Raw genomic sequence first — 71,844 nt, forward strand, 5'->3', positions numbered from 1 at the left:
TATGCTCCGTGGCGACCTGGCAGTAACGGAGCATGTTACTTTGGGGGTTCGCCGCTCGTGCATGTGCAGACGCTCAAAATGACGTCACACGCATGCACGGAAGCGGCAAATAGTGACATGCGCAGACGGGCAGTCGTGGGTTGCGTTCACTTCAGGATGCTAACGGGGCTCTGGAACGGATCCTGTTCGCATCCTGAGGTACCACTGTATATTGTATTATATAATATGGAATGCCCTATTAATATGGGGCAGCAGGGCTAATCAACTTTACAATGCACATGTAAAGGTTAGTCGGCATATGCATTTGAAACACTTTGTGTGGGGGGGAACCCACAAACTATATAAATGGAAAATGTTGTTTTTGTTCTTGTCTGTTGGAATGCATATCCCACTCTTCAGCTGTAAAAAGCTTCCAGAACAACCTACAAATATTGATGAGGAGATGGTCATTGAAAACATAAGTTGATGGTCCAGCTTCAAACTAATTTTCTGGAAAACCCAAATATATTCACAAGTAGCATTCACAGGTTCAGGTGTTTGCCTCTCAGTGCTACCTCCACCATGTGTCCTCCTGATTGTTTTGCTCAACAGCAAGAAATATTGATGTCGGTCAGCTATGCAATTACACCCAATCATTACGTTTGTGTTGTTTTCAGTGATACTATACAGACATAATAGGGAGATAGATTTGCCGAAGTGTATAAGAAGTGCAAGGAAGCAATGGATTAAGTGTGTGAAGTCCATCTGTTGGGTTAACTTGCCACACATTTTGATATACACTTACTTCTAACGGGAATAGCCAGACTTCAAAGGAAATAAACCCCAGAGATACAAACTTGACCAGTTAAGAAAGCACGAGGTTGAGACAGAGCAGATACTGACTCCTACCAAAGAGCATGTGATGGTGGCAGGTTGGAGGTTAGTAAATGATTGGTGAGTGATGCTAGATAATTGTAGACAGCAGGTGGTAAGAACTTTCAGAGTTCTTTCTATCCCAAATAGCTGATTCCTAAATGGTGGTTTGGGGCAATGTAGCATAGTCCTAAATAAAAACAAATCCGCTCACATTGTATAAAACACCATGTTTTTTCACCCCACAGGGAAGATAAGGAAACGTGTGAACAGTTGTCTCTAAGAAAGGATTCCTTTCTGACTGAGCTCTTACAATGGCTATGAACACCCTTTTTCTCTCGGTGGTGAGTAGAAATTTCTTCCTGGAAAATGTTTGTCACAGAAGTGGTGATAGATGAAAGTGCTTCACTAAAGCCATCCTTCATCTAACTATTTCTAGAACATGCCATCTGCAATATAAAATAACCTTTTTCTTGAAAAAGGCTCATTCACACGTGGACCACATTGTGGGACTAGACAGCACTTGTTTCCCTCTTATGGAAAACCACACACAGAGAGAGTCATAAAGGCAGATACATTGAATTTTATGAATAAAGTTGGTTTTATTCATCCTGGAGAATATTTTAAATTACCTCTTCTATGCATTTTCCTGAAAGGGAAATTGTATGTGTATATGCATATATAGCAATGTTGGTCACCAGCTAAAATGCAGGTACTGAATGTATTTTGTGCAAACTCTTCGCTCTGTATCAAGGTGTAGCTCATACATGTTGTTTGCTGAACTATAGTTACTGAAGTTATGTAGGCTTGCATATCTTATCAAAATTGGTTTCCTCTTTTGCAGCAAGAAAGGAGGAGGATGCCAGTTGGGGAAAGGGGAATGTAGTGCTGTGGGATTGAATTGAATGATCACTCAAGTATTCCTTACTCCCAACTCTTTGATTCTAGTGTAAGGCAGGGGCTGGGGAAGAGGAGGACTGCTAAACTACCCAAACTATAGCTTAGCTCAGTGTAGCGCAGCACCAAAACAGCCAGGAAGAGCAAATCAGCCACAATATCCTCTCTCAGAGTCTGCAAATTCATGCCAAGCCTTGGTTTGGCTTGGTGTCATGTGCAAACCAGGGGATAGTCACGTGCCTCAGCTAATTGTCCTGATCCAAATGCAGACCAAAATCTGAATTAATTTTACAGACATCCAGAGGACATCTAGAAAATTAAGCTGGTTATTTCCAGAGAGGGTAGAGTGAAGCAGAGTACTAATTTCTAGCAATGATGCTTATTTCATCCACCTTTAACTCTCCGCAGTCATCTTCTGTCTGTCATCTAAGTGATACAAATGTAACCAGCAAACCTTTCTTCATGATATTTGTTCTCCTAATTTGGGGGCTAACATCACAACTCTCTTGCAAAACCATCCTTTGCTTTTCAAAGATGTGTACCATTCACACAGAAGGCACCGTCTTGAGAGAGCTGTTGATTGTGGATTAAAAGTTTTTAATGTTTGATGTTTTATTGTGGTTTTATAATTTGTTGTAAGTGTCCCAGAGTGAGTGGGGCAACCCAACCAGATGGGTAGCTGAATGAATTAATCACCATTTTTCTGCTTTTCCCAAGTAAGCTCACCAAAGCACTGGAATGGTTTTGTCTGAAGTTAGCCATAGTTTCCAGTATTCACAAGAGGAGTCATGAAAATATGCTTGTGTGTATGCCTTTAACTAAACATGATGGGGGAAACCCTGAGCCTAGGGGTGTTGCTAGCTGCTTAAAGAACTTAGGGCACAGGTCTATGTCTATGAGATAAACTGACATGTGTGAATTTCTATGCATAAATGATCTATTGGGGAAAGCATAGCGGGATGGCTAAGGTTTCACTAACACTGACCTTTGTCGTATACCCAGCTGGCTTGGGGGTCAAAGTTAAAACCATGCTTTTTAAGTTTAAAAAATGGGGAGGGGCAAGATATCTGGCCCATCATAAAATCCCTGGGCTACTCAGGAATAATGTCCCTGGACAGACCTCTAATGAATGTCAGGGATTCAATACATGTTTCAAAACTGCTTTACTATTCTTTGTAACCTGTTGTTCAGCTACAACTGTTTGTGTGTGTGTGTTGCTTAAAAAAGCAATTACAGATCCCCAGAAATATAGTTTAATTATCAAAGCAATAAACAGAATTATAAATATTAAATAATGAGCTGGGGGGGGGAACCCAGTGGATCAGGATTGCTGATTGTTAAATACACTCTAGCTACATCATTCAGTGTCAGTGAAGACTAGATAAATGTTTTCTTTTCTTTTTGGTAATGTTCAAGTCACCGTTTCAAGTTTAAAAATTGTGGATCTAAATGTTATGGCAGCCATTGTCTGAGGTGCTGAACTGACTAAAATGCAAATGGCCTTTGAGTGAAGCACTGAAAATACAACTAGGGGACTTTTACTTCACTGCCTCTGTCATTGCTCTCCAAGTAAATTGCATTTGACAAGGCTGTTTCTCAAAGATTAGCAGTGGTTAGATTAAGCTGTCCTTGATTTTGCCATTTAATCTGGCACTGTTGTTTTGGTATAGTGAAGAGAACAAGACAACGGACAGCTCTTTTCCTGTTCTTTGAACTACATTAGCAGTCCTAAGACCATATCAGCTACTCAGGATCCTGCTGTGAGACTCCATCACTTAAGGCTTTTGGATAAAAGTGGCACTCCAGTGATGCATTCTGGACACAGAGCTGTTCATATGTCCTACCAAAAGCATACAATTCTTTGCCCAGGATGAGTTGAATTCTGCAACCTGTGTAAATTAGGCAAGTTGTGTAAATGCACATAGTAGTTCTACAGTGACTGTTTTGTGTGACATACTTGGCTTTTGCTAGTCATAAGGAAGGACAAGGAGTTAGGATGTGTGCACCCCAACTATTCGGCTGCTCCTCTGGCTTTATGAGAATTTCACAAGGCATGGTTTACTTTCAAGGGTGTGTTTATAGCTGCAAGGGCTCAAAATATGTGACATATCCACAAGGCTGCCCGTGAAGTTGTCTATCAAAGTGACAAAGGAGAAACAGTAGCTCAAGGCAGCATTCTCCTGTCCTTAGCAGTGTTATGAAGCTTATATAAGTTTAACAGAAATGGAAGCATTGGATATAATCTGGAAAATGCTCCAAGCAACATAAACACTACTCAGTACTCCAACCTCTTATTTAATCCTTTTAGGAATTTCAGGGTTCCCTTTCCTTGACATCCAGGATTTCTATGTATTGCTCAGGATAGTTGCATTAGTTGCACTCGCTTTGCAGCTTGTCTAATACTTAAATGTTCAGTCTCTTTATAGCAAATCAACAAATTTCAAATGAAATTTAAGAGTACAGTGGTACCTCGGGTTATATACGCTTCAGGTTCCAGACCTGACCCAGAAATATTACCTTGGGTCAAGAACTTTGCTTCAGGATGAGAACAGAAATTGTGCAGCGGTGGTGCAGCAGCAGCAGGAGGCCCCATTAGCTAAAGTGGTGCTTCAGGTTAAGAACAGTTTCAGGTTAAGAACGGACCTCCGGAACGAATTAAGTACTTAACCTGAGGTACCACTGTATAGTCTGTACTAAATGGGTTACCAAACATGAAGGGTTGGAGAGATACCAACCCCCTTATTTCTTTCACTGTATTAATAAGCAGGTATGAATATACAGTCGCAAGGATTAGGAGGTTTGACTGTGCCCACATCCTGCATCTCATTCGTTCAGCCCTCTCTTTCTTGGCCAAGTGTAAGTCCAGTGCCCTGAACTTTATTGCCTTACTCATTATTAACCCTACTGATTTTGAAGTGACTACTCATGCACATGTGTTTACCTGATATATACCAAGATTTATCTTGGCATAGAGATGGAGTGATGGGGTGAAGTTTCCCCTGCTGCATTTCTTCCTGTTTGGTTTGTGCGAAAGCAGGCATGATATGTGGACCTCCATGTGTTGTTTGAGTAGAAGTTCCATGGTTGGGGGGTGATGGAAGTTGGAGTCAACAACAAGAGGTGGTCAGTGGTTCATCATTCATGTGTTAACAGCACAGGAGTCTAGATAGAAAAAGTGATGTACACTTATAATTGCAGCTACCATTTGGGGAAACTGCATATATGTCATAAATTATAACGGTAAAGGTAAAGGGTCCCCTGACCATTAGGTCCAGTCGTGACCGACTCTGGGGTTGCGGCGCTCATCTCGCTTTATTGGCTGAGGGAGCTGGTGTACAGCTTCCAGGTCATGTGGCCAGCATGACTAAGCCGCTTCTGGCGAACCAGAGCAGCACACGGAAACACCGTTTACCTTCCCGACGCAGCGGTACCTATTTATCTACTTGCACTGGCATGTTTTTGAACTGCTAGGTTGGCAGGAGTAGGGACCAAGAAACGGGAGCTCACCCCGTTGCGGGGATTCAAACCGCCGACCTTCTGATCGGCAAGTCCTAGGCTCTGTGGTTTAACCCACAGCACCACCCACGTCCGTCATAAATTATAGTTGTGTTATTAATATGTTCAATCTCTGTTGCCCACGCTTTGTTTATAAGTATAAAGGGACTTCTTCCTTTACCATGCATGTCTGTTGCATAGATCAACTGTGAGCTAACACCACAAGCCTAGTTTGTGAAATCCACCATCTGATGTGGAATGAAAGAGGTGATTCTGCAAGGGCAAATTACTACCTCTCAGCCAAACTTTTTAAGGCACATGCAACAGATAAAGACACAAGTCTCCTGTTTTGTTTTAAGGAATGGCATGGGATGCTTACCCCCTTACTCCTCTAGCTACTTTCCTGCTCAAAATCGCCCTATAAGCTGCTTTTTTGTCTCGATAATATAGTGTTGGGCAATCTAGCTGTGAGTAGCTTCTAGTTCGCTTTCTAGTGAGTAGCTTCTAGTTCGCTTTCGTGGAGGTTCTTTAATTTTACAAAGGCTTCTCATTGGTGGTCTTGATTCACTACATTTTATCTTAGAACATTGTGCATATTTATGTACTTAAACCATGTATATGCCGCTTAGCTACACTTGCCTCTGAGCAGATGCAAAGGCAGCATGTGACAAATGTGTTTACAAGCATGGACATAATGCAGGCATGTCCCCCAGGGAGCCAGGTGTGACTGCAGCTCCTCCCTGAGTGTACAGATGGTGATAAATGCAGGTTTTTCTGTGTGCTGTGTGGAATGGCCCTGCCTCTCCACACGGCGGTGACTGAGGTGAGTTTCTTCTTGGTTCGGGGCTGGGATGCCACAAAGGAGCCGAATGCCTTTGAGATGGCGACTCCGTGAGATCAGCTCGCGCGGTGCAGATCTAAGGCTCTCTTGCAATTTCTGCCGATGGGGGCGGTGAGTAAACAGAGCGACCCGGACTGTGCATACACAGTGTTGGCGCTCGCCCGCCGTGTCTGTGTTGGGCGCTGGCAGGCGCCTCAGTCCCCGCCTCCTTACGCAGAGCCACCCGGCCCCGTTTTCATGAATGAAATCCAATCGGCTGAGTATAAATAGACCCGAAGGCTGCCGACGTCACCATGAGAGCGGCTCCTACCGCTGCTCCGGAGCTCGGCTCTTTTGCATTGCACTCCAGATTCACCCTGAATCCCGAGGGGGGGAGGGAGGAGCGGGTCTAGCCGGAGAGAGCGCATCGGCTGCAGCTGCAGGAACGGGGCGAAGGGCAGCTCCAGCGCCATGCTGCCTTTGTGCAAAGTTGGCGGGCGGCTCTCTGGCATTGCGCGCCCCGTGTAAGGAGCGGCTGCTGCTGCTGCTGCTGCTGCCGGGGGCCGCCGCCGTTGCTCAGCCGCGGAGGCTGCAAGGCACCAGTCCCTGCCGGGTAAGGCGCCGTGTTCCGCCGCCGCCGCGCGTGATCGTGCCCAAGTTTTGCGCGCGCTGCATCCCAGCATCACACCCCCTTCCTCCCGCGCCCGTCCGCTCGCTCGCGTCTTTGCCGGCCACACGTGCAAGGTACCCCCTCCCAAAGTGTTATATGGCAGAAAGTTAACGCGGTAGGACATTAAGCCTGACGGGGGCAGTAACAGCGGGGTTGCCCCAAGGGATCTCAGGCCTTTGACCCAGGGAGCTGGTGACAGTCCATAACAGGCGGGTCGCTCCCACACCGGTGGTCTCCCGTGATGCCAGATTTGCTGACCGGGCACTATTCCCAGGTTGGCACGGTTGACCGGCGGGAGGGAGGGGATGCTCACCTCGGAAGTACTGGAGGCAGAACCTAAAGGCATCATAACTTGTCCCCCTTTGTCCGTGCAAATGCACACTGGCCTGCCTTAGCCTTTGCTGTGTCTGCCGCGTCTGTTGTGGGTTGCTGTGACAACAGCCAGGGGGCTACCATGAGAGGGCTTGCAATGGACACAGGGGGCGTACAAGTTCAAGCCAGCAGCCAATGGTTGCTTCTTGGTGTCTGAAGAAGAAGCCCACCATATATATTATTATATGTCCTGTGTGTGTGTGTGTGTGTGTGTCAGTCATGGGGAAAGCAAGTCTGCTGAATGTTTGAATGAGTGGGAGAAACACAGTTTGCAACCCAGCCAAGCCATTTATTTCAGTTGCAGGACAGCAGGTGTGCCACTAATAGGAATAGTCTTAAGAAGTCCTGAACTTTGGCTGCATCATGCTTATGATATTTATACTGTAATAAACATTTTAATAGAACTATTGGGTTCCTCCTCCTCCTTTCTCTGCCCCTATTCCTTTTTGCTTGGAGCTTGTGGTTTCCAGCAGCCCCAGCATCCCTGTCAAAGCAGAAAAGGCAAGGCAAGCAGTTCGAGCCAGTCCTTTTGACCGACTTGGCTGCTGCTGGCCATAACGCAAACCATGCGGCTGAAAAGCTGGCTTTGCACATCTGTTCGCACGGAACCGTGAAGTTCTGCATATGGTCACAGCGAGAGCTGGCAGGCGATGCCAGAATATTCTCAGCAACTGACAGTAGCTCACCCGCCGTTTGTTTTCTGTTCCTGGACGTTCTCTTGAACAGCAGCCAAGCATGTAGCGCCTAGCAAACTGGCGGCATTAAATAAATGCTAAGTAGTGCTGGAGCTATTTTTTAAAAATAGGAGAAGATAGAAAACATGTATGTGGCTCATTCAACCTGTCATATGTATTTTTGGAACCCGGCCAACGGCCATTACAATGGTTCGCTTAATTAATCATTGCTAAGTCAGAAGTTTGCAGAAGACGGTTCTGCATACCTATCATGCTTCTTTTGCCCTCTTCAAGAAAATATGCTTTGCTTATACCTGAAATTACCTTTTGAATTATCATTTTTTAATGAGCAAAGCTCTTCTAAATGTTTTGTGAGCAATAAAGCAAACAAATAAGACTTCTTTAAAACATTATTTCCTTTTTAGTGTTGTTTTGCATGCATTAGTGGTATCTATACAGTGACTAATATGCAGTTGTCCAAAGGCCTAAGAAGTTTGTGCTTCTGGACTACTTTTGGATGGTTGATAGCTGGGATCAGTTGAAGTACATTCTTATCTAGGAGACACTTTTTTCAGTGGATTGGGAAGAAAAATCAATCATCTCTCAGGAAACTTTGAACGCACTATTGCTACAGTTTGATCAAAATCCATATATGAATTTGGCTTAAGTTTACAGTGTTTGCACTAATATTCCACTGTCTGCTCTTAGGCCTTTATCACATAAAAGCTTTATTTGACAATGAATAGTTTGGCATCATTCTAACAAGAAGAAGGGTTATTAAGGCAATAATTAAGTCCCATCATCCCTACATCTATTAATATATAGAATAAAGCAACATATTAATATACAAATGGAAGGAATGTGGGGTTTGGAAACATCCAACAAGGCTGTTTATTTAATTATTTGGTAAAGTCCTTTTGCGTTAAAATATGGCAGCCATAGAAGTTGATTCAAATACCAGTAAGTAATATTTTCTTGTTGTGAAGAAGAGAGATAATGCATCTATAAAGACTTGTATCTGGTATCATTTTCTCAGAGTAATGGGAAGAACTTCCCTCCTAATGATACAGTGGCACTTGCTGCAGTCCAGCAACAGTAATGTAAGTGATGTACAAATGTAAAGGAGAGGAAGGCTTAGGAACATAGTTTCACTTACCTCAGTATTGTCTACACTAGCCTCCTCCAACCTGGTACCCTCCAGATGTTGGTCTGCAACTTCCATCATCACTGGCCATGCTGGCTGGGGCTGATGGAGGCCAACATCTGGAGGGTGTCTGGGTGGGGAAGACTGGTCTATACCGAAGAAATGTGGCTCTCCAAGGTTTCAGGCAGAAAAACGTTTCTAGCCCTGCCTGCAGTTGTCAGGGATTGAATCTAGCATCTTCTTCATGCAATGCAGATAAACCAGCATTGAGCTAAAGCCTTCCTCTTGTTGTAATGGTGGAAGAGGTGCAATGGTACACTGACATTGTTGCTGTCATTTGCGTTTATGGTGCTTTCAGCAGAAGTGGTCCCATGGTGGTAAGCACTTTTTTTAATAATAAAGAAGAGGATGAGAAAAGTGTACTCCAGTGCTAGGGGGCACTAGGGAGCTCACAGCTTCAAAGAAAAAGCAACGGGCCTAGAAATTGTGAGCTGCAGTGTGGAAAGGAATAACCTTGCCCTGCTTTTTCTTTAAGAAGCTACTGAAGCATTCTTGAGCTGAATGCTTAAAACAAATTTCCTGCCATATACTAATGTAAAAACCATGAAAACAAGCTCTTAGTCTGTATAGACACTGAGAGATCATGTTTTGTCATCAGTGATGACACGAAACTGGCATTGATGTCACAGGCACTATCCAATTGATGGCTGTTGCAGGCATAAACCTGGGCCGGGGGATGTTAGAATCCTAGTAGGTATATTTCAAAATATGAAAATGCCACCAGAAAACTGGTTTTACAGTGATGAAAGTGCAACAGGAATAAAAGCCATAAATGTGTATATTGTGCACACAACAAGAAGAGGACAATAGCATTTCCACAGCTCGGAAAATGCATCAGCTGTATGAGCCTAAGAAGAAGAATATTGGTGTATGCTTTCATATCTTTAATTTATACTGTATGCCAGAGTGTTTGTACAAGCAAGCTGTCAGTGACCTCAATGGCAGTGAGGGCTGTTTAAAAATGTTTACATTGGACAGTTGAGTTGATTCATATGGGAAAAGAATTCTTTACAACAGGGGCCATCCTGCAGGGGGACTAAGAAACAGATTGGGGTGGGATTCATAGTGAAGAGACAAGCACAAAAAACACAATTTCAGTATGACTTTTTCTCCTTTGTTGTGCTTTATGGTGCTGTTGCTTCAAGCTTTGTTAAAGTTACCATTCATATATGGCACATTGCAGAGTAACATACAGTGGTACTTCAGGTTACAGACACTTCAGTTTACAGACACTTCAGGTTACAGACTCCACTAACCCAGAAATAGTACCTCGGGTTAAGAACTTCAGGATGAGAACAGAAATCGCGTGGCGGCAGCAGCAGGAGGCTCCCTTAGCTAAAGTGGTGCTTCAGGTAAAGAATAGTTTCAGGTTAAGAATGGACCTCCAGAACGAATTAAGTTCTTAACCTGAGGTACCACTGTATTTTACTATGTACGATCCTTCTCTCTCTCCCCCACCCCACCCCAAGGAGTTTATATTATATATTTTGTCAACATCAGAGTCAAGGGAGGAGAGGATAAGAGGAAAACAAGGGCAATCGGGGATAAATGTTAGCAAATGAAATTTCATTTAATTATGCTTCATTTTGATTGGGGTTTGGTCCAAGGCATCACAAAAAAGGTGCTTTTGTTTCTTTTCTAATCTGCTGGTGTGGCATTTGGCCACACAAATGGACCACCGAGCTTTATCCTATCCTACATCCATTGCAGTGCAACTAGAGGCAATGTCTTGAGAGAGCTGCTGCAGCATCCAGTGCAAGGCAACTAGAGCTGGGCACTCTGCTGGCCTCCAAAAGCTAGGAGAAAACCATGCTGCCAGAGCTGCCAGCCAACTGGCATCAGGGCCTTAGGATGAGGTGCAAGAGGCCATTGGAAGCCTCAATTAAACACTTTCCCTTTTGCCATACACTTGCAGGGCTTACGGGCTTCATGCACCAGTACCAAGGAACAACATTAATTGCTTCAGCACAGCAGAAAGTACCATTTCCCAACAAGAAAATAAATGTCTGTTGATGATGGTGCTGGGAACCTGATTCTATGTTGAGCACAGAATGCTGCAAATATTCCACTGTTACATCTGCATTAGGAAATGGTAGCACAGAAGTCTCACAAAACAGGTGGTGGAAAGTGAGCTTGCCAGTGTCTCTTGTGCCAACTGCCAAGCCCAGGAGGAGCACAGGCAGAAAGACAGGCTCTCTCAGACATGGCATAATGTGGGTTTTCTGCACACAGTTTTGTATTGTGAAATGTTTTGATTTGGAAAACTAGAAGCATTACAGTGTGAAATGTGATTTCCTACAACAATTTTCAGATGTTTTCAGTGTAAACACTGCACATCAGCTGCATGCTAAATAAACCAACTCAGCATTGACTGTTGATTGTTGTGTCAACATGCTTTGGTTCTAATCTTACTCGCGCTGCAGAAACTGGTAATTTCAAGGCAAAATCCAGGATTTGTACTAGGGAAGGAATTCCCCTTTTATTTTCACATTGCTTTATGATACAATGTGAACCTAATAATTGTATTGTTTAGATCAGATCAAAGTCTGTGTAGTCCAGCATTCTGTTTATAGCAGAAGGCAGCCAGGTATTTTTGGAAGTTCAAAAGTAGGACATGAAGATCATAGAACTGTAGAGTTGGATGGGACACCAAGGGTCATATAGTTCAGCCCCTGCCGTGCAGGGATCGCAGTTAAAGAATCCATGAAAAGGGCCACTCAACCTCTGTTTAAAAACCTCTAATAAAGGAGAGTCCACCTCCTTCCAGTGTAGTTCATTCCACTGTCAAACAGCTCTTACTGTCAGAAAGATCTTCCTAACATTTACATGGAATCTCCTATCTTATAATTTGAATCAGTTGGGTTTTGATTGTAGCTATTGCCTCTGAAAGACTCTCTGGTATGGATAATATTGTTGTGGACCATCTTTATGCACCTTTTTGTCGAGGTGATACCCTAAAACTTTTCTTTCCCAACACTAAGTAGTATGATTTTGTAGATGATACAGGCTGCTAGCCCATGTAACACAAGAGGTAATATTTCAGCTAGAGCAACTCTATCAGTGAAGCAGCATGTGTTTGTATATTAACTTCTGCTTCTAAAGTTGAATTTAAAGGGGTAGATCTCATAGGATTCTTAAACAAAATGTGCATCAGTTCAGATACTGTCCTGGTTTAGACAACTGTGAATAAGGCCTGGTGAACTGTGGTGTGTTCTTCTTGATTAGCAAAGTACAATTTCTGAGTTAAAATGCACCAAAGTTTGTACATGACTGTAGATTAGAAGAAGGGAAAAGAACAGAACAGATGATTGTACTCCCTGTCCTCCTATTCTTCCAAGGTTTGAGTTTTTCAAGAGTTTGGAGAAGCCCAAAGTTTCAAGGCCAGCACCATATCAGGGTGAGCAGACATTCAGGGATCCAGAATGTGTCAGTATATTGCTTTTGAATGTTAGAGCTCATGCCCTCTACCTCTTGGGCCTTAACGGCAAAGGCACCACCAGGATATGCTACAGATCGAAAAGAAACATCTCTGCTATCACAAGATGGAAGGAGCATGTAAATCTGGTCTTTGGAAAGGGATGAAGTCCAGAATTACCAAGAACAACCTATTCTGCCATTCTCATTTAGCTGCTCTCAAATAAGTAGCATTTTTTGTCTCAACAACAGAATAGGACCTTTGGTCAAGTAGTTGAACTTGTCCTTTGCCTCTTGAAATCCAATTTGTTTGATGTAACAGCAGCAGCAGCAGCAGCAGCACAGTTTCTCTGTCAAACAAATAATTCTAACATGAGTGTGGTTGTTTTCTTTTTTTATTTCAATTTTTAGTAGTTATCTTGAAATGGAACTCTAGCATACCTGAAGAAAAGAAAAGAGGGGAGAGGAAAGGCAACAACAGAGCCTAGTGTGATATAGTCAGTTTTAGAAAACAAAGTGCTATGCGTCGAAGGAAGTGAATAGCAGCAAGTTATTCTGTTGCAGCTCATGGACAGCCAGTGCTTTTGACTTCTAGAAATTTTATCTCTATGTCCTTGACCATCTGCATTCTTTCGACCATTCTCCTTTTATCTGCCCCAGCTTTCTCATGCCGCCTTCTTCTCGGAAACTAACCAGTTGTACTTTGTATTGCCTTTCTTCACCAGAGTAACCTTATAGGTTCTGACTATGACACCGTATCTTTCTTCCTGGTAAATTTTTTAAAAGCTCAGTTGTTTGACCACATCTGCACTGCTTTTTCAGCATAGTCTTCGGCTATAGTTACGAATCCCAATTTCAATGATTTATTTTCCTTTCTTGTCATTCTCTTGCTCCTACAAGCTGCGTAGTATTGTATGCTTCTGTGGTGGGTGCAGAGGTCAGGGGCAGGTGTGTAAGGGTGGGGGTGTCCAGAAGTTATTTTTCATACTTGGGATGCATCTAGGTGTGTGTGGGTTTTTTTACACCTACTTTTATTCACCTGAGTTGCCACTCTTCTACCCATTCAACCCTCTCCAGTCCAAAAAGAAATGTTAGCAATTATCTCACCCCTCCTCCTTTGATTTCAACAACTTGTAAAAAATAAAAGGAAAAGAACTTGTGTTATTCATATGCCACTGTTCCCTATAATGACTCACCCATTATTTTGCCCCAGGTCTGGAGGGAGCACAACCCTGTTGATCTTCTTAGATCTTTCATTAGCGTTTGATACTATCAACCATGGCATCGTCTTCTGCAGTCTACAGGATGTGGCCACCAGGGACACTGTTCTCCATTGGTCCCAATCTTATCTCTGGGGGCAGTTCTAGAAGGTAGCATTGGATGAGTGTTTCTTGACCCCCTAGCTCTTGAGCTATGGGGTGCCACCAGAGTTTGAAATTTGCCAAGTACAACTTGGCTATCAGCCACTTGCTACCAAGAGAAGATGCCTGGGCTCCAGGATAGCTCATGACATCTCCACCATCTGGAGGTTACATGCCTGGGGATCCTTGGATCTTGCCTGTTTTCAGTATTCATGATATTTTATCTGCATAATCAGAACACATTTCAGGAACCAAAAGGTTGTATTGAAAAATATGACTTTAGAGCTGTCTGGCCCCAAAATGGCAACTAGTCATTCCTTTTTGGTGACCATAATCCTGGTTTAAGGAGCCATTTGGTGCCTAGCTTCTACATCTCAGTTTGTCAGAGTATGTCACAGATCATGTGGTCTAAACCACCGAGCCTCTTGGGCTTGCAGATCGGAAGGCTGGCAGTTCAAATCCGTGTGATGGGGTGAGCTCCCGTTGCTCTGTCCCAGCTTCTGCCAACCTAGCAGTTCAAAAGCATACCAGTGCAAGTAGATCGGACCATCGGCTGGGTGAGGACTGCAGGGCCTGCTCCCCTCCAGGGCCTTTTCCAACTGGCCCAGGGGGCGTGGCCCAGGCCCTTTCTCCCAGCTGTAAAGGGACTCCTGCTGCAGGGAAGCCTCGGACCATCGGCTGGGTGAGGACTGCAGGGCCTGCTCCCTTCCAGGGCCTTCTCCAACTGGCCCAGGGGGCGTGGCCCAGGCCCTTATTTGGAACAAACTTTTGGGGAAGCTGGGAAGTGTTCTGCAATTGCTTCCCTGTTCCAATGTGTTTTAAAATGTCCTCAAGCAGTCGGTGGCAATTTAAATTTGTATTTCTTTTTTTCCTTTTTTCTCTTGTTGGGGGTGGGTGGGTGTAATGGATATTTGGTTGGGGATTAATTTTAGTATAATTGTTCTGTTTTTGTTTTCTGTTGTTTTATTGGTTCTGTATAGTTTGTGTTTTGTTTTTAAGGGGCGGGATCAGGGCTGCCTGGGAGTGAGGCCCCAGCCAACACGATGGCTGGGACAAGTTCCACAGGGGGGGAAGCACTGGGACATCCGATCTCGGTGATCATGGGCAGGAGGCGGAGTTACGCTAAGACCAGACCATGTCATTACCGAGGAGGCAGGTTTAGTCGTTGTTTGAAGACTATCCCTGCCTCCGGGTCTGGCCTTGACCAGATGGATACTGGAATCAACAGGGGAAACCCACATAACCTGAAGGTGTTGCTGTGTAATGCCAGGTCAATGATGAATAAAACCACTGCCATCCACGACCTGATTGTGGATGGAGGATTTGACCTGGCTTGTGTGACAGAGACCTGGTTGAATGAGGCAGATGGGCCTGTCCTTGCTGCCGCTTGCCCACCAGGTTTCTCTTACGCACAGCAACCCAGGTCATGTGGGCGGGGAGGGGGGGTTGCAGTGACTTTTAGGAAGTCATTAGTTTGCATCAGGCGTCCTACTGGGAAGACCCAGTTTTCTGAGTGCATGTTCTGGAAGTTGGGCAATAGGGGCAGTACAGGATTCCTTTTGGTGTACCGACCTCCCCGCTGCACCAAGGATTCCCTGCCCGAGCTGCTTCAGGTCATGGCGGATGTTCTCCTGGAGACACCTAGTTTTGTTGTCCTAGGGGATTTTAACATCCACGCCGACACAACCTTACAAGGGGCCGCTCGGGACTTCATGGAAAGCATGGCCTCCATGGGGCTGTCCCTGAATAAGTTGGGCCCAACTCATAGTCATGGACATGCCTTAGACCTGGTATTCACCTCTAGTGACGTGGGTGATCTGACACTAAGTAAAAGTGAAACCAAAGAAGTGCCATGGTCAGATCACTTCCTGGTGCAACTGGACTTCTCCACGACCCTTCCCCTCTGCAGGGAGGTGGGACCAATTCGGATGGTCCGCCCCCGCCACTTAATGGATCCAAATGGTTTCCAGAGAGTGGTAGGGGATGCTTTATCCCATGTTGATGGCCTTTCAGCTGATTCCCTGGTGGCCCGCTGGAATGCAGAGTTAACCAGGGCTATCGACTGTCTGGCTCCGAAGCGCCCTCTCCGATTGCATGGAGCCCGGACAGCCCCGTGGTTTTCTTCGGAGCTGAGGGCAATGAAACAATCGCTGAGACGGCTAGAGCGTCGGTGGCAGAAAACTCACTCCGAATCTGACTGGACACAGGTTAGAGCTCAACGTCGAGCCTACCAAGTGGCGATAGCGACGGCGAAGAAGACTTTCTTCACCGCCTCTATTGCATCTGCAGAAAATAGTAGCAGGAGACTCTTTCAGGTGGTCCGCAATTTAACGGAACCACCTTTACCACTGGGGCCTTGTAAAGACCCCAAGATCTCCTGCAACGATTTTGCAAAGTTTTTTGCAGATAAAATCACTCATATTCGGAAGGAGCTAGACACCACCGTGGGAGCAGGGCTGGGGCGGGAGAGTGCTAGAGCCCTGTCTGGTCAAATTGCATGGAATCAATTTCAATCCGTTACCCCCGAGGATGTGGACAGGCTGCTTGGACGCGTGAAACCAACCACCTGTCTCCTTGATCCTTGCCCATCCTGGCTAATAAAAGCAAGCCGGGAAGGGCTGGGCGATGGGCTCTGTGGGGTGGTGAATGCTTCCCTCTGTGAGGGAACATTCCCAGATCCGCTGAAAGAGGCGGTCATTAAACCGCTTCTTAAAAAACCATCTTTAGACCCGGCCAGTATGGCCAACTATCGCCCAGTCTCAAATCTTCCATTCTTGGGCAAGGTGATTGAGCGTGTGGTTGCTGAACAACTCCAGGCACGCCTGGAGGATGCGGACCATTTGGATCCCTTCCAATCAGGGTTCAGGCCTCATCATGGGACTGAAACTGCCTTGGTCGCACTGGTTGATGATCTCCGGCGAGCTAGGGACAAAGGTGAGAGTTGTTTCCTAGTTCTGCTGGATCTCTCAGCGGCCTTTGATACAATCGACCATAACATCCTTCTGGACCGTCTAGAGGGGTTGGGAGCTGGGGGCACTGTTATACAGTGGTTTCGCTCCTTCCTCCTGGGCCGTGTTCAGAAAGTGGTGGTGGGGGATGAGTGTTCAGACCCTTGGGCCCTCACTTGTGGGGTGCCTCAGGGTTCCGTCCTCTCCCCCATGCTTTTTAACATCTATATGAAGCCGCTGGGAGAGATCATCAGGGGGTTTGGACTGGGTGTCCATCAATATGCAGATGATACCCAGCTCTACCTTTCTTTCAAATCAGAACCAGTGAAGGTGGTGAAGGTCCTGTGTGAGTGCCTGGAGGCGGTTGGAGGATGGATGGCGGCTAATGGATTGAAGTTGAATCCTGACAAGACAGAAGTACTGTTTTTGGGGGACAGGGGGCGGGCTGGTGTGGAGGACTCCCTGGTCCTGAATAGGGTAACTGTGCCCCTGAAGGACCAGGTGCGTAGCCTGGGAGTCATTTTGGACTCACAGCTGTCCATGGAGGTGCAGGTCAATTCTGTATCCAGGGCAGCTGTCTACCAACTCCACCTGGTACGCAGGCTGAGACCCTACCTGCCACGGACTGTCTGGCCAGAGTGGTGCATGCTCTAGTTATCTCCCGCTTGGACTACTGCAATGCGCTCTACGTGGGGCTACCTTTGAAGGTGACTCGGAAACTACAGCTAATCCAGAATGCGGCAGCTAGACTGGTGACTGGGGGCGGCCGCCGAGACCACATAACACCGGTCTTGAAAGACCTACATTGGCTCCCAGTACGTTTCCGAGCACAATTCAAAGTGCTGGTGTTGACCTTTAAAGCCCTAAACGGCTTCGGCCCAGTATACCTGAAGGAGCGTCTCCACCCCCATCGTTCTGCCCAGACACTGAGGTCCAGCACCGAAGGCCTTCTGGCGGTTCCCTCATTGCGAGAAGTGAAGCTACAGGGAACCAGGCAGAGGGCCTTTTCGGTGGTGGCGCCCGCCCTGTGGAATGCCCTCCCATCGGATGTCAAGGTGATGCACAACTACCTGACATTCAGAAGACATCTTAAGGCGGCCCTATTCAGGGAAGCTTTTAATGTATGATATTTTAGTGTTTTTTGGTTTCTGTGGAAGCCGCCCAGAGTGGCTGGGGAAACCCAGCCAGATGGGCGGGGTATAAATAATAAATTATTATTATTATTATTATTAGATAAATAGGTATAGCTGCGGCAGGAAGGTAAACTGTGTTTCCGTGTGCTCTGGCTTCCGTGTCCTGTTGCCCCAGAAGCAGTTTATGCTGGCCATATGACCTGGAAAGCTGTCTGCAGACAAATGCCGGCTCCCTCGGCCAGAAGTGAGATGAGCGCCGCAACCCCATAGTCGCCTTTGACTGGACTTAACTATCCAGGGGTCCTTTACCTTACCTTTGTATTTACTGTCTTCAGCATATGTTTGTTCTTCAGATACCAAACGCTTTTTCTATTTAGTACATACATTTTAATTTTATCTGATTACAAAATAGTTTTATCTGAGGCTTAAATTAGAAACGGTCATGGTTGTTGATGTATTGTAGCTGTCTGTGACACTACAAGTCAAAGTCCCTTAACTTGTTTAGACTTCCCCCAGCTTCCCTCCTCTAGTCTACTTCTAGTCATTCTGTTGACTATGCTTTTATGCTCCCTGTGGCCATAAAGTTGTCTATGAATTGCCCCCGTTGTGGTTTTCCTAATGCTCTAGCTTCCTACATGCATAGAGCAGCATGACTAGTTAATGTAATGTTGTTGCTCCACTCTAGACTGGTAATAACTATACTATAAGTCAGATCCCCCCTGTAATTAGCCTTCACATTTCAATGCGTGAACTTTTGCTTAGGTAATATTTAGTTTTTACATTACCTATGTCTCAAGAGCTGTGTCAACTGAAACAAAAGTAAAATTAACACTAGTTACAGTCCATCCATTATTAAAACATCTCTTATTGCACTTTACAAAGTATAATTGATTGGACAGAACAAATATTGAACAGCAGAACAGCACTTAAAACTACTGGAAGAATGCTTTTAATGCTCATTCTATAGCTATGAAGGGGGGGGGGACTGTAGTTATGCAGCACGCATAAAGGCGAAATTGCTCGCCGCTGTAATTATACTTGTTCCTTAATTCTGAAATTGCTTTTCTGTGTAGAAAAATACAGTGCAACGATAAAAGATTTAATTAAGTTTTGACAGCTATTGAACATTTCCAGGAAGGCTTCTGTTTAAACAGAAAAATCTTAGGGTTCCCTCACCTGCAAACTGTGGTGGTTGTTTGGCTCTGTCCTTCATATATACAAGGTGAAATTGTCCGGTTAGGGGGTCCTCGTTTGTTTCTGATGAGTCTTTATTCTCCCTGCCACTTCTGGACACTAGAGTTGGATCCCTTCAGCATGACATTTGCAGGCTGGTGAACAAACATGGTCATATAGGCCCAGGAATCTCATGTCTTGGACCTTGGCACATTTTTATGCCAACACATGTGGCTGGAGGGGGGCAGGAGGAGGAGTATTGCTGAATTACCCCTCCCCTCACCAAAGAAAAATAGATGAAGAGATTTGGTGGAGAAAACAAGGGGTGTTTCAAGACTTGACTGTCAGATTATTCAGTGCTACCCTCCCCACCCAAATGAATACAAAAGAAAATGTAGGGTGACTGGAAAACAAAAGTGAATTAATTCCCTTACAAGCCATTCACACTGAAATGTATTCGTATGCTAGACAATGTGGGCTTGCAGGTTCACTGATATCTTTAATTGAATGATTATCCATTTTTCTTATGGGAAACTCAATAATGCTTTGCCCAAAAGGATGCAGAAGCAGGGTAATGTTTGTGGAGTTGGTTCCAGTTTTCTTCTGCTGTTCTGTGCAAGGTCTGGTGCTGTTTGCATTCAGAAGGGAACCTTTGGACCCAGCACCCATGTGATGATCTGCAAAACACAGTTCTTCACTTTTGTGTGGAACTTCATCACCAGTTTTCTCCTCCAAACTTGGGGCAGTGGGAAGGAAATACAAAACATGAACTTGTGCTTTCTGTAGCAAATTGTTAAAACAAAACAACCCCAAAATTTTATCAACACGGCTTGGAAATGAGATAACAAGTTTTACATATCCTTGTGAGAGTACACTCTTAATTTAGACATTAATCTGGTTGATCTTGAAACTTTTGCCTCTAAATTGTTCACATTGTTGTTGAGGTTGGTTTTCATTCAGAATTAAAAAGACAGAGCAGGGCAAAGATTTATGGAATCCTCTGTGCACAGTATAATAGGATAATAAAGTTGACAGAAGTCAGAATAAAATATGGGTTCCTCTAGTTTTGCCTGTAAAGCAGTGCATTCCTGTTTTAGTTTTTAACAGGTGTTATTTTTTTCAGCCAGGTTTTATGCTCCCAAAAGCACAAGTGGATCTTTTAAGAACAAGCTTACAATTTGTATCCAAATGTTGATGGGTTAAGATGATGCCAAAATGCTTTATGCAGCAGTAATTTGTGCCATTTTTAATGCTGGTAGTCTTCACTGCATAACATTGAGGAACCTTTTCTTAAGCACATGAATATGAACACTGGTGACCAATGATTAGATGCAGGTGAATAGCCTGCCCTGTGAATGGCCAATGTATGTTCAAGGGTGAGCATTTAAGATCAAAAGTGGTGCTCATGTTATAATGAGCCAGCAGTTTGTAGGGCACTCAAGAAATCTGTTTGGCTAATTTCCTTAGAATTAACCTGGGTATGACTCCAGAATGTAAAGTATTGTTTCTTAACTGTCCAGGGGTCCGTTACCTTTACCTTATGATTTGTAACAGTTTCGCTTCTGTAAACCATTTATTTTGGAAAGGATTTTTTTTGTCTGTTCTTTATGTGTTTGGGCACCTCTTAAGATACCGTAAAAAATTAATTGTATGATGATTCCTGAGATCAAGGGGCAGGTTTTTGTCTGTTTGGATACAGCTGGATGCCATTTTGAATCAAGATGGCAGACTGAACCTTTCAAAATGCCTGTGATTTTAACCACTGGTTTCTAAACTGCTCTGATGCTTTTGTTTATTAGAATTCCAAGGCAATGGCAGGTTCAAGGCTACTGGTTTTTCAGAAAGTAATACAAGCTGGTTGTTGTTGTTTTAAATGTATTTCCCTTTCATGTTTGCTGTGAGGGAATAGCAGTGAGCACTCATGTTAATGTGATGGAGCTGTGTCACACTTTGTGTGGCAAAGGCTAAAGCAACTGCTGTCTGGTGCTGTTGGCAACCCTAGCTACACCATGCTTTATCTCCTTTAAGCAAGTTTATGTTTATAGAAAATCAAGCAGAAAATAAGGAAGGCAGGCATTCAAGGTCAAAAGAACTGCCTGGATTTTATGAACTGTGTGGAGTTTATAAATCAGCCTTGGCAGCAGTATAGTTTAGTCTGAACTTCAATCCTTGCCTTTGAGCAATTAAAGGGGGGAAAAGTAGAACTCTCTTTAAATAATAGGGTTTCCTACTTTTAGAAACTGGCATTATTGTCTTTTTACAGTCTCCGGTACATGGATGCTGACATGGACTACGAAAGACCTAACGTTGAAACCATCAAGTGTGTGGTTGTTGGTGACAATGCAGTGGGGAAGACTCGCTTAATTTGTGCAAGAGCATGTAACACCACCCTGACGCAGTATCAGCTGCTAGCAACTCACGTTCCCACAGTCTGGGCAATTGATCAGTATCGAGTCTGCCAAGAGGTATGTACTGTCCACTTTATCAAGTTGTGCAATAATGTATAAGGAAGTTTGCCTTGGCATCAACCAGTTATTGGCTTTAAGTGTTGCTGCTTTGTAACAGTCCGTGGAGTTGTGTGTTTTGAATGCATGGTGTTCAGGAGAGAGAAGTAATTCAAAATGGACCAAGTAGACTGGTCTTCCGTCAGTGCTGATAGAACATATTTTGAAATCATTGGACCATTCTGTTCAAAAGTGACAGCTCTATATGGTTGTTGTTTGAAATATCTGTGTTGTGTTTGAATACATACATCCTTTTAGAGTTTATTTATCCAGTCTCCTTTGTTTTAAAAGTATAATATTTTGTAAATATCTTAGCCTCTCTTGAACAGACAACTAAGCTTTCCTGTGATTTTTAAACAGAGGAAAGCCTATGTCTTACACACATTGTGGATAATACATGGAATCTTTCCTGTAGTTCATTTTTAAAAGGGTTGATGTCCATTCAGTTTTAGGACCCTGTTGAGTTGGGAATATCTCAGCACCCTGTTTTGATTCACAGACACCCACACCCCTCTCTTTTCTGGCTTCTGGTCTTGGTGACTGAGCAAGGCTGATATACCCTCCACGTAGCAGTGTGACAGAAGAAATTTCAGCAGGTGCAGCAGGTCCTGTAATAGACCTTTGAGAATGAGAAAGGCTATGCTTGTTGGATTTCATTTGCAGTGCAACTTTAATAAAAATAGTTCAGGAACTTTGCTGCATCTGGTGGCTCTAGCTGACAGTGTTCTTAATAAAACCTGTGCCAAAGTTGAAAGCTGCTCACCTTTCAGCTCACCATGTGCATTCACAAGTGACCCCCAAATCAGGTTTCAGTGCTGCAGAGCTTCACAGTGAATTGTTTCTCATATCACAAACTGTAGTTTGATGTGGGCTGGTGCATGTTGCTTAAAATATCATGCATTGTTCCCCCTCTGCTCCTTTCTTCAGTGTGCCAGGGAGGAAACAGAACTAGAATCTGGCTTGCCATTCCATGCAGATCAGTACTTGTGGTTTGTTTCTTTCATTACAAATAATCACAGTTTGTTAGGAGAAGAAGAAAGAGAGAGAGAGAGAGAGAGAGAGAGAGAGAGAGAGAGATATGAACCACGCCGGTGTGTAAGAATCCAAATTAATTGCAGTTAAGTCCCAGTGATATATCTATTTAAAAGTTTTCTAAACTGCCCTTCACCTAAAGGTTCCAGGGCAGGTCACAACAATCATTACCTTATATTGTTGTATCCTTATATTGTTGTATCCTGTCCTGGGACCTTATGACAGTTAAAAATAATTAATTAATTAATTAATTAATTAATTAATTAAGAGAGTACATAAATGGCTATATTTAGACATTATGCCAAACAATGTATTGTATGAACCATAGTTTATAATCCAGGCCATGTTTTGAATTTTATGAATGTGCAACACTGTGGTTTAGCGCTGTCTGTCTTTCCTTCCTCTCAGTACTCACCTTCATAAATTCACTCTGGGCCTTCAAAACCTAACTTCTGGTTCTGGTTCAGCAATCAGAAATCATGCCAGAACATAATCAAGCCTCTGTAACCATGATTTGGCATAATTTCTCAAGTAAGCCTTTGACCATGTCCCAGAGTATACTGATATATTAGGACTTTCTTCAGGGAATTGTATCTGCAGCAGGCTTTTAACTGATGGAAATGTACCTATTTCAGGTTCTTGAACGTTCCCGGGATGTTGTTGATGAAGTGAGTGTTTCTCTCAGGCTCTGGGACACATTTGGCGATCATCACAAAGATAGGCGCTTTGCTTATGGAAGGTAAGTGGGAGTTAGCCCAACTTTTCATTTGCAAGTCAAGTAAAACCTAGTGGGAAAAGAACTGCAGCTTTGAAGTGTGAAATGTGAGGTATTAAATTTATCAAGAGTGTTCACATTCCTCTTTCTTCGAAGAACAGCATCTATCACAAGGGTTATGAATATATACATCTTTGAAGGGAATATAGCTTATCTATGTAGTTTATCAGTGCCATAAAGGTTTTGAGCAAAAGTCTTGAAACATTTTGCATTTCAAAGACCATTTGCAAAAATGTAAAAAAAAAAAACCACACACCCTGAAGTGTTGTCAATTGCTTGACTGGCCATGATGAAAGGTAATCAATTCACTTATTGCTAAAATAGCTGCCAGGTGTTTTAAAGAATACAATACAAATGCTTGTGATTCTGCACAGGGAGAAATCTTTCACAACTACAACTGCTGTACAAGCATATGATGTGAAATTTGGCTAACACAGATTCTCCTTCATATTTGAGTGTAGCGTGACTCCGTTTTCTCCAGGCTATTCATGGGTGTCCAGTTCTGATAGGCATGTTGGTGTGGATGAAGGAAATGCTTTTTGTCCTCGAGTCCTAAATTTATTGGCCTAAGCACAGTTTGACCAGGGTTAGAGTAATAATTGCTTAAAATGTATGTAGAATTGTAACCTGATTGAAGTCCATTAAAGACTTACTTCCTATTTTGTTGATTTAAATGTAACTAGAGGAAACAGGTTGTGTTACCTGAATATCAAATATCCTTTCATCAGCATTACAGACCATTGGCCAGGATCCAGAAAGCTACTTTAAGCATAACCCTAAGGTTTTGGGTATCAGAAGTAGTTTTGTATGCCTGCCTGTAGCACCGGGGGGGGGGGGGGGAGGGGTGCTGATGAAGAGCTACAAGCCCAAACCCCATTGGCTATGCAGAACCAGTTGTGTGGTTCTTACAATTCTGGCATTTGCATCTAAGCTCACCTTTCATTTGCTGATAATAAGTTTGCATTGCCTTCTTTGTTTAGTACTGGTGGCTTAGTACATTGCAACTTGGGTGATGTCTGCATGGGCAGTAATTTAGTAGTTTAATACAGTCTATAGTGGTGGTAGTATTTTACTCTGTTAGTCCAGTCATATGGCAAGAGACAGATGTAACATTTTTAACAGTTTTTCATCCACAGTAGGAATCTGATTTCACAGTTTCCTTGATACAGGTTTTTAGACTTGCCCTTTCCCTTATGGCTAAGGCAAGGTATCCCCCTTAGATATGAAATATATAGGGCATTTCATGCATGTATGCTCATATATGTTCATCCTTCAATTTACCTGTTCTGTCAGTTTATAAACACTGTGAAGGATTGAGAGAAGGGAAGATATGTTAGTAACACCATAAGCATTAGCCAGTAGACATCTGGCTTTCTCTCAGCAGGCTTACAGAACTAAGAATAAACTGTGTCACAAAAATGCACATGCATTTTCAAGGCATGGGCAGTTATTTCAGACTACTTCCATCACACTTAAAATGTAATAGCTTCAGTGTCTCTTGCTCAGCAATTGTATACTGGGTAGGAGAGAAAAAGAACCAGCAATGAAGGCAGCCTCGTATATTATGGCTCTCCCACGCGGAAGCTGCAGAAATGGCTTTTATGAGACAGTCATAATATTTGCAAGCCTCTTAACTGTGAGCACATCTCTGGTTGTATGGCGAATCCCCATTCACAAAACTGCATGTTTCTGATAGAAGCTGGTATCAAAACCTATCACACCATCAGGCTGAAGCATGTGATCAAAAGTTCACAAACATTAGATCCCCTAAATGGGGGCTGTAATGTATGGGTGACCCTCAGAAGTTATCACAGAAAGCAGGGCTGTAGGACAATGAAAAGCAACAGCAGCAAGTAGCAAAAGCAATGGAAGGGATAAGGAGATGTGTTGCATCAGGCTGGGAGGGAAGCTTATGCAAACATAGAAGAGGTTTGCTGTGCCATTCCTTGATTTGGACGCTTTGGCCATCCTTGCTGCTTTATATCATTCTTCTTTGAATTCACTCTCTTGATGCAGAGAGCTTTGTGAGAGGTGACTAGTGCCTTAACTGCTCGTTTTTGAAAGGCAATCAAAGCCCTAATTAAAGCATACAATTTAAATTCTTTCTATATTTAAGTATTGCACTTGAATGCACTGTTCAAAGATTGCAAAATATATAATGCATTTTTCAAAGTCACAAAATACTAATTTACTTAGGTGCTAGCAAGTTTAAAATTAAGTGGTTCCTGTGTTTACTCTTCGTCTCCCTGCTTGCTGTGTCCTTATGTCAACATACACTCTGTCACTGAGCAGATTAGTATAGATTAAGAGGGCAAAATCAGGCATGTTCCAGTTTTGGGGGAGAGAAGGTGTAGGATGACATATTTTATGCCCACTCAGACAAAGGTTATGCATATTTTATTCAGGAATAGTTATGTGAGGATCAGAGCAATCCAAACAAGAGACTGGGGACGTAATCTCATGAACTGGAACCAGCTGGGGAACCCAAAAGGGAAGAAGGCTCAGAGACCAGGGACTGGTGGTGGGACAGTGGAGAGGGAAAAGACTGGGAGGGGAAGGTGTTGGAAGCTGAAGATTTAACAGGGCTTAGTGAGCTGAGAGAGTCTGTGGCAGAGACAAGGCCAGGATCAGATGCAGGAGCTGAAGCAAAAGAGTGGGGTGAGAGAGGCCAAGAGGCAGAGATGAGTCAGGTTGGTGAAGTGTGACAGGTGTTTCTGGTTCCTGCTGTGAACAAGCTCTGCTCGCCTCTTGTCTCCCAGAACCAGAAAAGGCTTGAAAAGAGTGGAGTAGAGATCAGTGACGCAGAAGTGCAGTCTACTGGGGGAAAACCCTGGAGAGGAGGGGACCTTCAGTCTCTGCAACTGCTTCATGAGGGCAAGACCTACCCGAGATGAGTTGCTGTGCTCATTAGGCCTGACACCACTGTGTTGATCGTTTTTTTGCTAATAGTTAACTCCAGCTTGCACAGTGTGATTTACTGCTGGCTAACCCATGACAGCTGCATCCAAAAATCTGCTGAATCCAAAAATCTGCTGGCCTGGCCAGAAGGTGGGTGAGCAGGGGGTTTTCATGTTTTTTTCTGAACCAGCTCCTGGCTGCCACAACAGAGGGTTAGAACAGTTTTGGATCTGTTAGATTCATGGCTGACTCAGCTACCCACCTCCCAACTATTTTGGGGTGCAATGTCTGTGGCTGCTCACAGCTGTACTTGTCCACTGCCCATGATTTGGATGCAGAAATGCCCACCTAATCTTCCCACCACCATCCCTAGCAACACTGACTGAGGCTTAGAATTGTGCTGTAAAAGTTATTTCCTTATGGAAAATGTTGGTAAAATTAACTTATCTCAATGTTGAAAAGCAATAATGAACTTTTCTAAATCTTAATCAAGGGTTTTTCATAGCTGCCAAGCTGTGACATTCAAAATCAAACATGCCTGCATCTTTTTTCCAGTGGGGATAAAAGCAGTTGGGCAGATATTTTCAGCAATAAAACATCACAAGGATAAAGGGTTAAGAAGCTCCCCCCCCCCTTTTCTTGTTTTGCTGGTCTTCTGCTTCATCATGTAGCCTCAGTGTATGTAAGAGGAAAAATGGTCTGGAAAAAGAATTGCATAACAGCACATAATGTGTGCTTTCATCCTTGAGATCACTTAATGTGGAATGGCTAGTTCAAAGCACTCCCTAACAATGATGTTAAACTACCAGAGAAATAGTAAAATGGTGGATTTTCCCACACTTTATAATTGTGTTTATGTGTGAAATGGGTTTTTTGGTCTGCATCTGTGGTTATGAGTTTGTAATGTTGACTCTTCCCACCCCCCACTGGCTGCTGAGTTAAATAGCATGGAGGACAAGTTTTTGAGCTTGTGGTACTTCCTCTTCCATGTGCAAAACACACACCTCTCTCTGATACACTTATATGCACATACATACATATTCTTCTCTCCCTTCAACCTATTACTTCGTGTTTTCTCCTCTTCTGTTTTAATTTTGTGCCATGCAGAACTGATCTGGTGTCTTGGTGCTATTTGAGGGTTATATTTTCCATTCGGTTTCTGATCAAACCATGTTTTAGCATGCTCATCATCAGGAATTCACGTTCAATTTATTTCCATTCTGCTTGACTGGGGCTTTGTTACAGTAGATATGCATGAGGTATGGGAAAGGTTCCTGGCCTCACTAATTGTCAGACATAATATAAGAAGGTTATAAAAATTGTTCAAATGATAGATCATAACACAAACAGAAGAAGTCATGCTCATCTTTTTCGGACTGCCTCTCTCCATAAGAACCTGCCCAGACCCTGAGATCATACTGACTATGAGCCGTTCTTCTTGTGCCTCCTCCATGAGAGGTCAGGAAGGTGGCAACATGAGAACTGGCCTTTTCTGCAATGGCACCCTTCATTCTATCTACACCTTTAGATGCCAGGCAAAAACATTCCTCTCCAACTAGGCCTTTGGCTAATTAATATCCAATACGCCCTTAAATGCATTGTGGGAGAAGGGGGGGTTATTAAGTATTATGCATTTTTTATCTTACATTTTTGTGTAGTGACCCACCCTGAGATCTACAGATGAAGGGCAGTGTACAAATTTAATTAATTAAAAATAAAAATAAAAGATGCTAATCTGCTACTGCAACCTCCAAGTTCGATATCACATGACATTTAGCAGAGGCACGCTGGTAAAATGTGGTATATTATGTGCATTTGTTCATCGCAACAAAATAGAGAGGAATAAATTAGTGAATTTCAGTGTATATTAATTTATATATCATCATAATAATACTTAATAGTATGGGGAGGGGAAGGACAAGTGTACGCTGTCACTTGAGTATGAAAGTAGAGGGATATTCTTGTATCTTAATCTGTAAGGGTTGGGGCACGTGTTTTGCGTGTAACTTCCCTTCTAAATAATATGCATTATTTGTGTGAACAAGCTGGACATAAGGCTTTGACCTCCCCCTTCCCTTTTTCATTTCTTTAAGGCGTTTGGCTCACAACAATAAAGAATTACATCAAATTGTCAAAAATAATTAGACTAGTAAGATTTATTGGCGGGTGCCACAGAATTGTCTCTGTGCTTGGTATTGTTTTAATATTTGCTTGTTTGTTTTAGTTTTTAGTATTTTAGATGTGTACAGGGGTACCTCGGGTTAAGAACTTAATTTGTTCCAGAGGTCTGTTCTTAACCTGAAACTGTTCTTAACCTGAAGCACCACTTTAGCTAATGGGGCCTCCTGCTGCCGCTGCACAATTTCTGTTCTCATCCTGAAGCAAAGTTCTTAACCTGAAGCACTATTTCTGGGTTAGCGGAGTCTGTGACCTGAAGCGTATGTAACCTGAAGTGTATGTAACCTGAAGTACCACTGCACATGTTTATATAACATATAATAATAATATAATGTAATAATATGTTATATACCAGTAACATTAGTTTATATACTAATAATCATGATTATAAATAAACGCCTACTTAGAGGGAGTTTAGTTTTGTTAAACTACTTTTACTTGATTAGTGGATTAAATTTCATTCTATTTTAAAGGACTGTTTCAATGCTTTGCTGCATATCTGTTCCATTTTGTTAATGGAGCATAAAGAGTAGTCTTTAGAATGTGACGTGCTCTTTGTAGCGATATGAAGCTCTTGAAATGCAGAGAAGCTGGGTGTGTTCTCGTCTGGCATCTTGCCTGTTCTGAAATAGGAATCAGGGATATAGAAGATAGGTGTCATCTCTGTGTAGTGAAGTCATGTACCTAGGTCACATCTACCACACTATCCATTGAAAGTACTTTTAACAGGCATGGCTCCCCCACCCCAAAAAAATAATAATCATGGGAACTGTAGTTTGTTAAGGGTGCTGCCCTCCGAGCTATAATTCTCAACACCCTTAAGAATCGTAAGATTTTTGGGGGGAGGCCATAAGTGTTAAAGTGATACATGAATGTGGCTTAATGGGTTCTTAGCTTTTTAGACTTCAGCTTCAAGAGCCTACCACCATCATTGGCGTAAGAAAAATCCCTCCTTTTCCTGGTGCATTGCCTGCTTCAAAGCTTCCTCTCTTGGCACTGCAAGGAAGGGTTCTTGAGCAGAACTCAAAGAAGGACCACCGTTGACTCAATTTTAAATCATACCTTTCTAGGAAAGTATAGACAGATTAAAGCATTATTGCTTCTAAGTATCATATTTTGTTTTTATGGAAAGTTCGGATTTGGAGAAGGCTGCTTAGGTGTCATTATGCTAGGCTTAATGCATGCATCCTTTTTTATTCTTTACCTAGTATTCTTGCTAATATTATTCTGAAATGTGCAGTGCTAATTTTTTTTATATCAGGAAAGCTCTTTTCAATCTCCAAGGAAGTATTATAGTGTTTTGTACTGAGCTGAATAGGAGCAAAATGCAGCAGTCTGATTGGTCCTAGAACAATGGGATTCAGAATGCAGCAGTGTGATTGGTCCACAGGAGCCACCCAATCCAGCTCCAGGTGGAAGTGAATCCGCAACCTGATTGGCCTACAGGAGAATCCCGGAATTAGCCAATCACATGGGGCCCATTGTGTAAATAATGTATATAAAGCAGACATTCTGGGGAGCTTCCATTCCTCCTCACCACTATGAACTGAATGAAGAGCATGAAATCCACTCTCGACTCCGAGTATATTTCACTGGCGACGGGGATGGGATTTGAACCCACGCGTGCAAAACCTTGTGCAGATGAACTTAAAAAAAATAAAATGTATTGAGCTGCATTCTGTGCCTCTGAGTTAGTTGTCCAGTTTTCAGTGGGTACCTCTTGAACAGTAGAATGACAAGCAACCACAGCGTGTGACTTACAGAAGGAAGATGGAAGCACATTGCAGGCAACAGCAGCATGTGAGAATGAACTGGAGCAACGGTCAGCTTTGAGTTTTTATTCAAAATCAGGGATAGGGAGGGAAATGGTAAGTTTTACTTACGTGATGATTACTAATGTTTTCTGGGGATGCAACTTGGTGATGTGTGCTTTTCCTTGGCTGCATTTAAAGACAAATGGGAAGAGCATATTTTCTGATGAAAATTTCTAGTTAGGGCTGCTTCACACATCACTTTTTTCCTATATGGAGATAACCATAAAGAAAAGAGCAGATCATACCATTTGAGAGTTCTTGTAGCAAATACGCTGATGGAGTAAGACAATTGGTGTGGTTTTGGAGAAAATAACAGTACCCCGCAGTTCAACACTAGTTAATATGCTCTTCAGTATACAGGGCTATCTCAGAAAAAAATGTTAGTTGTGAAGCAGCCCATGGTTAGTACAGAAATTAAGTATTCTCATCTTCTAGAGCTGTCAATATACCATATTTTTCGCTCTATAAGACGCACCGGACCACAAGACACACCTAGTTTTTGGAGGAGGAAAACAAGAAAAAAAATATTCTGAATCTCAGAAGCCAGAACAGCAAGAGGGATCGCTGCACAGTGAAAGCAGCAATCCCTCTTGCTGTTCTGGCTTCGGGGATAGCTGCGCAGCCTGCATTCGCTCCATAAGACGCACACACATTTCCCCTTACTTTTTAGGAGGGGAAAAGTGAGTCTTATAGAGCAAAAAATATGGTAAGTTGAAAATAACCTGTTTCCCTCAAGAGCTGCTGCTGTTTTTCGTACTGACTTCAACTGAAATCTCATGTTACGCAAGTTCTTTGGGGGGGAAACAAAACACCTCTGCATGCTCCTCACTATCAAAATCTGAATATATATTTCAGGGTGTTTTGACAGTTTCGCACATAACACCTCTACTTAAGAAGCCTCACTGCTCTCGGTAAAGTATAGAATTGATTTTTCTTTCCTGCTCCCATCCAGGCTGGTGCATGGTCTTGCCATGCCTTTGTTGGATGTCTTCTTGGCCCCTCATATTGTAGTCTACTCCTTGCATTGCAGTCCCATTTGTTGTGAGAGTGCACTCATAGGCTGTAACTATGGGCACCATGATAAACCATTGTTTATCATGATGGGGGAAAACCTGCAGCAAACCTTGGGGTCAAATGTTTCCCCTTTTCCACTCCTTCTTGGAGTGCAGCCATGAGGAGGAGTTTGGAAGCATTCACTTCTGTTTTTGATTAACCACAGTTTTAGCATTACATTTACCCCCTAAACTGTGGTTTGAAACAAGCTTCATAACCTGTTATTTGACATTTACTTCTTTCACAGAAACCACAGTTAAGATTAATCACAGTTTGTCAGATTCTGGTGAGATAACAAGCTATGGTTAATTTTTTAAAAAATGGAAATGACAGCTTCCAAGCTACTTCTTATGAACACACCAGAGAGTGACAGGGATCACATAACCCCAAGGCTAGCTGTGGCTCATTCCTGTCACAGTAAACAATGGTTTATTGTGATGTCTGAACGCAGTCATAGTCATTCATTTTCAGATCATTTGGTTATGCCTCCCAGTCACTTATGAAATTCATCTTCATATGGTGGCTGCTGCTACATTTTACTGAAACTTTTAATATTGTGAAGACACTGCCTTGCTTACAAGCTATCTGTGCAAGCCTTTTTGGTTCTGTCTTCCCCAGCACTGAAATGTGTGCATGAATGCTGTTTACATTTATTAATGGGGGAAATTGTGCTGCGGTTAACTCATTTGTAAAAGCAGATTTTCTCCATCATAAACAATATAATGGAGTTGACAAGATAGTTGGTCTGGCTTTTTCCCAGAGCTATGCTGATCAAATACTTAAGCTTCATTAGGCATATCCATACTACAGCTTCCCCCAAAGCATGCTGGGAATGGTATCTTGGCAAGGGTGCTAAGAATTCTCTGCTGGAGATCCTTAGTCTTTTCCTCGCCCCAAAGAACTATATTTCCCTGGTGAGAGAGAACGACTGTTAAATATTAGATATTGTAATGGTAGTTTTGGCCTACGCTAAATTATGCAGGAGAGCGGCCATAGATCAGTGGTATAAAACATGATTTGCATGTCGAAAGTCAAGACCTGGCATTCCCACTAAAGGGAACCCAGGCAACCAGCCCTTGCCGTCTGTAACATTTGTACTGTTTATAATGGTGTTATATGTTTTATTGTATACATACATTGCTGTCTACCACCCCAACATATTGCAGTATATAAATACTTTTATGAATCTAGAAACATAGGAAGCTGCCACATACCAGGCCAGGTCATTTGTTGATGTAGCTCTGTGCTATCATCACTGACTGTTTGCAGCTCCCCAAGGTTTCAGGTAGGAGTCCTTTCCAGCCCTACCTGGTGACACCAGGGATTATCTGGGGACCTTTTGAGTATGAAGCATGTGCTCTGCCACTGACCTATGGATGTCCCCTGGGACAAATCCTTACTTCTGTATGGTAGAGCAGGCAGCGCTGGACATGACTGACCAACATTAACTTTATCCCTGGGCCACTGAGGAATTTACATGTTTACTGCAGCAGGCATCCAAAGTGTGAGGGAGAGATGTGCACCTCCAGAAATGCAGGGGGCTGCAGCTAATCTAATTGGACAAGTTTTTAGGGGCGGCATATCTCCACATATTGCATGTTTTACTGCAGCGAACACCAACCAGAAGCTGCTGCACCCCCTGTGTTGTTTGTTGTGCCTCTGAGTCAGAGAAGCTGCAGCTGGGATTTCCGCCTCCCTTGACCTCCCCACCCCAAGTATTTGGTCATAATAATAGGCTATACATGGGAAAAGGAGAAATGCAGCAGTAATGTGCAGAGTTGCACTAAGCCTTTCTCTTTAGCAGTTGCACAATGAGATAAATATTAACAGTGAAGAGAGTGTTTGCTCCAGAATAGGTAATAGGACGGGTTCCAGAGAAGGTGATACAGGCTCAATGACCCCTCCCCTTCTTTCTCTCTTTCCTACCAAAGGGAAAAAATGCATTCCATGATGTAACGAGACAAGTTGTGCTTCAAAATTGTTTAAAAGCAAGCAGTCTGATGCACCATTGCACAGTACAACCTGGTTGCATATCTGAGGCTTCTGGTTATGGATTTGGTTGTCCTTGTTACAAAATTTGGATTTGAAATCCGTTGGGGTTGGCAATAATTAATCTCTATCAGTACTGAAAGTGCAGTGTACCTTGCCTTACTAGAAATACAAATACTGAAGGTCAGGTGATACTATACGCAGCATAAAATAACATTAGAGTGCTGTAGTCAGCTGAGTCAAGTGTCCCTGCAATCTTAAGGTTATGTATGGAATAGTTTTTGCTGTGTTAAACAGCCTGATTCTATGTGTGTTTACTGGAAATGCCACTGAGTTCCATGAGACTTCAAGTGAATGTGCAAAGGACTGGGGCTTTAGTACCATTTTGACAGCACAAAACAACCCCAGAAATTTCAGTCTTCTGTGGTTTTGACCTGATAAATTTATAGTCCAGATTTCCTCAACTGAAATGCTTGGCCCTTTGAGGAGAGTGGTTCATGCAGGGGGGTGGGGGGGCGGGGAATGAGAAGTTAGCTGATACCAACACCATTTAAATGACATTTATACCACTTTAACAGTCATATAGCTTCCCTTAAAGAATTGTGGGGACTGTAGTTGACCACTCAAAGAACTACAATTCCCAGCAACCTTAGCAGGCTACAGTTCCCAGGATTCTTTGGGGAAAGCAATGTGTTTTAAATACAGTTGTACCTCAGGTTAAGTACTTAATTTGTTCCGGAGGTCCGTACTTAACCTGAAACTGTTCTTAACCTGAAGCACCACTTTAGCTAATGGGGCCTCCCGCTGCTGCCGTGCCACGGGAGCCTGATTTCTGTTCTCATCCTGAAGCAAGGTTCTTAACCTGAAGCACTATTTCTGGGTTAGCAGAGTATGTAACCTGAAGCGTATGTAACCTGAGGTACCTCTGCATATTTTGTGGATGTGGTTTGTGTCTCCTAAACCCTTCTACAGCAATTCTATAATTATGAGGATGGAAACATATATGTATTGCAGGGATAACTTAAGATTTCAGGCCTAAGTAGGCAGCGCATTGCAAATGTCTGGTGAATTTCTACCTCCTGTAAGGGGTCTTGGTGGAGTGAAGACACCAAGCAGGTGAGAACTCGAAACTTAAAAGGTTTGAGATTCAGTTAGGTAGCCGTGTTGGTCTGACGCAGTTGAAACATATAAGAAAATTCAGATACCTGAAGAAGTGTGCATGCACACAAAAGCTTATACCAAGAACAAACTTAGTTGGTCTCTAAGGTGCTACTGGACATTTTTTTTAAAAAAAAAAGGTTTGAGTTACATGCATATGAATTAAGCTGTCATATAGTCATGGCGAATATAAAATGCTTGAAATGCAAGCAACTGATAGCAAATGTTAGCATAGGTTAAGCCCCAAGTACGTGGTGCAGTTTCTTCCAACTGTGTTTCTACAAACTGTGGGATAGTTTTAGTGAGGTGCCCAGAGAAGAAGATCTGACTCTGAAGTAGCCTCCCAAAAGCATAAGGGAAGTGAATGTGTTTGCCACAAACTCTTATATTAAAGCCCTCTGCTCTATGGGTTTGCAGTCATTTATGTAACACACACACATGCACCTGTCTACTATTAAACGTAGACGTACAGCACTATCTGCATTGCATTGTATTGCAGATTATTTTTAGGTATTGCTAAGAAGTGCTAGATAGAGCTGCTGTGTCCTCTGTGAAATGAGGAGAGCAGCAGTATGGAACAGGTAGATCATTAATGATTTAGAAGGCAAATGTTGGTATTCATACAGGTCTCGCTCTGTTAATTGCCCAAATGTGGAGGCACAACAAATTGGTGCTAAATTAAAGTTTAATAGAAATTAATTGGAATGGGTTTGCATTTTTTAGTTTTTTTTATTGGTTCACCATTGCTGCTGTTACTCATGTTTGCAGGAATCTTGTAAGAGCATTTCTGCTTTCTAGCACTGTTATACTAGATACTTTACCTATTAAGGTTTTGCAGTTACTATCCATGACTGAGAATTATGAACTGATCCCTTAATTTCCTTAATTATTTTGGCACCTGTTTCAGGAAAAGTGTTCAATCACATGTTTGTTTGTTTGTGTGTGTGTGTGTGTGTGTGTGTGTGTGTGTGTGTGTGTTTTTAAAAAACATGCTTATATTGCCTGGAATACAACCCTAATTATGATATACCTACACACACACACACACACACTATAATTATCATATCACTTGCTTCTAAAGATCTAGTCCTTCTCTGTCATGTAGCACAGCTCTTTTTTGCAATAGCTATTTTTATTTAAAAGCTTCAGTGTGCAAAAATGTTATCAGGGCATCTGCATAATTCCACCTTTTTGTCAGTGTTTATTTCCACACGTTGAAGAAGTGATTGGCCTTGGTGAACTTAGCACTGGGTAGAAACAAGATTAAAAATAAATAAATCTCAAAAATAAAATAAAATCATAGTCTATAACATTCAGTGCACTGGCGCTGACTGTTGCCAGCTTAAAGAAACTTCGTTCTTTTCCCAGCTTGAGGAAGCTAAGGGCACATCTTGTAAATATGCACGTATGCAAGTGTTGTTGTTTTTAAAGTGCACACCTAAATATGTATGAATGAGATAAAAAATGTTGGAAATGCAGGCATCCTACAGGTATCCTCAACAGAGAGCCAGATACCTCCCTGTTGCATTTACACTTGGTGGCAAACCTGGTATTTTTATTATAATCTGTGTCAAATGGTCCAATCTGAGAGGCACTCTTGACTAATCTCTGTGTCATGTTACTTTACATGTTCCTATTAAGAAATGGCTGGACAGCCACGTAACTTTCCTCTACAAATTAGAGTTTGGCATGTTGTGATGGAAGCAAAATAGCAGCCCATTCCCATCTGTAGTTGCTGTTGTAGAATTTGGCAATGGCTCTTACTCACTGAAGATGACACCTGTCAGAGGAGGGTTCTCTGGTGTCTTGGGGGTTGTGGAAGAAAGTAGGATTTTAACAAATAATTTGCATGAGTATGACGTGTACTCTAGGAACCTGGTTTTGAGACACCTAAGGGAAATGCTGTGCATGGAATATAGGGTGTTTTTTTTGTTTTCCTTTTACTTTTTACACACAGAGGATGAGATTTAATTTTCATTTAAGCCAATGCATGTTTATTCCAGGTCCGATGTTGTTGTCCTGTGTTTTTCCATTGCTAACCCTAACTCCCTGAATCATGTGAAAACCATGTGGTATCAAGAAATCAAGCATTTCTGTCCTCGCACACCTGTTATTCTGGTTGGTTGCCAACTGGATCTTCGATATGCTGATCTGGAAGCTGTAAACCGAGCCAGAAGGCCATTAGCAAGGTAAAGTTGGCTTCAATATTCAGTAGGAGAAATCCATGTTTCCAATTGACAATATTAGTATGCACCTCAGCTTCTGGGGAGTATGTAGTCTTCTGCCTCCTAAATCAGGAGTGGCTCATCTTTTTCTTATAAAGGTCCATTGGCTAATGGCAAAAGCCAATCAGGAGCCGGAGTTAGTGGTGGGTGGAGCCACAACCAAAAGGGGGCAGTGCTTCCAGGATTGCATAGCTCCAGGTGGGCAGCCTGGGGGCCCCCAGATATTGTTGGACTACAACTCTCTTCGGCCCAGCCAGCAGGGTCCAGTAGTCAAGGATGATGGGAGTTGTAGTCTAACAACATCAGGTTGCCCACTGCTGCTAAAACTCTTTTATCTGTCGATGCCACCACATCTTTTCTCTTACATGTGTGCAGGCACAAAGAGGAAGCAATTCTCAGAACAGTGGTGTGGACAATAAGAGGTGGATGATGCTGAGGGCTATGCAAGCTTAGGCCTACAGATTCTCTGCCCCTGTCCTAACAGTATATATCAGAGATGGGGAATCTTTGGCTCTCCAGGTGTTCAGGGACTCCAACTCCCATCAGTCCCAGCCAGCATGGCCACTGGTGAGAAGTCATGGAAGTTGTAGTCCAGCAACATCTGAAGGGCCACTGGTTCCCCATCCCCATATATGACACCTTGCTTTATACTGTGTCAGGTTGTTGGTTCATATAACACTATACTCTCTGTTCCACCTGACAGTGAATCTCCAAGATCTTAAGGAGAAGTCTTAACCAGTCCTGCAACCTAGTACCCTATAACTGCTTGGATTGAACCAAATGGCTCTAAAGCATATTCTCTGCTGCTGAGGTCCAGGTTTCACCTCACATTTAGACTACTGTAATGCCCTCTATGTGGGGCTTCCCTTATGACTGGTCCAGAGGCTGCATCTGGTGCTGAATGTTGTGCCCTGGGTGGTAATTGGTGCACATCATGTTGGTGAGGGGTCCTGCAGCGTATTAGCCACTGAGGCAGTTTTAGTGTCTTGTTACTTACATATAAAGCCCTAAATAACTCTGGACCAGATCACCTGACAGGCCGACTTCCCTTTCATTGCCCAGTAAGGGTATTAAGATCACCAAGTGGATAGTCTTTACCACACAGCCTGATGATTATCAGCTTAGGGTGACATGAAGATGGTCTTTTCCACTTGTAGGAGCAGCGTTGTGGAATGCATTTCCTGCTGAAATACAAGAGGCCCCATCTGTACTGGAATTCCACCAACCATTCCATTGACCAAAGTCTCCTCTTTTATTTGCTATGGGATTGTTTTATTGTAATTTTTTTTTAAATATGTACTTTAGAAGTGTTGTGCAATTGGTTTTTATGTTTCATAAAGTGCTTTAAAACCATCAGGGAATTAAGTGATATATTATTATTATTATTATTATTATTATTATTATTATTATTATTACTACTACTACTACTACTACTATCCATGCATAGGTGTATTTCAATGAGATATGGAAGCCATATCCAGCTCTCATGAGCTACTTGTCTGTTTGTTTACTTCACAGGCCTATCAAACGGGGAGACATCTTGCCACCAGAAAGAGGCAGAGAAGTTGCCAAGGAGCTTGGGATACCGTATTACGAAACCAGTGTATTTGACCAGTTTGGTGTCAAGGATGTGTTTGATAATGCCATTAGAGCTGCCCTGATCTCCAGGAGACATCTACAGTTCTGGAAATCACATTTGAAGAAAGTTCAGAAGCCTTTGCTTCAAGCTCCATTTCTACCTCCAAAGGCACCTCCTCCGGTTATCAAAATCCCAGAGTGTCCCATCATCAGTATCAATGAAGCCGGATACTTATTGGACAATCCATTGTGTGCAGATGTCATGTTTATCCTCCAGGAAGATACTCACATTTTTGCTCACAAGATCTACCTAGCTACCTCCTCTTCGAAGTTTTATGACCTTTTTTTAATGGAATGTGAAGAAACCCCAGACTTATCTGAAACTCCTTGCAATAAAGAAAGGGCCAGTAGAAGCTTTATGGCCAGAAAATGCAGCCTTGAGACAGATGAGAGTAGTGAGATGGCAACCTTAAAATCTTCTAATGCCAAACTCACATCATTAGCAGGTGGTGGTAACCCTTTAACAAGGTTAGAGCTTGAAGCAGGGGAAGTCAGTTGCCTGAAGCAAGCACCAACATTTTTGGGCAAAGGCTTTGTTAGCATGCATAGAGAAATGCAAGTCAACCCTGTTTCAAAGAGGACTTGTGCTGTAACAGTGGTCAAGATAGATGCTTCAATTCAGCCTGGGCCTTTTAAAACTGTTCTGCAGTTTTTGTACACAGGGCAGCTGGATGAAAACGAGAAGGATCTTACCAGAGTAGCTCAGATTGCTGAGATATTGGAAGTGTTTGACCTGCGGATGATGGTGGAAAACATTACGAATAAGGAAGCCTTCATGAACCAGGAAATTACAAAGGCTTTCCATGTCAGAAAAGCTAACAGGATAAAAGAATGCCTCTCTAAAGAAACATTTTCTGGTGAGAATACATGAATACATCCTCATTATCCCTTTGAATTAATCCACAAAAGCCATCCAATCAATAGTTCCATATATAAAGCAATATATAACACTCAAGTAGGAGTCATTGGTCCAGTTCCAACATCATAAACCCTACCAGGGACAGCAGCTCTATGTAAAGATGGAAGAGAAATTTGATCCAAAATGCAGTTAAAGCCAAATCTATCAAATATGGAATTTCTGAAACAATATGCAAACCAAAACAAAGCTATCCTTCAAAATTCAAACTTCTCCAAGTTTTGTGATGCAGTTCTCCAATTAGTGTTTACAAAAATGCATATACTGGGGGAAATGAAGTTATTAGTGAAACTAAGGTGCAAAAACGCATTATATTGGGGATAATTGCTTGCAAAAATTTGCACATTGGTCAAAACTGCATATAAAATTACATTAGGAGAGATTTGTGGTAAAATGCTGGTGAATTTTCATGAGGATTTAAAAATAAAGTAAAATATCAAATTGCGCTAATATGTGGGAAAAATCATTCTATCCCTAGCTCTATGGTACAGGCTCATGTAGGATGCAACATATTAGCTGTCTCCTGGTAGGGATTTGTGTGAGCATGCCAGCTTTTTTTAAAAAAATGCTTCTACTGCATTGATGGAAATCATTGCCAGGAAGTATGCTGGCTGATATGTTACCTTCCTCCATGTGGTTGGGGCTACAGGTCCATGCTATGTGGAGGATTACAGAGTGTCTGAACCAGAGGCCATTGTGGTACAACAGGAAGTAATTAGAAGTGAATCTTGGATGTCCATACACATGATAGATGGCCTTGTGCAAATGTCTGTCAGCTGCATTTCTGTGCCCGTTAAATGATAATATTAATGACCTCTCAGATGAGGGAGTGAAATAAGGGTTGGAGGCGCATGATTCAGCTAGCCCATTCCACTAGCAGAAGGCAGTGCAAGGACTCCCACTAGTTCAGGCATAGGCAAACTCGGCCCTCCAGTTGTTTTGGGACTACAATTCCCAATATCCCTAGGTAACAGGACCAGTGGTCAGGGATGATGGGAGTTGTAGTCCCAAAGCATCAGGAGGGCTGAGTTTGCCTATGCCTGCACTAGAGCAACAGGGCTCCCCTCCCCCAATCTCAGGGTGTGGCTCTTAAACCAGTTTAATTTAATGTAGACAAAACCATTAGTGTGCACAAGAAAAAGTAGAAATAACTAGAGGTCCACAGCAAAGATTTGGCTGGCTAGTTCAAATCAATACGAACCTGCGTCTAGGAATTAAAGTTGCATATGTACATCCTGTTTCATCCTTATGCAGGCAGACTGATTCATTAATATTTTTCTCTATAGCCCATTCTTAAGAACTAACATAACCAGGAATCAAGAACCTAAGAAGCTACCTTACACTGAGTCAAAGCATTACTCTATTTATATCAGAAACTTTGTGCACTGACTGGCAGGAGCTCTCCAGGGTTTCAGACAGAGATCTTTGGTCAGCCCTAAGTGGGAATGTTTAGTATCTTGGAAAGAATGTACACCACCAACCACTGAGCTACGCTCCTTAATTCTGAGACATGCATCCTCTTGGGTGAATTGCATGAAGTGTACAATGGAATATTGTCAGATGCTGGGTGCTGCCTGTATTCACATAAGCAAACGAATCGTGTCTGAGTGGACAAGTTTAAACTGTTTCCATTTGTGTGTATGAAGCCTTCAGTGGCCAGACTTCCAAAAGGTGAAGAGTGCAAAGCTGTTCCTCCTCTGCGCAGGTTTTAATGGTCATCTGTGTCTCCCTTAGAAATAATTATTATGTGCCCTTTTGGATGCATTTGCAGTAATATTCGCGAGAGAGACAGCTGTGTAACGCCCTCCTCCAGTTTCTGTAACACCCTCCTCCAGTTGTTGTATTTGTCTCCAAGCACATTCCACCATAGTTTATGGTTCTGTTTCTCTGATCCCATTGGCAGATGTGACGTTTAAGCTGGAAGATGGAAACATTAATGCTCACAAGCCGCTACTGATCTGTAGCTGTGAATGGATGTCTGCAATGTTTGGAGGATCGTTCATTGAAAGCTCAAACACTGAGGTACTTGTTCTCTTTGGTGTGCAGCCTCAATAATGTGCCATAAGCTTTACCCTTTGGGTGGATAAATTGCAGGGGTTTAAACAAAGGGGACATTTTGCTGGAGTTTGTCATCACTAGCCCAGAGAGCATTTTCAAAATGTTTTAGGTTCTAAGTGACTCCTTTCTCAAGAAATTTCAGTTGTTATGGTAATTTCTCTCTCATTTCCTAAATTTGAATTTTAAAGTAAATTAAATGTTGGTGTCCCTGTACTGTTGTTGTGTATAAGAGGATCGTTATAGATGAACTTTGGTGGGAGGAACTAGAAGAACAGGGAAACTCTTCAAGCCACTTTTCTGGGGGTCAAAGATAGAAGTGCCCTGGATGAAATTTGGTCTCCTGAGCAGTATTGTCTGGCTTCCTGATTTTTAACCCAAAGAGTGTGATCGGCATTTCTCGCAATAGGATTTTCCAGCAGGCCTTCTCTGGAAAATAGCAGTTTTGCCCCTTCTTCCCTGACTCTGTTATCAAAGCAGACATTCTGAAAGTCTCAATTGCTAGGCAGCACATTATATCTTCAAATGGAATCATTGTGACATCTTGGACGGGTTCTAAATCTAGGCTACAAAATAAATGCATGTTGTATCATTCATGAAAATCACACCTAAGCAATAGCTTTTTCTCTGCCAAGTACACACCCGCAGGGGCCTGATCTTATTGGAAACATAATAAAATATCAAGCAAACTGCCTCATTTAGAGGAGGGTTTCTTTCCATCCATATGTTAATCCCATCCCTTCTGGGTTATTTTTGGTATTTGTCCGCAACCCCAGAGTCGTCCGCAACTGGACCTAATGGTCAGGGGTCCCTTTACCTTTATATTGCCTTTCAATGTGGTTTGCATCATAAAACAAATTAAAATAATAAAATACAAATTCAACAGTGTAAGTAACAATTCAGTCAAAAAACCAGCAGTGATGGGCTGCCTTCCCAGAGTGATAAGCCCCATCTGCCCCTTGCTTCCCTGTCACCGCAACTGCAAGCTGGAATAACTTGGTCAGTGGAGCATAAGACTCTTAATCTCAGGGTCCCAGGTTCAAGACCCACCCTTGGCAAAAAAAAAAATCCTGCATTGCAGGGGGTTGGACTAGATGACCCTTGTGGTCCCTTCCAGCTCTACAGATTCTATGATTCTGTGCTACAGAGCAAATGCCGCAGAGCAGTTTTGTGTTAAAATTGCCTTTGGTATGGCGCTGGCCAGACCTTAACCAGAATTCTAAATAAAAACCTACTACAGTCTTAAATTATTTTTTTTTTAAGAAGATCCTCAAGACACCTCCATTCTTAAAGTGAAGAATACTCATTATCTACACTGCTATGAAGTATCATCTGGAATGCTAAAGTGCTAGTGGCAACACGGAAAGAGTCTATCGGTTTTGTGTCGTATTTATGCTTTTAAATAAGAAGGGCAGATCAGCTCATCCCAGCCTGATTAGTTTTTGTTGAAACTCAAATGCTTGGGACAGCTTCCTAATTATTTATCACATTTTAACTATAGCAGCTTTGCTTTCTGCTTGAGTATTGAGGGAGGCATCCACATCAAGGGAAAATGATACCCCTTAGCAATGCTGTGGCTTAGCTTTCTTTCTCTTTCTCTTCCTCTTCTTTTTTTCTTTTTTGTATTTAATATTCTGGAAGTCTGTGTTCTACTTTAAATTTTTTCTCATTACTTTTAAAACAGCAGTAAGCATAATTCCCTCCCCAGAGGCACGCTCAGCAGGTGGCTCATTAAAAATACATACCTTGATTTTTTAGTAAGCAGCTCTCCTGCAACAAGAACATATATTCATTTTCTACAATCTGCTTCCTAATTATAAACCCTAATAGCTCGTGTTCTTCTTGGTAACCTTAAAATATTAATTGCAAAGACTTGGATTTCTGAAGCACATAAAGCACCGCAACTGAGATCTTTAAGTTCAAAAGTACAAGCGCAGCCATGGAAATGTACGGGGAAGTAGTTGGTTCCAAGATGTGTATTGCACGTAGAGACTGAGGCAATTTGACATAAATATAATGAGCTGCTTCTAATTTATTTATTGTTTTGAAATTCTGCAGGGAGAACAGGTTATTTGCAGCAATAACTCATGCATTCACACTTAGTCCTTGCAACAGACACCGACGAAAATATCCCCAGTTTTCAAATTTAATCCACCTAAATCTAAGCCACTGTGAGAGATGGTGGGTCTTTGCCCTCCCCTAGTGGCAGCTAGAAACCACGCTTGTCTTTTTAGAACAGTGGATTCCAAACGTTACTATTATTATTTTGCAGCTGAGCTTGAATGGATTCTGCATTTATTTAACATCATATTAGCTAAATTTTCCTGGAGGAAAACAAGGTGACGGTTGCTGCACTTTTTGCAATAGTTACTTTCGCTAGCCAACCCCCAAGAACAGCTCCTGCTCAAAATGCCTCTGGAACACCTGTGGGTTGCTTTCATAGGTATATTGTGTGGCTTTGGAGATTTGCTAATATTAGTTTGCCTCCTGTTCAGTGCCTAGCTGTTAGCTCCACTCCCTGTCAAGAAATCCACAAGCTTCCACTTGGCAGCAATTCCTCCAGCGTTTACTTTAAGGTGGCTCAGGGTTTCCCTGAGGCGTGCTGAGTATAGTTGCACTTAGCTGAGGATGTCCAAAGCGGGAAGGGGAGCTCCACCCTAACTTTTAATGTTCCTAGGACTGGCTCTGGGGCCTCGGCTATACAGCTTCAAATGAAACGTTTAACTGTGCTTTAAGTGCAATATACAATTGGACAGTAGATGGCGACGGTGAGCCTTATGGAAAATTCAATGTATTTTTAAAAAAAGGATTTTCAGAATGGTTTTTCGATGTGTATAGATTCCACCCAGGTTTGAGGGTGCTCTTGGCAAAGTACCCTGTTTGGACCTCCTTCCATCCATGTGGGTTGGCCCACTTGAGATTAATGGAGAACTTATTTCACACTGTGGCACAGCTGTGGGTTTTTCTTGTCTTGTTTTTAGCTGTAGGAGATGGCAAAGCTTCTGAGAGCCATGTTGTTTTTTTCCTGGCACCCATCATCCCACCTCCACAATCCCCGCTCTGATGTAGTGTCAGTTCACTGTGGGGAAAGCACAATGGTGGCCACTAAAGCGAAATCTTCCAGGGTGAAAGCTTTGAAGAGGCAAGTTTCCGTGAGCTGTACCCTGTTGGTGCCGTGACAGGAACCCAAGGTTGCTTCATGCTGACACTAGATTTGCATGTGCCTGTCAAGGACATGAGGCAAAATGGCAACCCATCCCCTTGCAGTCAGAATAATGCTGAAGACTCTGTAGCCTTTACCTTGTTTATCTGACAGTGGAGCTGTATTATATTATTTCTTTGGAGGGCTGTTGCTTCTTTATAGCCGCTTACCTATAAAGGAAGCTGTGTGCATGTATGTACTCAACTCCTCCCTTTTCTTTTCAATTGAAAAAACAACAACAACAAACAGTCAAAGCTTGCAAGTATAGATGTGGAAGAAATTTAACCGAGTTCACATTTAAAGGCAAATCTACCAAATTCACACTTTTGGAAACAATACACAAACCAGGAAACAGCCATCTTTTGAAATTTGCACTTCTCTGAATGTTACAGCGCAATTGTGCAGCCAACTAATGTTTACCCAAAAAATGCACTTACTGAGGTAAAATGTGCATAAAAATGCATACATGTGTGAAAAAAATAACATACAAAATGCATTATATAAGGCAGCATTGCCTTCCAAAAATGTGTACATTGTACAAAATTGGATATAAAAAATTGTGTATATCAGGAGAGATTTGCACTAAAATGCTGGTGAATGATCGGGCGGAGCTTTTTTTAAAAAACACACCACAATCTGATGTGAAGAACTGAACTTAAGCTTGGAAACTGGAAGAAACTGAAACTGACAGATTCCCTACTTGCGAGTCAAGACTTCCTTCTTTGGCAGTATTTGTTTTGGCCATGTAATTCTGGATATGCCTCTCTTCTTGTACAACACTGGAATAGAGAGCAGCAATACATACTGATGAAATGGGAGGAACGAGAAGTAGTTGGCACAACTCTCACACTGAAATTTGAACAAGGTTGCTTCCTATTCCTCACTGTTTCTTTCTGAGTCTCACAGAGTTTACATGGCGGGTGGGGAAGAGACTGGATGACTCTTCCCTGAAAACTGTTTGCATGCACAAAAAAGGCTGAAGTACAGGGAAAGTATTTGAATATTTTTTTAAAAATATAGCCTTAGGAATTACATTTTTAATTACATTTAGCTGCGAAGGTAAGACAAAATAACCAGAGTTAATCAGGTTTTGCTAGGCCTTTTGGGTTGCAATGAAAGTTTTATCTACTTCCTGAGGATACAATTTGAAATTAATCCTGTGATGAACATAGGGTTTATTCTGATTCTTCAGAAATTTGTGCTCTTTGACATTCAGGGCCATTTAACATGTTATAGAAAAGGTGGAGGCTGGGATTGACCACATCTTGATGATGATGTGTAAAGCCTATTTTCCTGTCAGAAAGTACATAGTTGTCCCTCAGCAGTGCAAAATCTTTTGAAGGAAGTTGTTGGTCTTGGTCTTTGTAGCTCAGTCCTTTAACCACACATCAGTAGGACCACTCCCTCTCACATTTGATCATGCCATTTTTTTGAGGAAAATGGTAATAAAGAAAAGTACCTCTGTCCGCTATGAGGAACAGTTGAGGGAATGGGGTAGGTTTAGCCTGGTAAAGAGGAGACTGAGAGGAGATATGATAGCCACCTTCAAATATCTAAAGGGCTGTCACATGGAGGATGGAACAAGCTTGTTTTCTCCTGCTCCAGAGGCTAGGATCCAAACCAAAGGATTCAAATTACAAGGAAGCAGATTCTGACATCAGGAAGAACTTTCTAATGCTCAGAGCTGTTCAACAGTGGAACGCAGTCCCTCATAAGGTGATGGACTCTCCTTCCTTGGATGTTTTTAAGCAGAGGCTGGATGGCCATCTGTCACGGATGATCTAGTTGAGATTCCTGCATTACCCGCAGTTGGACTGGATGACCCCCAGAGTCCCTTCCAACTCTATAATTCCATGATTCTATGACTTCCCCTCACCAGTCAACAATGTGAACCCAACCAAAGTTTGTAACAGACACTCGCATGTAGGCCTGACCTATGACACCTGCATCTCTCTGATCTTTTTAAACCCCTACCTACGTCTTCCCTGATGGGCCACATTTTTTAAAAAAAAATGTAGAGAAGCTATGCTTGCACCTGCCTTATGAGATATGCCACTTGTACAAGAGTCCAGCTTTCTGGTATATTTGTGCCACCACATCTGCTTTTCATTCTGACTAGAGAGCTCCATGCCAATTATCCAGCAGGGAGAGCTCTCCCATCACCCTGGGCAAGGGCAACTTGCTTTCCTCACATTTTCACGAAAATGTGTGCATCTGAACCCCAAGTGGCTTAGTTGGCAGGAAGGGGTAGGAGATGGAGCAACAGTCCCTTAAGAATGTCACTAAGTCATTCCAAAATACAATTCCAAATGGAACAAACATTTTTTTAAAAAATCAGTAATGGCAGGATATAAGGGAGAAAGGAAGACTGGGAAGGTATGTCAAAACAACAGCAACAACAACAACAACAGTGCTGATTAACCAATGCAAACACTTCTCATTAGTGAGTAGGAGGTCCCTGTGAGCTGTAAGGGATACCCGGGTATCTCGTGAATGGTGCCTTTGGGTGGTCAAGGAGGATGACAGATATTCAAGGGTACCATGTTGCTTATTTGTCAAGTTCAGCCACGAGGAGCAGCTGGATAGGCTCGATCAGTTGGGACAGACCCACATATTATCCTTAAACAACAACAAAACACCCTTTTTAAAGCCCCAAACATATATTTCAGAGCATGTGCTGCACCACCTTTCTGTAATTTAATGAGACCTGTTGGAGTTCTGTGAGGAATTTAATGAATGAATTAGAGAGTGCTCTGAGGCTTCCTTTCTTTCTGTAGGGGCAAGTAATTCCAGTGTGCTTCAATGTTGTGCTATAGTAGGATGACTCAGTTTGTCCTGATGGAGAGGGGCATTACAACACTCTGCTTTTTAAAAGAGATCTCCAGATGAACTTATGCACGGCTGGTGTTCTGGCCATTCTTTCTTCCAGACCTGGAGCGAAGTGTGTCTCCAAGTTTAATTCAGAAAAACTGATGTGTCTCAAGTATCGGAAGTTTGGAAAACACTGCTATATTTATACCCTTGGGGGAGTAGGTTGGCCTCTTTTTGCATTACTGCCAAAGGGCTCTCATCCCATAGCCATAATCACTTTTTATTTGGGAAAGAAAGTTGTTGGAAGCGCTAAGGGAGTGTTTGTAGCAGCAAACACGGAGTTACTGAAAGCAATTGTCCTAGGAAAGGTAATACTGCTAGGTGCTGAAAAATAATCAGCAGCCCAGAGAGCATCTCTGAATTATTTTTAGCTGCTCGGTGTTTATATTAAGAACAAGAATGAGCTAATGCAGAGGCAAAGTCCAAAAATGACAATGTGAAGTGCCCTTGACATTGTGTATATTGTGCCTATTATTTTTCTTCACCTGATATATGTAGGGTTTTCCCCCCCTTCAGGCGTTTGGCTCATGATGGATGTACATTCATCCTTGAATGTGCGTGCATGTGTATATGCACAAACACATGTGCATGATCAAGCTGAAGTTAAGCACTTTTAAGTTCTTTGATTTTGTTGGGGAAGATTTTGTTGTCCATGGCTTAACCTGCAGCTCTCTGTGGAGAGCCTTCATCCTAAGGGGTCAATCTATGCCAACTTGGTCCTTTACAAGACATTAGCAAAACAGCCGCCTGGAATGGAAACCGGTGCATCTGTGGTGCACAAATAGTTCAGTATCTAATTTGAACTACCCCATCTGCAAGGACATTCCCACTTGATACATTGCTGTGCAAAACAGATGGTGATGACCTGCTGAAAATAAAATGTCCGCTGTTCTTTTTTAGTTTAACAACACAGAAGCTGAGCAGTACTTTTATGAAGGAAGTTTGGTTACTGTGAAGGGGTTCATTTGTTTTACTGTGAGGGCCTCTTACAGATCCTTCAAGTGTCCCTATTTTCCAGGGATAGTCCCAGATATAGAAGCTGTCCTGGTTTCTGATTTGACTCTGGGAAGTCACATTTTTCCTTAGGATGTCCCTATTTTCATTGGAGAAATGTTGGAGGGTGTGGAGTTATGTGACCCCCTTAAGCTAAGGAGATAAGTAACCATACAACCTCTAGAAGACATTGAAGGCAGCCCTGCATAGGGATTTTTTATGTTTAATGCTTTTTTATGTTTTTATATAAGTTGGAAGCTGCCCAGAGTGGTTGGACAGCCCAGTCAGATGAGTGGGGTATAAATAATAAAATTATTCTGCAACAAGACGTTCTTATTTTCAACCTCTTTCTCTGGTTTTATAAAAGCATTGCAGAGTTGCATTTGAGGGGAAATAGCAACAGCCATATGGCCCAAGTGTTTTATCCTTGAGTAGATCATCTCCCAGCTCTGAGCGTTTTAAAAATACCTTTTTCCCCCCCACACCCCTCCCTCAGGTTGTTCTTCCCAATATAAACAAGACTTCCATGCAAGCAGTTCTGGATTATCTGTACACCAAGCAGCTATCATCCAGTCAGGAGCTGGATACGCTTGAATTAATTGCACTGGCAAACAGATTTTGCCTCCCACACTTGGTTGCGCTTGCAGGTAAGGTTTCTCTCTCTTTACAGGTGTCGCCTTCAGCTTCCTGCCAGTGATGTTGAAATTGTCAGCTGTTGTTTTTTCCCACAATCTTTGGGCAAAAACAGACATGCAGTGTTTCTTCCTAAAATCAAACTGCAGTACATATTTTCAGTTAGAAAAACATAATTGCTTCCTCCACTTTTTCTGTGCTGAGTTAATTTAGCCCACATTCTTGTGTATGCTTAAGCTACTAAACACAAATAAGTGTCTGCAATTCATAATGCCCATTAGGCAACTTGATTACTCTTAATTGAAAGAGCATGAACACTAAAGTTTCCATTGCAAATTCCTGTTTTAAGGGTCTAATAATGGAGCTTGGGCAATTTTAAATTAATCCAGTTCAAGCAAGTATTGCATAAAAGAGCAGTCCAAGTTACTTTTACTGCTCTAATCTGATGGTTAATTATTTTGTTAGTGATATGATGATAGTTAATTTCAATAATTGCTTATTCCCCCCCCCCCCGCCCTCCAATTGTTTCAAAGAGAAGTGGCTGGAAGCAAGATTATTCCATGACTTTAAAGAAAGAAATCTATGTCAGCCCAAATAGTAGTATTGTTTTTCCTTGGGCAGTCTTGCAATGGATGAAAGGCAGTTGAAACAGGGGCTGGAGGGAGCTAGATTTATGCTGCACAGTAAACTGGTTTGTGTTTCTCTTCAACCCCAACAGAGCAGCATGCTGTGCAGGAGCTTACCAAAACATCAGTGAGTGGTGTTAGCATAGATGGAGATGTGCTGTACGATTTGGAAATAGCCCAGGTTAGTATAATATATTATCTGTGGTCACATTGGTGGAGGGAAGGAACTTCCTGATGGTGAATGTATAATGCTTGGAAGGTTGCTGTTTCCCAAGGATCAAAGGAATATTTCAATTTTTAGAAAGCCTCTGTGATGATAACCATGGTTACTGAGAATTGATACCTTCCCACCAACCTGCTATTTCTTTAGAAAAGTCCGTACATCATCTTAGGAGACACATGTTCCCAAACCTGTGTTTGCTGAGATAATGCAGGGGTGGGGCATCCATAGGAGAGAATGAGAGTGGTGCTTAACTCTTTCCCTGCCCACTGACTCACCCCTATAAATGCACACTCATGCATTTCCCCCTCTCCCAAAATTTGGTCTTAATTCTGGTCTTGGGAGACCAGCAAACACTGAATAAATACCATGGGGTTCCTGGCGGTCTGCTGCCTCGATACTTTATTTACATTGACAAGCTGGGATCATAAGAATCTGCCTTAACACTGAGTCATAGTATCATAGAATTGTGGAGTTGGAAGGCGCTGCATCACACCGTTTATTCATGTTAAGATTATGGTCTAAGACCCCAGGATCCTTTTCACAGGTGCTGCTGTCAAGCCTGATGTCCCACGTTCTATATTTGTGCATCTGGTCATTGGTACATCTAGCTCAGTAAGGCCTACTCTGACTGGCAGTGACCAGGATTTCAGACCAGGGTCTCTCCCAGTCTTACCTGAAGATGCCTGAGACATTTTGCATGCAAGGCAGATGTTCTGTCCCTCAGCTTCAGCCCTTCGCCAGCAGCTTTTTCAATTAATTTCTGATTGTGAATCCATCTGCAACCCTGACTCAAAGTAGTTAGCTCTGCTCTGGGTCCCAGCTTTTTTTGGGGGGTGCTGTTGCACTTTTGGTTTTCAGCCCTGCTGGTTCCATAGTACTGTATCTGTGGCTTTGTCAGTTTTTGTCACGTGCCACTGTGATGTCTCAATCCCTCAGTAATTCTCCCTTGCCTTTAACTTCAGAATTGTTCCACATACTGACTGTTAACTCTACAGAATATAAATTCGGTTCTCTTCTTTTCCAGTTCCACAACGCTAACCAGCTGGCGGCTTGGTGCTTGCACTATATCTGCACCAACTACAACAGTGTTTGTTCCAAATTCCGAAAGGAAATCAAAACTAAATCTCCTGGTAAGGCTGCTTAGCAAGCTTTCTCCGCCTTTTCTTCCAACCTTTGTACATCTGCCTTCTCTCTATTCTAAAGCTGGGGAGGGGGGGCTACAAATCAAGTAAATTTAAATGCTCATACATGCATTTTTGCATTATTTGATTTGGCTCCCAATGGTAAGGGAAGGGAGTCTCTATGGTGTTGCCATCTAACTATCCAGACACAGGACACCTTGAAATCTTCCAGTGCAGTGGAAAGCAGCAGGAGCAACTTCAGCACCTCATGCCCATTCATTTTCATCCTCCCCCCCCCCACACCTTTAACATGAAATCCTTCTCACCACATTAGGTGAGATAGGGACCAAGCATAAAGGCCAGGAGGCAAAAGGTAGAAGGAGCTGCATCTACCATATCTCTCCCTGCATCAGGAGCCATGCCCAGAGTTCTGTTAACCTTTATTAGGTATACTGCTGCCGTGTGTGATCCTTTGGTTTTAAGATAATCTAGGCCTGGCTGAATTGACCAAGGTTTCAATTCAAGTTGGAAGGTTGCAAAAAGTGAATGGCGGCAGGAAATGAATCGGAGGTGAAGTTTGTCAGAGATGGAACAGAGGTTTAAGAAAGGGCAGACAAGCATATATTAATTTGGGGGGGGTGTTTACAATTAGTTAAACTGTGGCCTGAAATCCCAAATATTTGTTACTTGATGGTCTTTGTGGCTTTCACAAAAGACATTATGGATACGGCTTCAGAAGACAACCCTACTTCTCAGGGGTCAGCAAACTTTTCCAGCAGGGAGCCGGTCCACTGTCTCTCAGACCTTGTGAGGGGTTTTTTTTTGGGGGGGGGAATGAACGAATTCCTATGCCCCACAAATAACCCAGAGATGCATTTTAAATAAAAGCACACATTCTACTCATGTAAAAACACAAGGCAGGCCCCACAAATAACCCAGAGATGCATTTTAAATAAAAGCACACATTCTACTCATGTAAAAACACGCTGATTCCCAGACCGTCCACGGGAGGGATTTAGAAGGTGATTGGGCTGTATCTGGCCCCAGGGCCTTAGTTTGCCTATCCATTTACTAGAGATTGAGATGCATGTGAATTTCATTGATAGCATTGCTCTCCTCCCCATGTAGTAGTAGTTACATGAGAATAATATTGCTTTCTACTTAGCCTAGCCTATGGATTTGAAAGGAATTGGTTTTGCTCCATTAGCTAGGGGGGGGGGGATATTGATATGCACTGGATTTGTTTTGAACTTCCTCTTTTTTATTTGATTGTTAATACTTTGCATTATAAATATTGATAGTACTGTTTAAACATCAGGCAACCTGCCTAGAAGCTTATTCAGTGTGGCAGCAGAATCATAGCTGACCATCATTCCCTGAGGGGTGGCTGCCTCTGGAACCATCTCACTTCCACTTACTGGATATAACATCAAAGCAGTATATGCATGCATAGGCTCAATAATCCCTTATATTTATCGCTAATATCTGGGGTTATGGATCACAGGTTGACATTAGATTCTTCACACATGTCACTTGTATCATGGGTTCCTTAGCCCATGTATCACATCCTAAGAGGATTTTTTTTTTTTTGCTGCGCCGCTAAAATTCACCATTTATTTATTTTTTAAATCAGACTTGTCTCACAATTTGTCTGACATCAGACAGAGCTATTATATATTGCTGTTGTGTGTGTACTTCTTTTATTTCTGCAGCATCTCTTATTGTTGCAGAGTTCAAATTTCTATTTTTAAGCTATTGTATTCTAGCATTTTATGTTGTATCGTAAATAAGGTTTGCAAATACCTATTTTTTTCACTTTCCCTATTATCTGAAAATGCAAAACTAGGGAGAGGAGAGCTTAGTTCTCCATCACAGATTTGGAATTACACATATTACCAGTCATGTACCATGAGAACTAGAAACATGACATATTTATTTGAAAAATGAAGCCTGAGATTTTCCTGGATTTTTGCACAAGATTTCAGATCCTGGTATGTAGAAGTAACAGTCCTGGATATACTGGGTTGTATCCAACATAGCTCTAAGTAACTTTTCTTAACTAACTATTAGCAGAATTAAAATGTTGTCCTAGTTACATAATTCATTAGTTATTTGGGGACTTCTTTGTTTGTTTGTTTTAATACAGATAATCAGGAATATTTCGAGAGGCACCGCTGGCCTCCTGTGTGGTACCTTAAGGAAGAAGATCATTTCCAGCGTGTTAAAAAGGAAAGAGAAAAGGAAGACATTGCACTGAATAAACATCATTCAAAACGAAAGTGGTGCTTCTGGAATTCCTCCACAGTTGTTGTCTGAGAAAAGGAGAGGCAAACGTATCAATAGAGTGGCTTGGAGAACATTTCTTTAGAGGAAGTCTTATCATGAAAGAAAGCACCTCAGTCCACTGAGAACCATTCTTGTACCAGATGCCATTGAAGTAAATGGGAGTTCATTTCAATGGTGCTTCCACAGAAGTTTCTGGTGGGTTGTGCAGAAGATGTTTGGGGCACTTGTTTTTATTCCACCTGTGTGCATTTATCATCTCTAAGGTCAACAAGCACAAGCTCACCTGAAGTGGGTGTGAAACTGCTCCTTAAAATGTCAAACGTTTGTATTTTTGTTTGTTTGTTTATAAGCTAAAATACTGTGTAAAATCAGTATTGGTTTTCTTTTTCTTTCTTTTTTTATACAAACCGACAACAAATCCCAGCAATTAATATTTCAATCTCCAAAGTGGACAGTATTTTTATACAGTTGTGTATGTATGTGAAGGTCTTTATTTCAGCATTGTTCTTTCACAGACCACAGTTATTGTGGAACTCTTTGATTTAGACTATGTTTCTTTTGTTTCTCCTCTTGCAAGTACAATGAAATATGATGAACATCTTTGACAAACCTCCCTGGCTTAAATTGCCATCCTAGCAACAAACCAACTCTCGCTAGGCAACTGGCTCTCCCCCCCCCCACTTCTTTCCAAACACTATGTATTCACAACAATTAGATGCTTATTCTTTTTGAAGTAATGGGATGTAACATGATCCAGTGACAACAAAGTTATACAGAATTTATATCTTTTTTTCCCAGCTAAAGAATATGAAGTGTAATTTAACTTTTCAGCTGCACCCGATGTATTTCCAGTATTTGCCATGCAAGGGAAGAATGCAACAGCCGTGTGAAATTTAATACTTCCTCTTTTATGTGTTCCATGGCTTTCAATGTCTTTATTTTCAAAAGGACCATTTTAAAATAATTAGAAGACCTCATTACGCTTATGTCTTTATCCACTGCAGATTTCCTAGGGACCTAAAGCTAAAGGCAGTAAGACTTTTAGTTAATTACTTGGTTTGTTTCTTTATAGTTGTCTACGCCTTTTAAAGAAATATCTGTATATTTAAAACTGTTTGCTTGCTTGTTGAATAGCCACATGTTAAGTAAGGGCTGTGGAGATAAGTCGATCCCTTCTGTTATATTCATATAGGAGCGACCCACCCACCTATTCATGATCAGTGGTATTCTGGCCCATATAATCTCCGAGCACCGAAACAGACATGATGGCAACGTGGGCAAACTGCTTGCCTCTGTAAGATGTTCCATGTGCATCATCAGGCATCAATGTGCTTTGAGCTGGTCCATCCTGGTGTAGAGTGCGCACCCCAGAGGTCTTTGGTGGATACACCACCACTGTGCCACCTGTAACAAAAGAAGGGTTTTTGCAGGCACCACCAGTCAGGCTTATATGGAGAAGCCCATTACCCATGGCTGCTGTCATGTCAGTAAGGTGTACAAGTATGTCTTGCCTTTTTAAATATGCTGCAAAAGATATCCCAGGAAAAGCTCCCTTTCCCCCATAATTTTTTATTAAAAGTTTTCACAATACAATAAAATTATATCTAGAACTAATGAAGTAAAAAGAGAGAGGGAAAAGAGAAACGACAAAAAAGTTTTTTGTTTTAATAATGCATGCACAGCCCCACACCAAGCTTACAACACTTTGAGGCTTTTCTGCATCAAGTCTTAATATTTTAGCAGTAAACTAGATAATTCCTTTCCAAAAGAGCCAGTGTAGTATAATGGGTGATGTGCTGGACTTAGGAGGCTTGAGGTCAAATCCCTGTTCAGCTGTGAAGCTTACTTCTATGACCTTGCAGCCATCGCGCGCGCTCTCTCTCTCTCTCTCTCTCTCTCTCTCAGCCTAACCTACCTTACAGAGTTGCTGCAGGGATAAAATGCAACATGTGCTCCATTTGGATGCATAGCAACTGGATAGCTCAGTTGGTTAGAGTGTGGTGCTGATAACGCCAAGGTTGCAGGTTTGATCCCCGTACAGGACAGCTGCATGTTCCTGCATTGCAGGGGGTTGGACTACATGATCCTCAGGGTCCCTTTCAACTAAACAATCCCATGATTCTATGATCTCTGTCCTCTGAGCTACTTGGGGGAAGGATAGCATAAGAGAGCTTTTAAAGACTGCCTTTCAAGCAGGGGAACATTCACAGCCAGCAACTGATCACCACCACCACCCCCAGCCTAGGTTTATGCACTAAATGGACTCCTCAAATTGTTTTCCACTCACACCAGTTTTGGTTTGAAGCGTCCCATCGCTTTCCTTCCCTTATCTTTGGCAATAGCCCCACTGGCAGTGAAGCTAATGTTCAGTAGTAAATGCACTATTATGCAATATTATGTGGTGGCATTTCATTTTGTGTGTGAACTGTTTGAGACCTAGCCTAGACGTTACTTTGGTGCCCCAGCCGTTTCCAACCATGTGGAAGAGCAGCATGCTGGGAGTTTCCTAACTCCCACATTGGCCACCAATTAATATGGAGAATTAGGGAGGGAAATAAATATTTAGGAGGCGAGTATTGCAGACTGGAGGCGAATGAACACTATGAGCAGGCAGAGTGGACAGAGGTGGCATCTTAGCATGCCCTGAACTTTGCCACAGAAGGTAGTTGTGGTTAGAGCTATGAGCATTGTGCTTAGGCCAGGGGTGGGGTGGGAGCAGTGGCAGAAGCTTTAGAGGAAAAACAAAGAGTCGCCTATTCCTGCTATTTGTATATTTCTCCAGTCAAGCTTATCAACTGCATTTTGTTGGTTTCCTTTGTTCTCTCCTGCAGGTGCCTCAACATGCCCTTTGGAAGAGCTGTCCCATTTTCTGTTCCTACTAACCCAACCTTGAGTCCAAACCAGGTTGCTACGGACAGGAAAAGTGGCAAAGCCCACCCAACTTTCCAAAATAATCCAGGTTCTGGGTGATAGATGAAGGTAGAACCTCTGGCGAGGACAGTAAGAAGTATGTTTCAGTGTAGAAATTAAAAGACCAGCTCCATTTACCCAAAAGGAATATCGTTGCACTCTGATAAAGGGCTATGAAGCAAAAAATGACTGCAAGCTGGATGGTATAAACTGATGGTCAGCAGTAGAGTGTTCATCATTAGCAAAACCACCGTTGCTGAGGCTCAAATTTCATGTGAAAGGAGCAGACCTGTTATTTTAAGCTTGGGTCCGTGAGGGCCTCCTTTGTAAAGCAAAAGGAGTACCCTAACTGCAACCAGTTGTATCCAATATTAGGTAGTGATGGGGGGGAGGTCCTATGGAGAGAGAGAAGGGACAAAGTACACAGGAGGCACAAGGTGAGAGCGCTTAGCTCCCTTTACCTGTGAAGCAGTTGATACTTGCTATATGGGTTGGGGGCAGATCATGATTTAGACAAATGGGTCTGTGCCATTCCGTGTAGATTGAGCCTGAATTATATTAGCAGGTTATATGTTTTGATAAGTATTACTATTACTAAAGTTTTACAAAACCAAAGCTTCTCTATGATTGTAATCTTGCCAAACTGACATGGACGTGCATAAATGAACCAGGGGTATATGCAATAATAACCAGCTGTATTAGTTATCAGCTACTGTAACCAAGTGGCTGGTTCATTTGGTTTAATTCTGCCTTTGGCCTTTAAACTTGGTGGGGGGTTCTTTTTGTTTTATTTTGCAAAAAACAAACAAAAAAACAACCTCAATAAAAAAAATTGTTTAGCTATAAATGTTTCCTGATTATTGGGTCTAGTTTCAAATCGTTACAATGAATCTTTTACCTTTAAGATGCTTTTCTCCAAAATATGTAGCCAGAAAGTATTGCATGTTGAATATTTCAGGGCGGGTTTATTCTTAACAGGTCAGGGAAGAACACCAACAAGCTAGTTCTAGGAGTTTGCACATAGTTCTTTTCATTCAGAACCGGTGAAATTAACTGTTCCAACTGTTCCCTATATAATTTTTCTCCCCACCGACACCAGTCCCTTTGTGTTCAGGGAACCTTGTGAGTCCTTGAAGCTTTATTGAGAGAAGACAGACTCAGCCTGATGTTTTGCTCTGACTGTAGAGTTCTACAGTCTCCCAGCCTGGCTTTCACAACAGTGTGGGGTTGTTGTTTTTTACCCCTGTACTTTGCTAGAATGGTTATGCCCACCTCTTCACTGTCATCATTCCAGGACCCAACAATTTCACCCTTACATGGCAATGGTAGGATCCCTCTTGTTCCCTACATATTCTACATTTGGTGAGCAGGCAGAGGAGCAAGACCACACTAGCCTGCTTTAAATCTACTTTTAGGTGAGATGAGGTTCTATCTACTGGTTTCACATTTGACCACGTGCATGGAAACAAGCAGGGGGAGTGGTAAGAGCAATCCTCTTTCTCTTGGGTGTATTTGCTCTGTGCACAAAATGAAGAAAAGCGGTACAAAATTTTGTCCACGTTAACACTTGACACACAGAAACTCTGCTTGACTGTGATGCGGCAGAATTGCACCGCAGCATGATGCAGAACATTGCAAGATTATGCATATTGATGGAGAAAAGGAGTTGGCAGCTTTTCTTGGTATAAAAATGCAAACCCATGACTTTCCATGCTCCCTCTGATTTTAAAACAGCTGTGTGTGGTTTTTATAGACTGTGTGTGTGTACACATGCATGGGCAGATACAAAGTGGAACAAGCAACAAGAAACATCATTTTGGATAAGCGGACAGATTTCACTCCTAGTAGCAGACAGGTTTGTTGCAGTTTTATAGCTTACTATGTATTTGTCTCTAAAGTGTTTGTTTGTTTACTGACATTCTTCAAACATCATGCAGGAACTCCCATTAAAAAATAGCAGCCATATAGCAGCAATTTTCCTATTTTTATAGCTAGGCTTCTAAATTGCCAAAGTTAACCTTCCTTACATTTCAAGCCATAAAGGAAGTCGCCAAAAGATGTGTTTAAAAATGCCTTTTTGGGGAGAAAAAGGTGAATTCGCTCGCTTCTTTCTAGCAGCCATTATTTTATGAACATATAGAAGCTTGTCCAATACTAATTGAATGGGTTTCTTTTTAAGTGTCTCAGCAACAGCAGTGTTTACAATTTCCTTCACCATGGAGGACAAGCAAGCTCCCACTCCTCTTCGGAAGTGCTGCCAAGCTCTCAATCCCTTTAACAAGTGAATGAACATACAAATGCCGCCCGAGTTAGGTGTTTTATCATGATGATGTGCTTCTGCTGGGTGTCCGCCTAGTGCTGATGGGTTTCTGCAAGCTCTTAACCACTCTTGCCACCACTAGGGCACCATGATGGTTTCTGAGTCTGCTTGGTTGTCTTTGATTATTAAAGCATTGATCTACTAAGGACCTTGAGCAACGAGAACAATTTGTTTTGTTTTCTGAACAGTGAGGTAACCAGTATCAAATTCCTTGGCAAACTTGTCGATGATGCTCCAATGGTCCAACATGAAGCACAAAAGAAAAAGGAATGAATTTCACCAAAGCAGATAGGGAACAAGGTGAAGGAAGCATATTGCAGTGAGTGCATAAAGGCTTTTATTCTGGGTGCAATAGCATCATACTACTAAAAACAAAACAAGTATATCTTCTATCTTATATATCACCCCCACACAAAAAAGAAAACCAGTTAGCTAATTTTTTTTTAAAAAATTGCTTTTGCAAAAGTGTGGTTGTGCTGTTGTCACCATGTGACTACACCAGAATGAAGCAGCAGTAAAGATTTGGGTGGGTGGGAATATCAAAAAGGTGTTGGGAGGCTTGCTTTGCCTTCCCCTAAACTACTGCTCTCATATGTGCTGAATGCTATCTAGTCAGCCACCAGCCTGGTTGGATTCAGCACATGGAAGGATGGGAAGATGAATTTTGTCCTTTGTCTTGGGGCAGCCCCAACTCTAGTGTCATTTGGCATATTCATTGCATAGGCAGTACATCTACTGCATTTTGGGAACTGACCTACAGCTCCTGCTTATGGCTCTTCCTGCTTTTACCTTGGCTTGGATTCAGTCACATGCCCCCAAGGTCTTCAAAGATGCTCTCTCTCTCTAGGGAGCTATGCCACCATACACCCTCCAGCCTTTCCACTGGAGCTGTTCAAGCAACAGGATAAGCTGGTTGTTCGGAACCATATTTATCCAGATTCAGATACTAAGGAGTACTTTTTACACCTGTCAGATCATTGTTTGCACTATGGTATATAGCCACAGCTACGAACACTGGCAGTGGGTGGGTACCTAGCGTGTTCTCTGTCAACATTTTACTGACTGGGTGGTTTTGTCACTTTTTCTAATCGGTAGACATGCTTTGTAAAACATTGCCGCACATACATATTATTTGCCACAAGTAAACATTGAGTACTTGCTGCATGCTCTGTGGCACCAAGCTTTACTAACACACTCTATAAAACTGAGCAATGGAAGACACACTTGAGAGACTGAAATGAATAGCTGTAAGTTTTTGAGCTGTAAGAAGGGAAGGGTTAAAGCCTTTGCATGCACAGTAGAAGTGGCATATCAGTACCAAGGCACTAGCCATGTCCTAATCCAGCCAGGAGTGTGTGTGTGTGTGTGTGTGTGTGTGTGTGTGTGTGTGTGTGTGTACACAAAAAAAGCAAACAGAGCAACTGACCTAGATTGCGCACCTGTAAACCTGCAGTGAGACGAGCAGCATCTGCTGAGTTTTATGCCTGCTGCAGAGATATTGGTGTCCTTGACCTCCTTTGCACCTTATAACCATGTCAAAAGTAAAAAACACACACCAACCAATGGTTTGGGTTAGGCTTTTTGTTTTATTAGGTTGAGCATTGTTTTGTGAGGATTAACTCTTGCAGCTCCTCTCCTTTTTAAAGGAAGAAAAAAAACCACAACTCTGTGTATGTCATATTATGCACAAGCCGGATTTTATTGCATAAGCAAATCTTTCCCCTCTTTCTTTTTTAAAGTGAAATCCTGAATTCCCTCTGAGGATTTCCTTCTCTAAGCTGCAACAGCTAATGAGGATTATACAGAGCGACACTTATTACTCTTGTTCCTCTGCCTAAGTAGGCCCCTCCAAGCTGGGGGGGGGGGGGAAAGCTTATTGTCTCAAATGTGCTGATCTGGGAGAAATTCAGTGCATGCATATATATATATATATATATATATATATATATATATATATATGCATGCGCGCACTATCAGGAAGAAAATGTCAGGAAGTTTAAAAAGTGTTTGGTCACGACCAGCTGCAGATCCCTTCTGAGCTTAAATAAGACTGTCTGCTCCAACCTTTACAGGCGTTAAAATGGTCACCTCTGTTCACATCACAGAGCTGGTCACTATCCTATCCTTAACCAGGTGCACCAACTCTAGGGGGCAGAGATGTCTTAGGACCCCTCAATATTTGCTTGAAGGTGGCCCAGCCCCACCAATGTTGAGGGGGCCCATCAGGGAAGGCTGCACTGGCCTGCATGGTATGGGGAGACATGTGTGACATTGTGTGTGTGATGACACACATGCGAGACACGTACTGCCCCATCTTGGGGGCAAACTGGTGCCTCTGTCCTTACTCAAGTGTCAAGGAAGGAGAAAGTGCACCGCTTTGGCCAGGCCCTGCCAGGACTGCTTCAGCAATGTAGACCGCCGCCCCCTTACAATTAAACAGATATATTTTAATTACCACACCATGTTTTATGGATTTGGTTTTTAAAAAAGAAAGAAAGAATCAAACTCTTTTTCTCTGACCCTCAGGGTCACACAAGATAAGGAACAAGTCTCATTAAAACACACTTGTGAAGTGACTTTTAAAGGCAATGTACCAGCGCCGATCACTTGATGGTTGCTGAGACACATTGCCTTTGCAATATGATTCTACTCAGAGCCACGAGTTGTCATTTTGACGTCCCACTGAAAGTGGTTTCCAATGCAAACAGACTTCAAATTCATGGCAACCAAGCATTTACCTGCACCTGAAGACAGCAAAGGGGCTTGGCTTGTGGGAAACAGGTCAAATCAGGACCTTTGCTAGGCCTAAATAGACCTGTTGGAGGTGACCCACCCTTCCTAAACATAAATGTTACCAGGGTTTGTTACTGCCATATAGTCATGCGTGAAATTAGTAGCACAAAAACACTTAGTTCCCAACCAAAAGTTACTTCAGCAAGCATAGTTTTAACCAGGACTGAGGCAGCAACCCTAAACGAAAGTTTATGTCTTCTTGCTAGCCAAGAGCACACAGCAAACTGCTACTTCCAGTTCCTTGGGGGTGAGCTCCCTACACAATTCACCAGGTTGGGACTACTCTGCCTTAGGCACCAAACTCTCCTGGTACAATTCCAAGTAGACGTATAAACTGAGCCAGCAGCCTTACCAAATTACAAGTTCCAGAAATTCAGACATTAAAACAACACCTAATCTGAGACAAAGCCAGATCATGTTTGCCATTTAGGCATACATGCTATTAAACTACCCGTTTTGTATGGAAAAACTGATCGCTGTTGTACAGATATTCCCCCACCCCCTGCCAGAATCAATGTTTAGATACTGCAGTGGCATCTTGTGGTCAAAGACAATATGACACCCCAACCAAAAATAGTTATGCTTTACAATTCTAACTCATTTGTTGACCCGCAACATATAATTCTCCATTTGTAACTGTTTAAATGCACCAGTTGCATGTAAGGTTACCACCTTCTCTCTTCCGTAGTTAAGAGCAACGCGGCAGGCTGGTGTTCACCAGATGCTGCTTTGCCTTGCAGCAATGTAGAATGCTACTCCTCCTCCTACAACTCCCACCATCCCTAGCCAACAGGAGTAGTGGTTAGGGATGATGGGAGTTGTAGTCCCAAAACATTGGGAGAGCCAAGTTTGCCTATGCCTGATCAAGAGACGGGAGCATCAAATGTACCAACAGTGATCTCAGTTCCCCAAGTCCCAGCGCTTGAATACCCCAAACACCACTCACACACGAAGGCCATCTGCCAAGACCCATAAGCCTTCAGTTTTGGCATTCTTTGTTCTGCAAGAATCTAAATAGGAACAGCCATACCTGTAACCATCATCCGTGGTAAAGCTGCCTCCTGGCGGCAGGAAGGGACGTTGGTTCACCGTTTAAAAAAAAGAAATTGGGAGTTCCTCTGTAGAGCATGTGAGAAATTAACTAACCCACATAATAAATGGGAAGTTGCTGGGGGGGGAGGAGATCAGAGAAGAGACTGGGAAGCGAAGAAACCCCTGCCATGCTCGAGTCAAACTGACCAATGGCTAAAACAAACCAGGTCTACCAAGAAGTCCCGTACAGTTCATAATCCTGGGTAAGTAGTTTGGCTGCAATCCTACATCTGTAACAGCAGCGCTTGAGCCCTAATTATAGCTCCAGATAATTTCATCACACACAAGAGATGAAAAGCATACACTACTAGCAGGTCTTTCCCCCCCCAGCCGGAACTCAGTTCTGGCACCTCCCAGGTGTGCATCATTGCCATTACAAGGGAGGAATTTGTGGCGAGTTCCTGCACCTCTTTTTATAGAAAAACAGCACTAATTACTAGCAAAATGCTCACCATTATGACAGAGAGGACGTGTGATGGGCTGCATCTATGTGCTCTATGCATACCGCATTTGCTATGCCTATCAGTGAGCAGCAGGCTACACCCACAGGGCGATTGCGCACCCCCCCCCCCATTACACAACACCTACTTCCAACCCATGTAAGCAAATTGTTGGATTTCACAGCTAGGTGGGGTAGGGGCAACCATTTAAGTTCTCTCCAACCATCGGGGGGGGCGGGGGGGGAGGAAGATCAAGCCTGTCCCTGTCTAGTTAGCAGTTTCTTTTATCTATCAGATTGTATCCAATGGTACCCGCCCCATCTGCTAATCTAGTGAAGGCTCCCATCAGTGTGACAAGCAGCCTTATTGCCCCCTCCCCAGATCTTCAGAGTATTAAGGAAGCCTTCGGGGAGTAGTGCTGGGGGGTGCGGAGAGAGAGAGAGATGAATCTGTTAAAATAGCCGCAGTCCCTTTCACAAAATCCGTATCAAAACTCAGATATGTAATTTCTTTTTTTGGCAACTGCCGTGCAAATTTGATGCCTTTAGTTATGTTGGGAGGTTGATGCTGAAGAACTGGGACCTCCTCTGCTCCCATGCCAGATTTAAAGTTGTTTTATTATTATTATTAATTATTATTATTTATATATAATGGTGGGCTTCACTGAGCAGTGTACAGCTTTATTGAAAGTGAATAGGTTAATATTTACAATTAAAGGAAGATTCAAACCAAAGCACTCTATAGACAGGGCTACAGTTTTAGAATAGGACAAGACAGACACATATAAAAACAGGGATATCAATAAACTTCGACAGTGGGGGGAAATACCATGAGTTTCAGTATTTCTGCTTCAACCACATTCGGGTTGTTTCAGGGGCAGTTAGCATTTCTTGATCCGATTGGCTGGTAGTTTGGATTTGTCCAAGTCATCAAAGTAAGGATGATTCAGAGCCACGCGGCCAGAAATCCTTTTTGCTGGATCATAGGTCAACATTTTCTGCAAGTGGAAACAAAGGCAGGTTACACACTGGCCTCTTGCTATGCAGGGGAGCCTAGAGAGATCAGAGTCCTCAGAACCGGACTTTTCATGATGAATCTCAGACCAAGATGTACAGTATTCGAGTTCCTCTTCTTTTAGAAGTATTAGACACTAGGCCAAAACCTTTAGGGTGAGAAAAGATGTGTTCTCACCTGCCCCTAGCTTAATACCATCACTTCCTTCCCAACGTCAACACTTGGGCTGCTGACCTGAACCCCAGTTCATATATTATTATTCTATGGCACACTCTTCACAAGCCTCTTCTATCTGCTACACAGGTGACCTAACCTATGAAATAGACACTCAAATGTGCTCAAGTCCAACCCACCCAACGCTTCTCTACTCTTCCTTTTCTGAAGGAGGAGAGATGGCGTGAATTGGGCATCCATGCCTTATGAAAGCGACAGAGTGATGTAACGTGTAATGTAACCCACCACAGCCCGTTAACTTTGCCCAGTAAACTTCCGCAGGTTCTCCAATGAGAATGGAATCGTCCTGCGACAATTCAGTAACTGGTACAAACCAGGAGTGAGGATGGGGTGGAGAGGGGACTTTTATAAAACCCAGTGTAGATATGTAGACAAGAGAGCGAAAGACTCCTCTGTCACTGCGCAAGAATTCTGGGCCACCCTATGAAACTGATGCGGCAGTTGTTTCAGGACAGATGAACAAAAAGACCCCCAAGTGCTTCTCCACGCAATTATATTTACGGCATTCGCATCCTGTACGATTGCAGCCATGGTCACGGTTTCAGATGGCTTTTTGGGGGGAGATTAGACATCTCCTCCATGAGCTTGTTTTTATCATCAGTAGCGGACAGCCATGGTAGTAGAGTAGAACCTCCATGGTCAGAGGCAGCACACCTATAAATAGCAGCTGGAGAAGCAACAGCTGGGGAGGGCTTTTGCCTTTGCACCCTGCTTCCAAAGGTGTGCAGGTGGGCACCAGTGGCAAGTACAACGCTGGACTGTGTCGGCCTTTGCCCCAAGGCAGCAGGCCTCTCTGTCTTGTTTTTTTATAGCTGTACAAAACCCCAAGAATATTAAACAGCTTATCTGCATACATCTGGACAGATTAAACCCTGTGCAGGCTTATGCACAGGGGAAACAAAATGATTTCAGTAAGGTACAACACGGTCTATGTTGCATCAGAATGATTTTTTTAAAAAAAATGATACACAAGTTTTATGAGAGTGAAAGAGTCGCTTACCAAAAGCAGGTCTAGTCCATCCTCATTCAGGTTTTTCACCAGAGAGGCCAGGCTGCTCGGTTTCCACTTGGGGAAAGTGTTCTTGTAATCTTGCAAGGATTCTACTTCTGGCCACACGTCATTGTTGGGCGTCCCCAAAGCTCTACAAGGAAAACAGTCAAAAGGGGGTTGATGAAGCAGCCTTGGCAGATCTGCTCGAATGGATTCAGCCAAACACTTCTTTGAGTGTTACCTACTGAAAGATTCCTGCAGTGATGCTTCAGAATCCAACATAACCGAGACACAAGTTACGCAGCTTTGTGTTGGAACTCTCGGCTTTTAAATATATGTACGTCAATAAGACTGTACTGCCAAAAGAGAGATATCTGCACTGTGTTTTTGAACCACAAAGAAGGCTATGCAAGAGAAAATAACAGCAATTGCCCGAGAAAGAGTTGACAAGACACTGCTGCAATGCCCTCACCTGACAACATCTGAACACCTCCCAGTCTATTTATGATATCCTATACACATTGTTCATAGGATCAGGCTATCAAGGTTGCACTCCCGAGTATATTTACCAATAATAATCCAGTCTCCTTGAAGTGGGACGTGCTTCAAAGCAAATATAGCGAGGACTGTATTTTGTTTCAAATTAGAACAATTTGTTTAGCAGTTTGCCGCTATGACACTGGAAAACCACAGGCCTCAATTGCACCATAATAATTTTTTTAAAAAAATAAATTCACACAATTATCAGACCAATGGGATACAACATTTCCGCAGAAGGAAAACAAGACCGCAAACTTTTCTCATTTTAAGTTAGATACCTGAAGATCCTGAACAACTGATCAATTTCTGAATCTCCACGGAAGAGTGCTTGCTTGGTTGCCATTTCAGCAAATATCGTCGCTATGCTCCATATATCGACAGGTGTGGAGTAACGTGCAGAACCTAGCAGCACTTCTGGAGCTCTGTACCACAGAGTTACTACCTAGCACAAGAATAGTGGGCATTAGAAGGCTTTTTAAAATTAAAAAACCCCGGCCAGCTTGGGGGGGGGGGGGAGGATTTAACGTGCTTTGTAACAATTATGCATGAATTACTGCACTCAGCCACACTGTCCAGCATACGACATTTCTGGAATCAGCATGCCAGTTTCTGAAGTCATTTTTTAAAGAAAAAGAAAAAAAGCCGCAGAGTTTTCTAGTTCCTATTTTGTAGAATACACTCAAGGAAGTTCGCGTATTAATTGTTCGAGGTGAATTCTTGCCCCGATTATCTCAGTCCTTTCTTCCACGCTCAACCTCATTTCACCTGCATAGCTATCATGTGAAAGGAGGTCACACAGAGCAACAGCATCAGGCTCAAAGCTCCTCCAAGAGCTCCCGGGTTTTTTTATTAAGTCCACTACTTCCTTACTTCTTAAAAGCCCCCCAACTGCCATGGGAAAGCACAGCAAGGCCCCCCATGACCGCGGGAAGGTGTGGTGAGGCCCTCCTCTGCTGCGAGGATACCCACAGAGCCCTCTGCTTCCACGGGGAGACGCAGTGGGGTCCTCAGGAAGGCCTGACGAGGTCATCCACCACCGTGAATAGGTGCAGTGAGGCCCTCCGCCACTGCAAATACATATCATGATATATCGAGATATCATAATGTTTAGTTGGTGGGGGGCCACTAGGGGGCGCATTGGAAGATGGCCGACAATACCATCTCTCCGACCCACACGGGGTAATTAAGAGGCTGTTATGGGAGTAGGCGGCCTCCCTTGTTGCCCCAAGGGAATGGGGGACACTGCCCTTGCCTGCTGTGCCCATAAATCACCCCCAAATTCGAAAGAAGGGGGTGAGGGCACTAGGCAGAATGCCCCCGTGTGGACCTCGGCTCTCCTGGACACTGTATCTGATCGCGCAATTAATTATGCAAAGGTATTTCAGGGCATTTATCATCATATACAGTTTCTTCTTCTTGACATCTCACCCCATCTTTCCTGTTTCCCCCCCCTGCTTTTTATTAGCTGTCTTATAACACATGTTTTTATTGCCTAAACCCCAAATCATTGGTTCTTTCTACAATCCACAGCTTATACCTTTTAAGAGTAGGATTTAGTGCAGAGAGATCCACAGTCCCTTACCTCATGGGTGTAGACCCGCACGGGGATGCCGAAAGCTCGAGCCAGGCCAAAGTCGGCCAGTTTAATTACTCCGTTGTCATCGATCAACAAGTTCTGAGGCTTCAGGTCTCTGTGCAGAATTCTCCTCGAGTGACAGAACACAATACCTTGCAAGATTTGGTACAAGTAACTCTGAAAGAATATTAAAACAGAGTTGGCATTGGAAGACGGCGTGTTCAGAAGGGCATGCACTTCACCTCTTGTCTGCCCAAAGGAGAAGGGTGTGGTAAAAATACCATATTTTTCGCTCTATAGGACGCACCCGACCATAGGACGCACCTTGTTTTAGCGGGGGAGAACAAGAAAAAAATATTCTCCCCCCCCCCTCTGCTCAGCGCCCCTTCAGCAAAGCGGCAAGAGAAACGGAGCCCTTCCATTTCTCCGCTGCACAGCTCTCCCTCTGCTGAAGCCAGGAGAGTCTTGCTCTCCCGGCTTCAGCAAAAGGAACCCGAAGCCTTCGGAGCGCAGCGCGAGTTCCCGCTGTGCTCCAAAGGCTTCAGGCGGCTATCCCCGAAGCCTGGAGAGTAAGAGGGGTCGGTGCGCACTGACCCCTCTCGCTCTCCAGGCTTCAGTGAAAGCAACGCGTAGCCTCCGGAGCGCGGAGGGAGCACTACATCTGCGCTTTGGAGGCTTCGCGTTGCTATCGCTGAAGCCAAGGAGCCTGCATTCGCTCCATAGGACGCACACACATTTTCCCTTAATTTTTGGAGGGGAAAAAGTGTGTCCTATAGAGCAAAAATACAGTAGATATTACAAAACCTTCCATCCCTTATAGCGGTTCCCACCCTGTTGGACTACAACTCCCATCATTCCTGAGCTCTGGCCTTGCTAGCTAGGGGTGATGGGAGTTGTAGTTCAACAACATCTGGGGACCCACAGGTTGAGAAAGGCTGCTTTAGAAGAATGGAGCCGCTTACGCTAGGTTCCTAGCGGTCTGCAATCCAGGCTATGTGAGTCCAATCACATACACCTCATTTGCTGAAATGCATCCCTCGCTCCCCTTGTCCACTATCAAGCTTTAGCTTGCAAGCTTTTAGGGGCTCAGGACCTATCTTTGCTGATGTTACAAGAAAGGAGGACTCCAACAAAACAACAGGTAGACCTTTCCTGACAGTAGGAGCTCTTTGACAGTGGAACAGACTCCCACGAGGGGCAGTGGGCTCTCCTTCTCCTTGGAGGTTTTTAAGCAGAGGCTGGGTGGCCATCTGTTGTGGATGCTTTAGTTGAGATTCCTGCATTGCAGGGGGTTGGACTAGATGACCCTTGGGGACCCTTCCAACTCTACAATTCTGTGAAACCGAAACATCATGCATCATGCACTGATGGCACCAACTAAAACAAAAGACAAATGAATGGTGACAAGCGGATCCACACGCACTTAACTTCAATATGATGTTGCAGTGGCAACTCCACATCATTTACTAGGGTGATTTTATAGATAAAATGGCTAGAGAAGCTGCTTCTTACAAAGAGTCAGCTTCAAATTTCAGTAAGCCAGCTAAAAGACCATTACAGTGGTACCTTAGTTCTCGAACTTAATCCGTTCGACTCCCAAACTGTTCCAAAACCAAGTCGTGGCTTCCGAATTGGCTGCAGGAGCTTCCTGAACTTAGTCGGAAGCCGCGTCGGACGTTCGGCTTCCAAAAAACGTTCGCAAACCAAAACACTTACTTTTGGGTTTGTAGCGTGCGGGAGCCAAGCCGTTCAAGAACCAAGGTACCACTGTACTGCTCTGTTTTGATTCTAGAACACTGAATTAGCACAATGGGAATAACCTTTAAGATGTGAACTGGAGAACACAAAAGCCCTGCTATACCTGTGGTCCTCAAGACAGGCTTCAGAATTGCCTGTTGGCTGCCACATGGGCCACCAGTTCTTATGCCAGGCTGCTGCAGCTATTTGCTGCAGAACAATTCACAGCAGTCATTTTCAAACTTTGTTCCTAGATATCCTCACGGCGCTTTGGGATCTTACAAAAGGATCCTGGATGTCAAGGACTGTGATGACGGCGAAGCATTGGCCCAACACAACTTGCCTACTCTTACCAATTCACCTCAAGAGTCTCTGGCAGACAGATCAACGTGGACGGGGTTCCGTGGGCAGGTATGGCAAAAGCTACCCGTTTGCAGTATCGTTTCCTTACCTTAACAAGCATACGATCTAGGTACTGCCCAGATGGGATGGAGTCCAAGTATTTCTTGAGATCCATAGAAAGAAATTCAAATATCAGGTAAAGTCTTGAGTCTTGCATAAGCACATCCTGAAGACTGAAAAGAATTTTCTTTTATTTAAGAAAGTCAAAACAGTTCAAATCTTTTCACCAAGCATACAATGTGGGTTTGTTATATGGAGCACTAAGGCCCCTTCATGTAACTGGACGAACATCCCATAGTTTATTATACTTCTATCTAATTAGCCATCGTAACATGCCGAGCTAAGGTTTCTGCAGGTTCACTGCATATACATGCCTACGTGAAAGCTGGTAATTACACATGCTGCCTGATCCATTAAGCTTACAGCTATAAATCTTATGAAGATGACGGATGACTGAGAATTATAAATTAATGTGAAACAGAGAGGCCTAAATGAAACTAGCTTAATACACTTAGTTATTTAAGCATATGTTCACCAGGGTGCATATAGTTGCTTCAAAGGTGAACATTTAGGCACTCAACCCAGTAGTGTTCTGCTTAGTACTATCAGCCCTTGTTTCTGTAGTGGGGTGGGAGAGCTGAGAAAAATGCCAATATATTTCACATCTAGCAACCAACGTTCTGCTTTGGTTTCAGGTAGTACACGAGTAAGGTAAAGATAAAGGGACCCCTGACCATTAGGTCCAGTCGTGGCCAACTCTGGGGTTGCAGCGCTCATCTCACTTTATTAGCCGAGGGAGCCGGCGGACAGCTTCCAGGTCATGTGGCCAGCATGACTAAGCCGCTTCTGGCGAACCAGAGCAGCGCATGAAAACGCCGTTTACCTTCCCGTCAGAGCAGTACCTATTTATCTACTTGCACTTTGATGTGCTTTTGAACTGCTAGGTTGGCAGGAGCAGGGGCCCAGCCCGTCGCAGGGATTCGAACCACCAACCATCTGATCGGAAAGCCCTAGGCTCTGTGGTTTAACCCACAGCGCCACCCGCGTCTACATGGGTAGATGAGTCTAGAAATGTTGAATTCAGAAGAGCTTTGGATTTAAACTAAGTGTATGATTTTCTGAGCAACAAATTTAATCATATTCAAGCCAGATACGCATTAAATTTAACCAAAATTTTGGGCAGATCTCCAGGTTAGGCTTTAGACGGAACACCCACTCAAGTTACCTTCTCATAATTAAACTACCTTAATTCCTGGTGGTGGTTCAACAGAGAAGCTCTACCAAGTTAAGTCAAAATAACTAGGCCCTCTGAAGCAGCATGGAGCCTTCCTTGAGAAAGTCTGAGTCTGTTATTAAAAGTATGCTGAAATAACCAAGGATGTAAAAAAATGAGCATGGTCCAGCCACAGTTAAGCATCTTTCAGTCCCACTGAACTTAAAGGCATTTAAGCATATGCTGAACTCTCCCACTGAAAGACAAGGACTTGGAAACGCTTCACGTTTGATTGTTTAGTAAGCGTTTCCTTTTGGTACCACACATGCCACCTTGCATGCTACAAAAACCCTGCAGAATATATGCAAACTGAGGTGCTCTTCCTCTCCACATGCATAAGATTGTTTGTAAACTCTAATTACCTTAAGTGTCTATAGAGGGCAACTAAGTATCCAGCCTACCTAAAGAAACACGAATCATATGTATGTAGAACAGAACAAGCGCAGGACACATCTAAGCACTTTTGCTGGGGAACTTAATTCCAGGTTTGTTCAGTGGGGCTTACCATCAGCCACTTTTGCACAGGACACAACCTTAAACGCAGGGTTTGCTTTGTGTCTGTCTGTGCCCCGTCCCCGCAGGGGATGGGGGGGACGAGAAAAGCTGGAAAGGACCAGCCCTTATGTGTCTTAAAGACCAACCCAACCTCCCTCCAGTGGAGTCACTGCTGTATATCCAGCACTTCTGCTGGTGTGTTTACAACCAGGTTGGCCCATTCTAACATGCAGCAACGCAGCCAGAAAGAGGTCAGGTGAGCGTCATAGCCCAATCATGCTGCTGCTTAACCCATCACCAACCGGACCCCTCAGGGTCCCTTCCAACTCTAATTCCCTCATCACCACACATGAAAGACGCCCTCACATTTTAAGGTATAATTCAGCAGACTCATTGGGTGCCAAAAAAAAAAGGGACGAAAACCCCATTTTATAGCTGAAACCCAGGTTACACAGGTGTAGACATACCAGACTATGTTGGGATGACGTAGCTCTTTTAATAAGGAAATCTCTCTGATTGCAGTGCTGGGAACACCTTCTTCGTCGTTCTCTAACCGGATTTTCTTCATGGCCACCACTTGGCCTGTAGCTTTGTGCTTGCCTTTATACACAACACCATAAGTGCCTAATGGGGGGAAAGCTCCAGTTTAATCCTCTGGACACAGAGACCAGGTTTGCACAATACATTAAACCAGAGGTCAGCAACCTAAGGCCCATGGGCCTCCCAGAACCGGCCCATGGCCGGTTCCATGGATAGGCGAGGGGAACCTGTGGGGTTTTTTTCTTGGAGCAGGCGCCATTTTTTTCCACCGACATTTCCCCCCC

At 43.0% G+C, this 71,844-nt stretch overlaps 2 protein-coding genes across 8 annotated transcripts in view; one reads left to right on the plus strand and one right to left on the minus strand.

Moving 5' to 3' along the window:
- Window positions 1-1,097: 1,097 nt before the first annotated feature.
- RHOBTB1 (Rho related BTB domain containing 1) lies at window positions 1,098-56,960 on the plus strand. 6 transcript variants are annotated; one of them, XM_081190868.1, is made up of 11 exons: window positions 1,098-1,196; window positions 10,900-10,988; window positions 21,277-21,478; window positions 23,185-23,288; window positions 36,418-36,603; window positions 38,158-39,134; window positions 41,097-41,215; window positions 48,811-48,961; window positions 49,666-49,754; window positions 50,821-50,926; window positions 53,064-56,960. In XM_081190868.1, exons 3-11 carry the CDS (start codon window positions 21,287-21,289, stop codon window positions 53,231-53,233), a joined length of 2,094 nt encoding a protein of 697 aa, XP_081046994.1. In that variant the 5' UTR covers window positions 1,098-1,196; window positions 10,900-10,988; window positions 21,277-21,286; the 3' UTR covers window positions 53,234-56,960. The 6 variants fall into 6 exon arrangements, with proteins under 6 accessions (XP_081046994.1, XP_081046996.1, XP_081046995.1 ...); XM_081190869.1 differs by lacking the exon at window positions 1,098-1,196 and adding an exon at window positions 6,464-6,677; XM_081190872.1 differs by lacking the exon at window positions 1,098-1,196 and adding an exon at window positions 9,636-9,852.
- A 6,462-nt stretch (window positions 56,961-63,422) lies between these two features.
- The window catches only part of CDK1 (cyclin dependent kinase 1), a 12,918-nt gene continuing 4,496 nt past the window's right edge, over window positions 63,423-71,844 (minus strand). For both annotated transcript variants that reach the window (XM_081190965.1, XM_081190964.1), the window contains exons 3-8: window positions 71,488-71,644; window positions 69,302-69,425; window positions 67,120-67,290; window positions 65,816-65,979; window positions 65,007-65,148; window positions 63,423-63,755 (exon numbers count right to left, since the gene is read on the minus strand). In XM_081190965.1, coding sequence (XP_081047091.1) covers window positions 63,639-63,755; window positions 65,007-65,148; window positions 65,816-65,979; window positions 67,120-67,290; window positions 69,302-69,425; window positions 71,488-71,644 — 875 coding nt within the window. In that variant the 3' untranslated portion in view covers window positions 63,423-63,638. The remainder of the gene's footprint in view (window positions 63,756-65,006; window positions 65,149-65,815; window positions 65,980-67,119; window positions 67,291-69,301; window positions 69,426-71,487; window positions 71,645-71,844) is intronic.

Source organism: Podarcis bocagei (assembly GCF_964188305.1).
Source record: "Podarcis bocagei genome assembly, chromosome: 4".
In the NCBI taxonomy this organism is placed as follows: domain Eukaryota; kingdom Metazoa; phylum Chordata; class Lepidosauria; order Squamata; family Lacertidae; genus Podarcis; species Podarcis bocagei.

Excerpts from the sequence above, each read along its gene's own strand:
- RHOBTB1 (XM_081190868.1), top strand. The coding sequence starts at position 21,287 with ATGGATGCTGACATGGACTACGAAAGACCTAACGTTGAAACCATCAAG. Across the intron at positions 36,604-38,157 it reads GCCAGAAGGCCATTAGCAAG|GCCTATCAAACGGGGAGACA; the intron begins GTAAAGTTGGCT and ends TTTACTTCACAG. Across the intron at positions 49,755-50,820 it reads ACGATTTGGAAATAGCCCAG|TTCCACAACGCTAACCAGCT; the intron begins GTTAGTATAATA and ends CTTCTTTTCCAG.